The sequence below is a fragment of the Saccostrea cucullata genome, unplaced genomic scaffold, assembly GCF_032062105.1.
Source record: "Saccostrea cucullata isolate Sc308-1 unplaced genomic scaffold, CSIRO_AGI_Scuc_v1 ctg1649, whole genome shotgun sequence".
NCBI classification, from domain to species: Eukaryota; Metazoa; Mollusca; class Bivalvia; order Ostreida; family Ostreidae; genus Saccostrea; species Saccostrea cuccullata.
The window spans coordinates 90,155-157,237 of NW_026919498.1; the positions used below are offsets into that span (position 1 = coordinate 90,155).

The window sequence follows — 67,083 nt, forward strand, 5'->3', positions numbered from 1 at the left end:
ACTTTAAAAATATAGACATAGACTTAAATCACATGAGGACTTCCGTGCCAATTTCATGCCAATTTCAATAGCTCTCGCCCACTGACGTCAAACAGCCGCACGAGATTTACATGCATATTTGGCCTCCTTAGCGTCAGTCACAGAGACAGCTGCGCACAAGATTTGCATGCATACTAGGCCTCCTTAGCTCCTGACCTATCGACCTGCCTAGTTTACATTCCGGCAGAATTATCAAGAAATAAACTCCGACAACATTCAAAGAGTTATCACAGAGAAAAAAATTAGAAATGGAAATATTTGTTAATCTACGTGGGTAATTGTGTATTTTTCTACATTATTCGTTACTGAATGCAGTGGTTTTCCTACATAAATACACAATGGCTTACGTTACATGATTTGCAATTATTTATATATTAATTATTCACATACATTGAGTGAAAGTTCCTTACAATGCATATCATTCTGTTTATCATATTGCTACAAGAGCCTTGAAAAAAATTTAAGTTTAATTTAATTAATCCTGACACTCTGTACTGAGAGAGGTCTTCTGTGGCATGACGAAAGATGGAGGGGTGAGATGGACGGTGGGTAGTGTTTTCATTTTTGAATGATTACCGAATACTAAATAAAATTTCCTTAATTATCTAATTTCTATTAATCTGGAGAAAACCAAAAACTTATGACATCATAAGAGGATGGAAATACCTTAAATCAATATTATGTTTTAACCATTGAACAAGTCTTACAGATCACGTGAGACCTTGTTAATCATAAATAGACAGATCTTAAGGACTACTAATGTATTACGGAAATGAAGACAGTAGAAGCAGTTTATTGTCTTTGTATAACCCATCGCTTAATTTGACAAACATTTATTAATTGAAAAAAAAACGCTTGTAAGTCTTAAGATGATCAGTCTCTACTGCTTTGGACTAATTTTAGTTTTTTTACAGACTTGCAACTTTCAGTGCTTCGACCCATTCGATCCAAAAACGTTATTCCTTAGCAATTATGAAAATTCTTCATTCCCTGGTTTTAAGCTTTTGCACAATGCTGACATTGCAACATGCATGATGACTTGTTTCAAGTTTAATTTGTGTCGCTCAGTAGACTGGATAAAGGAAGAAACTATATGTCGGCTTAACACAAAATTTGGAAACAAGAATGACAGCAGTCTAATGACTAAAGGCCCGACCTTTCATTTCGAACGGGAAAATTTCCCAACGGTAAGAAAAATAATATAAGCCTGAAACATTTAAATAAGAATAAATTGAATCACATTTTAAAGGAATTGTAACTCTTAGTTGATTTAACTTCAGCACTTGACAGGCATTTGTTTGAATCATGCCTGTGCTGAGGAAGAAATCTGCATTGCTGGTCGATGTGTTTCTGTTTTAGAAGGTAAGATTTAAAATTTAATTTATTGTCGAAAATTTTTATTAAATTTTGTGAATCTAAATACACTTTTCTGGTCTAGAAGACAATATATATCATTTTTTATTTCAAAATGCTTGATAAAGTTTTCAATCTTCCTGTCTCTGTTATTTGTTTGGATGATAATTAAGAAATGAGTGTTTTTATGTCAGTTTTTTTCTGTCATATAATAAAACATAATTGCTTAACAAGCTTGTTTATTGCATAAGATGAAATGATAAAATTGAAAAAAAAATTAATCATGAAATAGCAGTAAGGGTTAGGGTTAGGGTAACCATTTGATTAGGATTATCGTGTTTTACAAGCTCTTAAACATACTTTAAAAATAATTTCCTCTAGAAAAAATTCTAGCAAATTAAAACAAAAAACCTCAAGATACACGAAGTTCGAATAAGGCTGTTATTGCAATTATGAATATTTCAATTTAAAGACTTTTGAAGCTGCCATGCTTTACGGAAGAATATCCTGTTTAAATTGTATCAATATCAAAGAAAGTCTATTCTACGTGATTGGAGTATTTATTCAATGAAATATATTGAGATTACGAACAGTCTTCAGGCTAAAAAGTCAATTTTAAGAATACAAATTAGAAACAGAGGAAATCTCAACAATAGCAGAGGCGGAATCAGGTGTCACGGAGGAGTAAGCATTCCCTGCCGACCGGTCATATCCGCAGCGTGCTTCTTATGATCAGGAAGTAACAAAGAAATCCATTGAGAATTATGAGTGTAAATAAGGGCTTAACAATTAGTATTAAAACAATTTGGGCAGTATTTGATTCGGTGATCAATGGCATTTGCTAACAAAGTCACTGTTTTACCCATAGAACTTCCGCAATGATGACTTTAACGAGACTGCTGATGTTCTTGTTTCGTCAACTTGTTTTTTCAATAACTTACTTGGTTTTAAAAATCTTTCACACGTAGAACATGCTCATCCTTATCGAATCAAATGAAAGATATAAATCCAGTGCGCAGGTTTTAATGGTGTATTGCTGCATAAGTAAGGGAAGTTGACGATTGAAAAGCCAAAGTCGTCACGTTTATCTGATACATGGGTTCCAATAAATGTTCTACCAAGCCTCTGTCCTTACTCCTCACTAACATATGAACAGCAGTGAAGGAGAAATTTTCGATGCACTGTTCATCAATACAAAATTCCAACTTTTCAACTTTATATACAGCCATTCCCCATGATGAATAAAGGGTTTTTGACACTATTGACTGCTGCTTTTTTATGAAAGGGAATTTGTAAATTTATTTATCTTGTCAATGGTCCTTTGAAAAATCATTTGATGAAAAACCTTTTTGATTGTAAACTGAAATACTCCAAAATTGATATTAAAAAGAATCTTGAGTTTCTCATTGACAACATTTATGTTTTTAGATTATATCTTCCAACATTCCATTGGATTTCCTGTGGGTACCAATTGCGCCACGTTATTAGCAGACTTATCCTTGTTTTTATGTGAAGCAAAACTGATTCAAAATCACATACATGAAAAAAAAAACCATTTGCGATGACCTTCAAATCGACACTTAGATATATCGACGACATATTATCAATAAAAAAACAGCAATTTCTACACAAAATATACCAGTAAGCTCGGAATTAAAGAATCCAAAGAGTCTCACAAGTCCCATTATGGCTACCTAACATCAATAACCTGTTAATAAATATGATTACTTCTACTTTCTGTCATTCTCTTTCTTTTAGCAATATACACATGTCACCTGCATATTGAGTATATAATAATGTAAGGTCTCCCAGTTGATTCACTATGCAAGAGCATGCTCTACGTACAAAAAATTACTTAAACAAGACAAGCAATTGACAAACAAATTGATAAAGCAAGTCTTGCTTGAATTCAACAGTTCACAAGTTTTATAGTTAATGCAATGTCCTTGTCAGCAAAAAGAACCAATCATTAAGTCAAGTACTATCACTCTTGACATGACAGAGCAACGCGTTTCGTTTATTCAGTTTTTATTCTATTTGAATTTAAAGACTAGTTGATATTCATGTATATTTATAATGAAATTCTCATAAATACTTTGCAAATGGTAATCATTATAAGCTTTGTTGATATCAAGGTATTTATTCTGATTAATGATTTTTTTTTAGAAAAAATAGAAAAAAAGTATAAAGACTGTTCAGATATTGTGAAAAGAGACCAAAGCAAGAGAGGACAAAATGGGGTGTACGTTATTTACGCTGACACCCGGAGAGAGGTCTACTGTGACATGACGACAGATGGAGGAGGGTGGACGGTGGGTAGTTATTTCATTTTTCAATAATAACCGAATACACAATAAAATATCCTTTTCTTACCTATTTCAACTCTAACTGTTGAAATTAAAGACAGGTGCAGGTCTTTTAGGTTTTCATGAGAACAAATTTAACAAAACTTTTTCATGAAGATATTATATCTCTTCCTGGTTGGGACGTGTTAACTGTCCTGCGAAATAAGCACCTAAATATGGAATTGCAATCGATAGACCACCTCCCTTCTTGATTAAAGCACTTGCTAAATATGCAGGCAGGGACGATAAAGGCTTCCCATGGCCAGAGAATATTGCAGTGTACTCTTTGCATAAACTACAATTGTATGACGTAATGATTAAATATTAGATCAAATCACTGCAAACTTGAGCTGTAATGATTGGGAGAAATCTTCGTAAAATTTATTATATTTTCAACTAAAAGCGAGCAGGTCTGAATTTTCAGAAATTCACAGGGCCAAAAAAGGCCGAAAGTGAAACTTGTTCTTTGCATATAAATAAGAAAATATACTTGTCGAAATTTCTAAATCCCCACTTTTATTTTTTCAAAAAGTTCAAAACCCTAACATCAATGTACTAGTTGCTCACAATTTTGCCTTTAATTTGCAATGCTTATCTTTCAAGGCAAAAAAAATTGTAATCGAATGCGTAATTACTCGACCGTGACCGTTTTTGTTAAGGACCCTCTCTACACTGCACCTTAATTTCGGGGTACTTGCGTGTAGTTAGACTGACCCACCATCTGACATAAAAAAGAATAAATTGTAATCTGCACTGTATGACAAAATTTTAAAGAAATCCATGTATTCTAAACATTATATTAGACCAAGATAGAGTAAGTGAAAATTTTTTTGCATGTATTTTCTCCGTTTGAATAATCAAAAGCAATTTTTCTTTGTCATTTCTTCACTGTCTTCAAAGATTTTTCCTGGATAAAGAAGGCACGCTCCCTATATTAGAAATGGATTAGTTTATTTCAAAATAGCCTCCTTTACACTATATATTTTTCTCAAAGTCCAAAAAACATTTTTCATCAGTGTATAGAGGGTTCTTAAAAACCATGAAGTTCCAGTTCCATTTGTTTTTCGTGTGTATTTTTCATGTTTTTTACTTCCATGTGTTCTCCATCTTTAATTGATAACGAAAAGCAGAAAAAAGTTTGATTAAAATGCGGTGTATGTCCATAAAAAAAATTGAAAGTGAAGTTGAAATGGCCCAAACGGGTCGTAGTTAAGGAGAATTCTGTTTCCTTTCACTATGTGACTTTATTTTACTTAAAACCTTTATAATTACAACCCGAAAAACATACAAAGCATACCTGAATTCCTTTTAATCATTAGAAATCGCTAGATTTTTTAATAAACACAACAAAATCATCCTAGAGTTTATCCGGAAAAATCAATGGAACCGGAACCGGAAGTGCCCTCCCCCAATGTCAAACTGGAGGAGTGGGTAATACATGCAATGCGACATTATGTAAATATTGTCAGCAAGGCACAGGCACTTTGGGTAAGCCTACTTGTCATCTTAGTCTCAACCCTAACTTACATGTATGGAAGAAAATAGACTATAGTGTGAGACCGCTTTTCCAGCAGCAGAATTTAGCGGAACTAGAGGACGACCTAGTCTCCACATGGAAAAACATTGAATAAAAGAATTTTTCTTAAATAGTGTAAACTCTTTGAGGAACGGTTGTCTTGCTGTGACCTCGTTTGAATGGAGGATAATGCAATATTTAACGTTGTGAATTTTTAATTCAAGTGTGCCATAACGTTTCCGCATATTGTGTTAAAGTGCTTCAATAAAATAAATTAAGTGAGAAAAATTGTTTTGCTACTTTTTCATCCTGTATACTTATTACAATATATTGTTAGAATAATTCAATATAAGAGTGGTGTAAAGCAAAAACTTGCCTGGGTACTTAGAAATTTTGACTAGTATATAACAAAGCTATTTTAACAAGAAGCGATATAATAAAATATCTAGCATTGTGTACAGGTCATTCAGAAACGTCAAGATGGTGACGTCAATTTCTACAGGACATGGATTGCCTATAAACATGGATTTGGGAATGCCTCTAAGAACTATTGGATAGGTATGATCTTATGCTGATATTTTATAAAACTTGATTAAGAAGAAGGTATGGATTTAGCTTAATTGCGACCTAAAAAGTAATGACATCAAAAAGTCTTGAAACTTGCTTCAATATTAGTTAAATAAATTATTCTGATAAATCAGGAAAGAATATGGCATGAAAGTTTACCATTCTGCAAAAATGACGTCTGTCATGAAGTTCTTTTGGATTTTGTGCAGGCAGTAGAGAAAACGATAAGCCGTAGAATAAACAAAACAAAATAAATTTATTTAAATAAAAAAAAAACAAAATAAGAAATTATCAAAACAAACTCACTCTCACTCACCCTCTCTCACAAAGAAAACAAAATATAACTTTAAATTGAAAACCAGATGATATTGACAGTGAAATAAAGATTTAACTTTAAACACAATCAATTGTCAATAAGCAGTTGTTGGTTTCAAACAATAAATTGCAACTTTACTTGAAAAACTCAAATAGAAAAATCAAAACTGTATTACGTTAGTTTTCGCAGAAAAAAAACTTTTTTATAAACAAGATCTGTAAATATAAAATTCGTTAAATGTCAAATTTAACTCTTATCAATGCTTTATTTCTTAAAACCAGAATTGAGAGTTTGACTTTTGGCTATTTTATTCCTTAGAATTTACACCATCGGGCCTCCAAACATCGAACACTGCCCCTCTGATTCCAGCCCTGGACTCACAGGTCTCCCACTGTAAATCTGAAGAATTCAGTCCCTATTATTCAGTCGGGGACGTCACTTAATTTCTATGGACACTGTCCTTGCACACCAGTACCACGCCCTGCGTCAACTATGTGCTCGTGCCGCGCCCTCGCCTCTACACACGACCAAACTCCCCCTTGGGTCCAGAAACCTACTGCCGCCCCAGGTTTATAATCATAACCCCTCTGCACTGAAACAATAATTACTTTATCTAAGACCTAAACACTACTCACTTAAACTACAAATGATAACGGACACAAAACCCGTAAATTTACAACAAAACCCCCAAAATATCTAAAAAGAGAATAGCTCAACGGCTGCAGAAAGAAATGCCCATGCAGTAAATTAAACGACTCCTATGCTACCCGTTCACCAGACTAACTTCTGTTATTTTCTCCCTCGTTTCACTCCTCCGCAAATAAATATTTTCTTGACTAATTATTGAAAAACAAAGATAAAGAATATACTGTAGGATTGTTGCGTTCGTTACAAATCGCATTTTTATTCAAAACATACAAATCAAACTCATAAATTTTACAAGATAAACAATGCAAGGGCTGGGAGGGCAGGGAAAGCCAAAGACACAAAACAACCTGCGATTCTTTGTAACGAACGTCGCATTAATCGAACATTCCCCGGTAAAGGTATTTATAGTGAGCGCTAAATCGCTCATGCATGAAAAATCAGTTTCTTTAGATACGAAGTTTCACGGAGAATACCGAAGTAAAAACGTAAAGAAATAAATTTATTTTCTCCCTCGTTTCACTCCTCCGCAAATAAATATTTTCTTGACTAATTTATTGAAAAACAAAGAAAAAGAATATACTGTAGGATTGTTGCGTTCGTTACAAATCGCATTAAACAAAGGACAGTAGTTGCAATAAAGTATATAATTTTATAATCTAAGATTCATTGAAACCAGAATTTTATGTTCAAGATTGTCTTTTATATAACCGTCTTTGACTTTATCCGTGACCCACTGACCATGTATTTTAAGCAATCCATCAGACACATTAAATTATTAACAGCGGCTGTAACTCCGCCGCTACGTAAAATGTGTAAAGCATATTTAGAACTGTCAAGGCCAATTTCATTTAAAGAAGACAACAATATTTCCCTAATTCTTGTACATGACAGAGGTTTGGATTTATTGAAGGATTTTACAAATTTTACAGCTGTAAGCATGTAATCATTGGAAGACTTATCTATATCTAACATGTCGATGTATTTGTTTAACCAAAACACAGGGCACAAATCGTTCCAGTTTTTGCGATTATCACCGAATTTCCTCTCCTGTAGATATCCCTTTTGCTTCTGGGAATATTAATTTCGATGTGAACACTTTCCCATTTGATATCACATAATCGAATATTTGATAATTCACTGAATCTAAAGAAACCAGAAAATCCCAATAAACACATCACAAAGGATCTTAATTTCAGCACATTAGAAGGATCCTTGGAAGAAAAATCCATCAAATTACGTAACATATCTGTAGTGATAGATTCTGTTTTGCTGATAGGTTTTGATAACATGCGCCTTCCACCTTCAAGCACTAGTTTCAGGAACTTATCTTCGCATGAATTCAAATTTGAAGAAAATTCTTGAGTCCAACTTATACTGTAGAAATACGCTTCCAGAACCGACGGTGATACCCTCCGTTGCACCAAACCTCCCATAAAAAGAGCGACAGTAGACGCTGATGCAGGAAGATGCGTAAATGAATGCTTCGATCAGTCTCTAAATTTAGAGAAATATATGTCGTACAAGATGTACGTTGACTGAGATTTTGCATTTCTCACGATATGCGGCAAAGACTCCACTATATAGCTAAAATGAAGATCGACCTTAAACTTGTCAATATTTATCTACTGGCCTTGATAATTCTTCAAAGTCTGAAATATATAACAATAAAGCACATTAAAATTCAAACCAAATTTGCACAGTAACCAATAATAGCCACGATATTATATCACACATATTTACAAACAACTTTATCATCAAAATAGGAGAGCAGACCTCCATGATTAAAAATCAGTCATAAAATATACGATTTTCAGAACCAGTATGTTAGATTATAATCTTTGTTAGCATTGCAATCATTCAAATCTAGGAGAACAGTCCTCCTTATTGGATAGCAGTCATCCATTCATTTAATTTCAGTATGCATGCACATTGTACACTGGTTAGCAGTCAACCTTTGTGTACTAATCTGTCCATATTTCAGAATCAAAGCTTGCAAATGTACATATAAAATATAGTGTTACAGAGATTACAGTGACATAATTACGAAGCATCCAATCCCAGTGCTATAACATTACTGATTAATTTGTGATCTGCAAATAATCTTATTTTTATTAGAACCCGAAATGAAAAAAAAAAATATTAGTTTTTCTATACTTTTTAATATCTTTCTCCTTATTGGATAGTAGTCATCCATTCATTTGATTTCAGTATGCATGCACATTGTACACTGGTTAGCAGTCAACCTTTGTGTACTAATCTGTCCATATTTCACAATCAAAGCATGCAAATGAACAAGTCATATAAAATATAGTGTTTCAATGACTTAATTACGAAGCATCCAATCCCAGTGCTATAACATTATTAAATAATTTGTGATCTGCAAATATTCTTATTTTTATCAGAACCCGAAATGAAAAAAAAAAAAAAATATATATATATATATATATATATATATATATATATATATATATATATATATATATATATATATATATATATATATATATATATATATATATATATATATAGTTTTTTCATACTTTTTAATATCTTTCTCCTTATTGGATAGCAGTCATCCCATCGTTTAATTTTAGTATGCATGCACATTGTACTAATCTGTCCATATTTCACAATCAAATCATGCAAATAAACATATAAATATAGTGTTACAATGGCTTCATTACGAAGCATCCAATTGCGGTGCTATACCATTACTTATAAATTTGTGAGCTGCAAATACGTTGTTTTTATCAGAATCTGAAATGATTTTTTTTTAACTCATGTTTTTCACTTTGACATTTTTTTTTTTTTAACATGCAAAGATATCGCAAGAGTGAGGTCCCTAAACCTTATTGAAAAATGAAACAATATGATTGCTTATACCCCAATCGCCAAAGCCTGCTTCTAAGTTTTGCTCTCGTGGAACCCATTTACAGAAAAAGTGTATATAGTAAAAGCAAAATATAATAAATCCGAATTCATTGTGCCGATCTGCGAAATTCTAACAACGTTTTGATTGTCTGTGTATATATATGTAGTTTTACAAATTTACTTTTCTAAAACACCACCAAAAATTTTCACCAACATTTCAACTGTTTTAAGTTCTCTAAAAGTTGAACTTCGAACTCTCTCTGTTTCGTCCCACCAAAGATGAAAAACTTTCTTAGTTGAATCTAACATCACTCCACCCAATGCAGAATCACTAGCATCAATAAAAACAATGCACTCCAATATGCGATATCATGGGGAACTAACCCTGGCGGAAATATATTTTATTTTAATTTTCTATTTTATTTTATTTTATTTATTTATTTATTTATTTATTTATTTTTATTTATTTATTTATTCATTTATTTATTTATTTTTTAACAAAAACTCTAGCTCACACCAGACAGGAAGTGAAATATTAATATTTTCATCCCAACATGATGCATTAGTAATAAGCATTGACAATTGTCTAATTGTTTTTAGACAAACAGACCCAAATGCAAACCTAAACGAAATAATACTTAATACTATTGAAGCGAGATCTCTAGCAGATTTTTTTTTTTTTTTTTTTAATCTTGCTACATAAAACTAATTTATGTCGAGGGATACCAATACAACCGACTTCTAAATTCCACTCGAAACTTTTGCACTGAGCTCCAAACGCTCTTACATGTAGCATCATTAATAAGAAAACCAGCATGCAACAAATCTTTTTAAATATTCTGTAAAATTAAAATACTATTTCGTTTGATCGCAAACCAATCCATCGTCTAAATACATTATAACTCCATATGCTTTTGCTCTCCAATACAATACTAGTGGTCTTAATACTTTAGTAAAATATAACCAGCACTGTTGAGACCGAAGGGTAGGACTGAATACGAAATAATGCTCTGAGCCATTGAAATTCCAGGAAAAAATTTACATGATGATATTCACTTGTTAAATAAAATTTGATCACTAATAAACCTTTTTCAGCAAAAATTGAGACCCTCTGAAGACCCCTCGAATTTGAAATTTCTCTTTAAAACGCATGCATTCACTTATCTAAGATCAACAATAAAAATTAGCTTTTTATTCAATGGCGCTGAAACGGTCAGTGGATTAACATAATGGGGCGGTTCAAATCATTCAATGGCTAACTCTTTTCTCAGCATTTCTAAAATGTACGTTTCAAAAACATGGAGTGGGGGCGCTCTGCAATATTGATTTGTTGTTAGACAAAGATACAATTTCAGAATATGATAGAAATTCTATACTATAACCAAATTTGATAACATGTAAGATATAATTGTCTGGTTTTATACCATTCTTCCAAATTCAACAGTTTTTTTTTTCTTTTTTAAACGCTCTTAAACTGAAGTGATTGAATTTGCATCAAACACTGTCAAAATCAGATTTATAGTCTAATAAATAATTATCTTACTCAACTTCATTCTAAACCTCGCAATCTCTCCTCGCTGAGCTGAAACTGCTGTTAAATAAACTGACAGCGTCAAAGACATCAAAATCCTGACCAGAATTGGAGTTTGTCTCTGTACGTAGTTCTTGAGGAACATCTTTATTAGTTGAACTTGAAGATAACATTCTGTAGACATGCCAAAGACACAAAACAACCTGCGATTCTTTGTAACGAACGTCGCATTAATCGAACATTCCCCGGTAAAGGTATTTATAGTGAGCGCTAAATCACTCGTGCATGAAAAATCAGTTTCTTTAGATACGAAGTTTCACGGAGAATACCGAAGTAAAAACGTAAAGAAATAAATGAATTCGCCATAGAAAATCGACTACAGGAACAAAATCAAAACATGGCCACACACTTGACAAACAGCCACGACTCTCCCTGACCAAACCGGTTATACTAAAAATATCTCTGTAAGCGAACACTCTTTCACTCTATGGAACCCAACTAGGGATATAATTACAACTGTTTACAAAATAACAAGAAAATAAACAACATAACTCAACTTCAGCACAACGTCATTAATGTGAAGCATGTTTCTATTTTCAACAGAAAAAGCCTCAAAATGGCACATTTCAGGGGTTATTTTCCTTCAGAGACAGTGTCCATAGCATAGCCGTCGCCCACGTTAAATTTTTAATATTTTGTGCAAAATTCAATAACAACTCACATACATGTATCTCAGGATCTTTGTGGGCGATGCCTGTGGAAAATGTCATCTGAAAGAAAATTCCATTGAAAATTGGTGTCTTCTGCAACTTTTTAAGAAAATACGGGAAAATGCACATGTTTATGACTTCATAATTATCATTTAAAACACGTGAGAAAAATGACTTGTATGATTTTTCTGCATTGAATTTCAATTATTTAAAAAGCATGAGTATTCAACTTTTACACCAGTTTCATTTTTTAGAAAATCACAGGGAAAAATTTGTATGGAAACCATTCCTTCTTCTTTGAATTTTCGAAATAGAAGGAGAATATACATGTATTCATGTCCAGTTACCCTGTCAAGTACAATATTGTCAACAAAGTTATAAAGGAATAATTTATACGATATCGTGTTAAAACCTTTTTCTCTGTCGACATTAGAACATTAAAATATATGGACCATAGATTTGAAATTTAATTTCATCTTTGTCAAGATCACTAACATTGCAACGGCAATATAGAGAATAATGATCTTTGATTAAGTCTTTCTTTGTGGCAAAATTGCAATCAGATTAAAACTGTAAGGATGAGTAGCATTTTCAAAGAACATCACAGAAATTTTGATTTTAGTTACCTTGGCAACATTAAAAAACCATTAAAGATAACTATGTTTCTAAGTGTAGTCTACATGAATTCAGCATGACCTCATTATATTAAAATCAGATCAGTCTGTAGAAGGAGTATTTTACAAAAATTTCTATATAAGTAACCATCTGATGTGCTGATGGTTTTAATTTTATCATATATATATATATGATGATACAATGAAAACCGGTAGAGTTTTAATCTGCGTTCTGTTATTTTTCACTATTTAGATACTTGTGTGACTTTTTTATCAAAGTTTTGGATTATATATATATATATATATATATATATATATATATATATATATATATATATATATATATATATATATATATATATATATATAAAGCACTAAAAATGACCAACGACACGAACAAGAAAAATTGTCAAATTTTCGGGACGCCCTGTCCCTTCTTCAGGACAAAGAAAAAAGTTAAAAAGTCATAAGAACAAAGGAAAAAGAGAAACAAAAACAACTAGCACTACTACTAAACTACTAAACACTAGATATTTACATACTTAATTACATGTTGAATTGGAAATTTTTAAGAACACTAATAAAGAAAGAAATCCGGAGCGCTATGAAATGCGTCCGGTCTATTGGGTATACTCGGGTGAAGTGCGATTTACATAATTGAACGAATTAATTATGCTAATTAACTACAACAATCAGTAAATCGTACATTGTTTCATTCTCTCAAAATGGCGTAACTTTACTTAATAAAGAATAATCAAAGAAAAATAATATAGCAGGGATATTTAAACATATGAATTATGATCAATTATTAATTTTGAAATATTTAAGGACTTATTACCGGGAAAAAATAATTAACAAAGGTGTAAGTGTGGCAGAGTGAAATTTGTAGTTATTTTTATCAATTTATTATGATTATTCAATTTATTATTTTCATTATTTAGAAAAATTATTTGAATCATGAATTTGTTGAATATTAATATATTTCAGCTACTGTAAGTTATTTTCTTAGATAAGTGTATCACTCATGTGAATATTTTTAACTTTTGCACACTGTATCTATATTTAGAGGGAATACCCTTTTCCTTGTTTTTTATTGGTCAGTGTGGTCAATTGTAAAGAATTTGGTCATGTGATACATTTGGAGGGAAGTTTTCTATTGTGTGTTAAATGTATAGTTCCTGTGCTGCAGTCTTTGTTGTGTCATCCATTTTTTTGTCCAGAATTTTATACCTGTTACAGTAATTGGAATTTTTTCTCATTATCAGGTCAGTTAATTTGTATTTACCTATATAGTCTTTATATTAGATGCATGAATATTTGTTTTGTGATATTAGAAATATTTAGATACGTATGCTATTTAAATGGCTGATTGCATTGAAAACATGAGGATAAGTGTAACATTTATTTTGTAAAGAAATACAGGATTTAAATATAACTATAGATATAGCACAGTGAACTGAATAGCTGAAGTTAGTGTATTTATTTTTACCTTTAGAATTCTCATGATCAAAGGATGTAGACAGTAGATTACTTATTGTAAGACGACCTTTACACCTCATGTGAGGTAAGCATTATTTCTAGAGTATTATGTTGGAAATATATATGTCATGATACATCTAGGCTCACAATACTGGTGAAATATACATGTAAATATTTTCTTTATGAATTCATGTGAAATAAGGTTTTACATGATGGTATACAGTGAAACTTGATTGAATGTATTATCAGTATATTTGTAGTACTTTGTTTATTATAATAATGAGCAATCATAGATATTTTGATAGACACAAATATTTTTGAGTCTTGTGTATAAAGGGAAATAACTAGCATTTTCATTTTATTCTAAAACATGAGCGTAAGAGTTATCTTTCTTACAATGTTGTTTATTAAGCTTTTATTATGTTACAGGGTCAATCTGAATCATTCTATCATCTGTCATTTCATCAATGTATCCAAATAAATGGTGTAAACGTTAGTGGAGTTAGTCATCCATCCATACTGAATTCGAACCGCCCTAAGACCCCGGGTTACATAAGCAATACATAGTTATGTGGGTTGTTCGAGAGTTGGTGACGCAAATTAACTGTAGAGTTTACACTGGATTGAGAGAATAATCTTGTTTAGTATTATCAGGAATTGGGTCTAGTTTACGTTCATTCTGGTGAAGTCATTCAGTTTGTTAATACCATTAGGGCGGAATGACTTAAATCTGTGCATCCAGAACTTTTCTTTGCTTTTTCTCTGAGCATCTGTCCATCTTGGGTTATGGTCAATCACCACTACTGTCATGTCCTCCCATTTGTGACCCTCAAAGTTGAAATGTTCCCCAACGGGTTCATTGAGTTTTTTGGTCCTAATGGTTGAACGGTGGTTATTGACTCTCCTGCGGAGATCTCCTGTTTCACAAATATACTGCTTTTATTCTCTCAATCCAGTGTAAACTCTACAGTTAATTTGCGTCACCAACTCTCGAACAACCCACATAACTATGTATTGCTTACACCTTTGTTAATTATTTTTTCCCGGTAATAAGTCCTTAAATATTTCAAAATTAATAATTGATCATAATTCATATGTTTAAATATCCCTGCTATATTATTTTTCTTTGATTATTCTTTATTAAGTAAAGTTACGCCATTTTGAGAGAATGAAACAATGTACGATTTACTGATTGTTGTAGTTAATAAGCATAATTAATTCGTTCAATTATGTAAATCGCACTTCACCCGAGTATACCCAATAGACCGGACGCATTTCATAGCGCTCCGGATTTCTTTCTTTATTAGTGTTCTTAAAAATTTCCAATTCAACATGTAATTAAGTATGTAAATATCTAGTGTTTAGTAGTTTAGTAGTAGTGCTAGTTGTTTTTGTTTCTCTTTTTCCTTTGTTCTTATGACTTTTTAACTTTTTTCTTTGTCCTGAGGAAGGGACAGGGCGTCCCGAAAATTTGACAATTTTTATTGTTCGTGTCGTTGGTCATTTTTAGTGCTTTATATAAATTTCCATCCGTGACCTTGTATCTACTTGGTAGATCCGACATTTAGGATATACAGTGTTGTTGGTTTTTTAGTGCTTTATATATATATATATATATATATATATATATATATATATATATATATATATATATATATATATATATATATATATATATATATGCAGGAAATGACGTTATCCACACCTTAACAAGGGATAAAAACCAAGAACTTCGTGTAGATGTCCAAAGTTATGACGGAGAACAGGCGTACGCTGTGTATACCACATTTTACATCGGAGACGAAAACAATAAATATACTCTGACAGTATCTGGATACAGCGGAACAGCGGGTAAGTAGTTTGCATGATACTTCAATGTACTGAGATGACGATATTGTATATTAACAATATATGGAGGATAAATGCATAGAGTGAAGAGTTTCAATACGTATTGGAATACATAGACTCTGAGAACATTGAAACTTCCAATTTTTACAAATTTAAAATATGTCCCTCAGCATAAATTGGATTTATTCAAGCTAACTTAATTCTTTCCAAGCCCTAGATCTCCTCTGAGAGTAATTGACTTCTCCTTGATGAGACAATATCGCATGCAAACTCCCAATACAACCCTCTGCCCATTTTCAGTTGATCTGAAAGTTCTAATGTATTTAGATAACGTATGCTGAGACACACCACAGTACATAGAGTTTGATTTGAACAAGCAACCTATTGATTATTCGACAAACCCCCTGGCCACTGAGCTATGAGCTCAGATCCTTTTTATCGTCAATAAATTTTAAGATTCCAATGGGCACGAGGTTAATATGATATGTTCGATCACAATTTATTTTAAAACATCATCAAATATTTTTAAAAATCTGGAATATTTTCCAGTCGCTTTATAGGCTCAAATGTACGTGAAATTGCATGCTTCCAATAATTAAAACTCGATATTTCCAATGTATTTTACGCAAAATATTCACTGTAGCATTCTACTTATCGTTCTTTACAACATATTCCGTATTCATTTCCAGTTCGCTATTACAAGGATTGGAACACAAAGCAGATTTCACTATGTGTATTTTAAAATTTTTTCAGAGATAATAAAATTTTCGTCTCACAATCCATAACAAGTAACTCGATCCATTGTAACGCTGAAAAGCCGTAGAATATTGACCAGTAGGTCATTTTTCTACATAGAAAAATGTCCCAGGGTCAACATTCAACGACAATTAGGGTCATTTTTCGACCGTAGAAAAACATTCCAGACCAGGAATCCTACGACTCCATAAAGGTTGAAAAATATAAAAGTCATAGAAATTTGATCCCCTATTTTTTTCTACAATGAAATCCTGTATCTTTGTCTCCGGATATTTTTTTTTATACTTTCAATGTAAGGAGGGGGGAGGGGTTATGTATCGTACTTCTTTCCAACATATATTTGATTATATATCAATAGCATCATCATAATCAATGTTTCTGGTATGGATTTTATTTTGGCGTGCAGAATCCAATTGAATATATATTACCAGGATAATTCATTGAGGAGCATAAATTTATGATAATATTTTGGGGTGGTTTTTTTCATTTAAACGTTTCATTCCGAAAATGGCATTATATGTTTCTAACTACCATAAACCTGTAGGGAGGCCCCCGAAATTAGCCCTTTTAACCATTCTTTTTTGGGTTAGGGTTAGAGAGGATTACAATTTTTACAAATACAAAAACAAAGCATAGAAGGAAGAAAAGCAATGAAATTTAACTATATAAAATAGATTCCATTAGTTCTTACATTTAAAGTAACATATATGAATGCATTCTGCTTTAAATACATTTTTTTAAACTACGTATACCTTATATAATCCCTAACAAAAATACTACAGTTAATTATAGTTTACTATAGTTAACTATAGTTATAACTTTGACACTTTGAAAACTTTGATTTACTATAGTGATAACTTTGTTACTTTGAAAAACTTTGGAAAAAACTTTGACACTTTGAAAAACTTTATCGAAAACTTTGATACTTCGAAAAACTTTATCGAAAACTTGATACTTCGAAAAACTTTATCAAAAACTTGACACTTTTAAAAACTTTATCAAAAACTTGACACTTTTAAAAACTTTATCAAAAACTTGAAACGTTAGAAAAACTTTATCGAAAAATTTAACACATCGAAAAAGCTTATCGAAAACTTTATCGAAAACTTGACACTTTTAAAAACTTTATCAAAAACTTGACACTTTTAAAAACTTTATAGAAAAATTTACCACTTCGAAAAAGTTTATCGAAAACTTTGATACCTCCAAAAACTTTTACGAAAACTTTGATACCTCAAAAAACTTATCGAAAACTTGGATACTTTAACACTTTGAAAAAGTTTATCGAAAACTTTGACACTTTGAAAAACTTTGACGAAAACTTTGACGCTTTGATTTACTATAGTTAACTATAGTAAACTATAGTTAACTATAGTAAACTATAGTATACTATAGTATTTTTTTGTTAGGGATGTATCATACTTTTTCCTTATATACGGGAAATACCATACACATCGGGAACATTCTTAAAATGATATATAAAAAAATAACCTAAAACGGACAAAAAATGTACAACTGTGTGAATAATAGTTCACAGATTTCTATAAATTCATCAAAAGAAACTTTCTTTTTCTATATATCTTAGCCCAAACACCTGACAAATGGTTTCTTCTGAGATTTTCTTAGACACTAACTTTACAAATATCTAAGGTCCTAGCACATACCCATGGCTAGCCTTTTTACTATTTATTCGTGAAATAAAAATATCTTTTAATAACATAGATATCTCTCTAGCATAGAGAGATATCTCTTTAGCTTATAGTGATATATTTTTGACTTAAAATGACTCTTCAAAATTAGAGATATCTCTGTAATTTAAAGGTACAATTTATTTTCCGAATATATAGTAAAAGACCCTGCCATAAATAACGTCCAAAAGTTAAGGCCAAAGTAAAAGTTTGGAATTTTTTTCAAAGTATGTCAAACTCCAAGGTAAAGGTAAAAAGGTCAAATTTGGTTGTTTCCAAAGAAAGGTCTTGTCACAAAAATACACCCGTGATCATGAAATATGAAAGCCATAGTCCCAGCCAATCAAAAGGTATGAGCAAGGTTAAAGTTTTTGCGGACAAACAGACAGACGGACGGACAGTTAAAAATATATATATACTCCCGAAACTTCGTTTGCAGGGGCATAAATATAATATGTAAACTGACAGCTCTTTCATAATGCAACATTTGATTTTTTTAACTGGTAAAAATTCCTCACATCATCAAATGTAAGTACATGTAGAAATTTGACAACGATACTACATCTGCGAATTTTGGGTATAACGAAAACATTTTTTAGTTAATTTTTTTTTTATGTATCAATCCTCATTTTGTTCAGATTTTTATGACACCAGCAAACGACAAAAGACATATTAGAGGTTTTGAGCTAGTCATTTTTTGGTATCATAGGTCAGAGGCATTTGAATTAAGTATTTTTTTTTACAAACTAAACCATCCCTATTTTTATGAGAAGTTTGAAAGTTCATTCATAGAAAACCAAATAAGATCTATTTTTCTAAACAAGCGCCCTTTTTCGCGCCAGTTTTAAAAGTAGATCTCAAAAATTTCTTTAGCGTAAAATCAAAGGGATAAACAATTATGGAACTTTTTAAAGTTTTCTCTTCTGACACCAGCTGGAAAATGATCTTTTGAAAGATTAAGATCACAACTGTGGAAATGTAATAAACAAATCAATGAGTGCGCATATCTTTGCTCTATAGCCTCAGAACACTTTAATAGATATCGTTTTCATTTGATGGAGATACGGTTTGTATTATTAATGTTAGGTATAGTATAGTTTTGATTTTGTTATTCTTTGTTTTGGTGTTTGTATCCATAACAGTAAAATTTGTATCGGTATAATAAAACAGTTAAAGTTTATCATTGGTCTTTCCACCATTGCAATTTTAATGATTAAAAGTACACAAATTGAATTTATTTTCATTTGATAAAGTTTAAATTTACGAATTATTTCCAGAAATATATAGGTCGGCATATTATTTAAGATGGGAGACGTAAATAAACAGAAGCATAAAATTATGTAAACATCAAAGTATTGAAAGAACTGAAAGCCGGGCTTTAATTGCTCGAATACATATGTATATTGTCTGATCCAAAATTTGTACAAATTTATTTTTTTTTCCTTTTGACCATTGATTTTTAACAGGTAGAGTTTGTATGATTAAGATGTAAAACAATATCTCATATACCAGTAATTAAAATTAACAGTCCAGACCCAATGATATGTTTTGATTTTATAATTTGATAAATAATATTTCCAAGAAATTCCCGCATATTTTCTATTCAAAAAGCTTTTTTTCCCTCATAATTTAAAAATTCAGTCTTGGAATACTTAAAATAATGCACATGTGTATTTTATAGACATTCTTTCAGCTTCAAACAAACATTACTAGCTTTTATCGCCAACTAGATGTAAAAACAATGATATATGTACATTGTCAAGCGACTTCACGTTTGGTTTTTTTGTTAACTGTGCTATTTATGGTAGGACAGTCGATCATGATGCTTATAGCCATGACTTTGCTGAAAGTCCGGCTAAAAAAATCGTATATTTTTGTAAACAGTATCGTAAATTAGTATGTAAAAAGTTAAAACTGATTCAAATGCATAGTTATGATGCTGAAAATTCCTAAATACTTGCTACTTATAAGATACTTTTGAATTGTTAATATCAGGGAAACTATTTTACATTAGAGGTACAATAAAGAAAATGAATGAAGCTACCTGAGCAGGAGTCGTTGCCCTTATCAACATTTTTTAAAGATTGAATACTTGATTAAATAAAGGAAATAAGCATTTTAAAATTTTTTTTATTTAACGATATTTATCATTACAACTAAAATTCCTTTATGTATTCTTATGCTTATATGCAAGCTCACCGCTGCTTGTTTTTGCTAATTTTGTATAAGTCAAATAAAACACTTTCATAGAGGTGAATAATGTCATTTATTAAAATGACGGTATAAATGTGAACAATTTAACAAACAAGAAGGGGATCAGATTCACAAGCTTTGATTAGCAGTTACGTAAAATATGATAATGTCTGATCCCCCAAAACTGACTAGAAAAAAGTATCTGTAAGACAAGACAATGAAAACTTCATTTGAAAAAGTTAGCAAAAAGATGGCACATCAAAACAAAATAGGCACTTCATATGAAAAAGTTAGCAAAAAGATGGCACATCAAAACAAAAACAAGTAGAATCAAAACATCATATTAAAAAGTTAGCAAAAAGATAGCACATCGAAACAAAATAGGCCAAGGATAGTAGTGAAACAAATACATAAAACAGTATAAACAAATCGATTCAGAACTAATGAAATATATGATTTTACATGACACATTAATACCCATTTTTAGGGGTAGGAATGCAGGGGTGGTGGAGGGTCTTCAAAATAGACTTGCTGCAGCATGCGGGTTATCACAATACAAATAAATGACTCGCTTAGCTGACCACGTGACCTTACACCTTCTATCACACGTAATTCATCAACCAAGGCGTGGATCTAAGAATTTTCACATTTTACCAAAATTAATCCTATCGGAAACCTCCAACTAAGTTATCGCATTCAATACATAAATACAATTATTATTCTAATAATTGTTGTTTTATGTATTCTTATGCTTATATGCAAGCTCACCGCAGATTGTTTTTGCTAATTTTGTATAAGTCAAATAAAACACTTTCATAGAGATGAATAATGTCATTTATTAAAATGACGGTATAAATGTGAACAATTTAACAAACAAGAAGGGGATCAGATTCACAAGCTTTGATTAGCAGTTACGTAAAATATGATAATGTCTGATCCCCCAAAACTGACTAGAAAAAAGTATCTGTAAGACAAGACAATGAAAACTTCATATGAAAAAGTTAGCAAAAAGATGGCACATCAAAACAAAATAGGTCACAAGATGTGACATGCAAGTCACATCCATGTTAGATGTGACATGCAGATCACATCCGTGCCATCCAAGGTGAGCTTGCACACAATACGAATTATTCATGGAAGCAGTTAATCACTGGCCTCTCCATACATTTCGTTTTAAAGTAATGATATGAAAAATCTTCCTATCATTATTCCAAAATCACGGTTTACACGAAATTGTCATATGTAATACAAAATGAAGGAAGAACATCTAATGATATAATATCCGAGAAATGTTAAGAAATATAGGCATTACTAAGTAATTAAAAGTATGAAAGAACAATAATTTCAGAATAAATGATATAACAATCACAAAGTATTCTATGAGCCAGCAAGCAAGCTAGGTGAAGAGGGGTGTATTTTAATATCTAACAGCAGTTATTCACTGACCTGTCAGTGTGCAAAAGAACATGTTCTTTAAGGTACTATACTTGTAGGAGTAAAACAATACAGCAGTTAATCACTGACCTGTATTTATACTACATTCTATTAGCTGACTATTTATCATGAGTAGAACAAAACAACAGTTAATCACTGACATGTATTGAACTACTTCCTAGTATCTGACTATTTAAAACAGAATTAAACACTGACCATCATTTGAAGTATCGGTACATTATAGAATCCATTCTAAAATCTGGCTATCCATTGGGAGTAGAACAAAATTTATATGTTTGAGGTCTAGTAATTTAAGCAAACTTAAATTTTGCAATTTCTACCTTGTGATGAGTGATAGTGTCCTTGAGTATGACACAAGGTTAGTGAAAATTTTACATACTCAACCTTGAATTATTTAATTTTCCCTACTTATACTACTTTTAACTGTTTAGTTCCAATTTGTAAATTATAGATTTGAATTAGAAATTGAACAAAATCTTCAACAATCCCAATAATACCTGCAAAACAACTGTTCCTCTTAGAACTGTAGAACCAACTGTGGTATACATTAATTTCATGACTTATTTCCTTTTAATGGAGGAACATACCATGCGGTTATTCCAGACAGTATGAATAAGTTTTACAAGGTGAAGGTTAATATTATTATGATCTTAAGCAAATCGTGAATATAATGTGAACTTCCAGGATTATACTGAATTTTGTAAATAGCATCTAATATCCCTAAAATAAGATTGCATGGAAAGTCGCCTTAATGTTAAACTAGCAAACTTAAAGGTGTTTAAAGTCTTAAAATCTTATTACTAAAGGCATAGTACAGAGGTAATTAATTGAAGGGGTATAATTAGCCTATACCAAAGCCTATTTAAACAAACGATAAAATATTTTCTTGCAAGATACGTAACCTATGATTTTATTTGTAAGAATACTTTGTTTAAGGACAAATTCCTTCCCTATAGATTATGTTTATTATTAAAGACACATTATTTAATTTGTTGCATTAAAGGAACATTAATCCTGATTTTGTCATGTTCAAATTTGTCACATCTTTAATCTTGATTCCAAACAAGATTACTCATTCCTTTGACTGGATAGTCCTAGCATACAGAGTGGATTGTTTACCTGTTGAAGGACATATCCCTCCCATAAGTATTTAAAACTGAAGAAGTGAGAATCCTATCCTTAATTTATTAATAAAAAGGTCAGTTGTAAAAGGGGATCATTTGTGATGTGGATAATTGGAATCTGTAATACAATTTGCTTGCTGACTCACCTGCAAATGTTTTATAAGAAACCAAGTTTCAAGATATAGCTAGTATGGATGCTTTCTCAACCAATGTTAGCGGATATCCTGGTCATTCAGCTGTTCTAGGGCACATCCATGGCAGCACTGCTGCAGTTTTGCTGGCACATACATGTATCTGCATCTTATATAAGGTTATTGCATGGTAAAGTCAAAAAGTGTCAACCAAGTTTTGAACTTTTAAATATAGATATAATATATAAAATTCACGGCATTAGGCACAGCTTCATTTGGTTCCCTAGGCTATGGAGATTATCTCAATTCCCTCTTAACTGGAATTAGTGGAATGTTATGTTGAGGGTTATAAGGATTCTTTCCTGAGGATTTGTGTTCTCACCGATTGTTCGGGATGTATCTACAATGTACTTTAAAGTTATTTTTTTATCATTACTCATCCAAGTACAAAGTGCTCACAAGGGAGGATACAACCTTAAAACTGGGATGCAAAATTAGGTCTACATGAGCAAACAATGCAACAACAAAAGAAAGGAAACTTTCTTTAGAATGAATGTACTATTAATAACATTAAGATTAGCTTCAATAGGAAAAACCGTGCCAAAAGTTAGATATGCTTTATAGGACACAATTTGAATATTATTACGAGCAATTAACAATCAACACTATAAGTAACTTTGACCCAACCAACAGATGTGCTTCATAAGACACCATTTGATCAAGTTGATTGTCATTATAAGCGAATAAAAACAATATGGGTAATTCTGACACAACCATAAACAGATATGATATGCTACCTAAGATGCCAATTGACTGTTATTAGAGGCAGTAAATAATCAACAACATAGGTAACTCCGACCCAACAATGAATAGATATGCTTCATAAGACGTCAATTGATTGTCATTATGAGCAGACAACAATAGACACTCTGACCCATCAATAAACAATATAGGAAACTCTGACCCAACAATAAATAAACAATATGGGTAACTCCCAGCCAACAATAGACAATATGGGTAACTGTGATCTAACAATAAACAATATGGGTTACCCGACTCTTCGATAACAATATGAGTAACTCTGACCCAACAATAAATAAACAACATGGGTAATTCCGACCGAACCATAAACAGTATGGATAAATCTGACGCAACAATAAACAATAAAGGTAACTCTGACCCAACAATAGACAATATGGACAAGTGCGACCCAAACAATAAACAATATAAGTAACTCCGACCCAACAATAAACCGAAAAGCTTCATACGACGCCAATTGATTGTCAGTATGAGCATCCAACAATAAAACAATATGGGTAACTCCGACCCAAACAATAAACAATATAAGTAACTGAGACCCAACAATTAACAATGTGTGTAACATCGACCCAACAATAAACCGAAAAGCTTCATACGACGCCAATTGATTGTCAGTATGAGCATCCAACAAAAAAAAAGAAAAAAAAAACAATATGGGTATACTGACCCAGAAGGTACAAATCTACTGTGTACCAAAACAATATGGGTATACTGACCCAAAAGGTACAAATCTACTGTGTACCAAAACCAAACAAATTTGGGTATACTGACCCAAAAGGTACAAATCTACTGTGTACCAAAACCAAACAAATTTGGGTATACTGACCCAGAAGGTACAAATCTACTGTGTACCAAAACCAAACAAATTTGGGTATACTGACCCAAAAGGTACAAATCTACTGTGTACCAAAACCAAACAAATTTGGGTATACTGACCCAAAAGGTACAAATCTACTGTGTACCAAAACCAAACAAATTTGGGTATACTGACCCAAAAGGTACAAATCTACTGTGTACCAAAACCAAACAAATTTGAGTATACTGACCCAAAAGGTACAAATCTACTTTTTACCAAAACCAAACAAATTTGGGTATACTGACCCAGAAGGTACAAATCTACTGTGTACCAAAACCAAACAAATTTGGGTATACTGACCCAAAAGGTACATTCTACTGTGTACCAAAACAATGTGGGTATACTAACTCACAAGTACAAATATTGTGCACCAAAACAATATGGGTATACTGACCCAAAAGGTACAAATCTACTGTGTACCAGACAATAAACAACAAAGGTAACTATGATCCAATAAGTAAATATCTACTGTGTACCAAACAATATGGGTAACTCTGACCCGATAAGTACCTATCTACTGTGTACCAAACCAATAAACAATTAATATGCCAATGAATAACTTTGACTCAATAGGTAAAACCTTGTACCAAAACAATAAACAACTTAAGCAACACTGATCAAGTAGCTACATATCAACTTTTTATCAAAACCATAAACTTGAAAGAGTAATACTGATCCCATTAGTACACAATTATAAACTTTGTACAATGTACTAAAATAATCAACCACTTGAGTAACACCAATTCAATTTGTAAGTATCAACTTTGTATCAACAGTTTAAACCATTAACAACACCAACCCAATAAGTACATAAATTATCCACTATGTACCGAAATGATAAACATCTTGAGTAATCATGTAAATATTGTCTACACCAACCAATTTAGTACATATATTTTGACTACATATTACATGTACAATATTCATTCAATATTTATCAATATACAAAACATGAAATGTTACCTATAAACTTTGTACCAAAACTGATCAAACAATAACGGGCAATTCAAGAAATACCACAGTATAGTAACTATTTGAACTATGTATATAAAGCTTAGTCCACAACCCTTAAACTCCCAAGAGTGAAAATGAGATGTTGGTACCTGTATTAACATGATTACAATACACATTTCTCAACTAACTGTACAAGATAGCTGACATTACCTATCAGATGCCTGTTAAGGAGGGACAGTGCCTTAACGATGCTGCCTAGCTGTTTTACATCATGTTGAATGCAAAAACTTGAAATATGCAGACTATGATAGGTAATTCTTGTAGTTCAACAAAACTAAATAACTTTGCATAAAGTTGCTAACTTAAAAGCTTACACCATAGAGCATGATAGAGTATATAATTATGATTTGAGTATTAAACAATGCCTTTGAATAAATGAAAGTGATAACTTGTACAGAAAAACTATTTGGGAAACCCCAAACGCGTTATGTATAATTGTAAATCACTTATATTTAGTAAACATAATACTGGCCTTCGTCCTCAATTACACGGGAAGGCAAACTCTCTTATGCACGCGGAGAAGCAGCACAGGTGTACGCCGGCTGGACCTAAAACGCCCAAGTCGTTGAGGTTCAGGGTCTCCCGCTGTGGCCCCAGCTGTGAAATAGCGATGCTTGCAGCAGATACTTGCAGGATGTTCGTTATCTATCACAACTTTTTGTTGATCAAACTCTGTGTCCACTGATCATGGAGATCGATATAGAGATAATAATCATTAAAGGTATCCATTTGTTTCGTTCAACCAGTAACAAATAGCTTACTTTGAAATCCTTTCAAAACTCAGACTGTAGGAAAAAGTTCCACGTATGATGTCGCAATAAAGTAGCTCCATAAAATATGTTCTTCTCATGAATATCTGCTCATAAATAAAGTTCATATCGGCAGAAAATTGCACCAAATGTATCATACAGTAATCTGGTAATATATATGATAACCCGCGCACATATTATGTACCACCGCATCACTATAAACAATAAACCAGAAAATCCACACGTTCTTGTAAACGGCAACTTTATAACACGGACAATATTTTGTTCCTTTCAATTCTTTGGAATTTCATCTCGACAGAAAGCCAGGGCACGTTCAGCTAAGTTAAACAATCACAGACGTTGTAACAAATCTTCAAAATAGACTTGCTTCATTTTAGCGTGGTCAGCATGCGGGTTATCACAATACAAATAAATGACTCGCTTAGCTGACCACGTGACCTTACACCTTCTATCACACGTAATTCATCAACCAAGGCGTGGATCTAAGAATTTTCACATTTTTCCAAAATTAATCCTATCGGAAACCTCCAACTAAGTTATGGCATTCAATACATAAATACAATTATTATTCTAATAATTGTTGTTTTACTTAACGATATTTATCATTACAACTATGGAAAATCATTCTTCCAAAATATCATGTTCTATTGGGTATGAATTTAATTTGATAAGTTTTTGCAAAAACCTATGACATCAAAGGAGGGGGGAATTACCATAAGCGAATTAGCAAGATTCCAGTTCCCCTCTACCAGGACTTTCCCTCGGCGCAGAAACAATCCTGGTCTTTGGGAACTGGAATCTTGCTAACTCCCTCAATAACATACTTTAACTGTATTATACTATATTCTGTTTCAGGTGACGACTTAAAGTATCACAACAGTATGTACTTCACCACTCAGGATCAAGACAACGACAAGAAGATTGATGGTAACTGTGCCATAGCACGACATGGAGCCTGGTGGTATAGGAACTGTGATCTCTCCAACCTTAACGGGCAGTACGCCCAGTCTGCCCTGATTGGTCAACACTACGCAAAATGGTGGCACTTGAAACGTGAAAATGAAGCTTTAAAACAAACTCGGATGATGATCAGGAACAGAGACTACAGTTAATGATCATCAAGCCTGAAATACTTTCAAGGAAATTGATAAGTTTTGTTACAGACAAGAGTTTTTGTATTTCTATATGACTCCCTTTCTTTCTCAATATTATTAACCATTCTATGATTTAAGAATCTTTTTATATAATTCAGAGTAAAATCGATCTAAGCATGTTCATTATTTTTATGACATGGTTAAAAACAAAAACTAGAGTTTATGCATCACCAATCAAAGCATACAGAGGATATAACCATGATTTTTTTTAAGAAATGTTTCTTGGCAAATCAATTTAAATAATTTACATGAAAGTAAACTGCTGTTTAGATGAAGATACACGATTGGCTTAGTTAAAATGTCTCGACTGAGCAAAGTTTTTGATTTGAATTTAATACCAAAACCATAACGTCAGTTTTTCTCGACCTGATTTAAAAGGCCGAGGAATGTTCACTTGACGGGAAAACAATAAGTTGTTTTTAAAAAATGGGAATCTGTTTACCGACTTTGATAGCGAATCTCGGAAATTGTTAATTTAATTTTGCATTCGGCATAAGCAATAGGTAGGTTTCCTGTTTCCCGACCGACCCTATTTTTGTCAGCCAAATTCCTGATCCTATACACTTTTTTTTCGGAAAATTACGTTTCCGTGAACGTTTTTCTTTTTCTTTTCATTTCATTAATATAGTCATAAAATCATGCCTCACAAAATATTTATTGAGAAAAAAATGTAACGAAGTGTCCCTTGTAGAGCCAGTTTTCACATCAGCAATTCTGGAAATGTCAACACTCAGTAGGAGTCAGCATGGGATTGTTTCAAAATTGTGATGCAACATACATCTGATAAAAAACAGGGATGTGCCATCACCCGAAACCCTTGGAGCTACCATTTTGGGGGTCGGGCTAGTGGTTATTTGCACGCAGGTGTAGTCCCTTGGGATAGTAGAAAATAGAACTACGCATACAATACATAGAAAACACAGCCAGTATTTTAACCCATTTTTTGCTATCAAATTGCTATCAAATTCCCAAATAATGGAAATGTGTGATGTTCCTATTGTTCCGTTAGTTAAATCGATAAAACATTTTTACTAATTCATTTTAGGTTACCTGAGTCACTCAGGTGACTTATTCGTATCCATTTTCGTCTTCATCATGCGTTGTGTGCAATGAGTTGTGCGTATGGTGTTAACATATGAATATTTTCAACTTCTTCTCTGGAACTGCTGCCTGAACCTATTTCAAACATTTTTGGCATATAGCATCAATGAGTAAAAATTTTGCTATATAAGTTTTATGATCTCTGTCCCCGTGGGGCCTGGGAAGTAGGACTAAACCCACCAAATTTAATACAATATTTTTTTTCTTTACATCGGAACTTTATACAGTCAAACTGTTGGCGTAATTATAGTAAGCACTTAGTTCTTTACTACAGTTATGAAATTCATGGCCCTGCGGTCAGGTGCTGATGCTGTTTCGGGGCTATGTAGATCATATTGTAAAAATCCAGTATTTCTTACAAAATCTTTTTCTCTACTCCTATGTTTCAAGCAAACTAGGTACATAGTTGTGGTGAGCAAGAGTGCCTTTTCTAAATTTGTGCAATTTGTGGCCCCATTATAGGGGTTAAGGGGGGTTCCATTGATTATAAAGTGAAAGTAAAGTATTTTAATAAACTTTTCTTTTGTGCTCTTATCTATTAAACAAACTAAGTACATTGTTATGATGAGGAAGATTGTCTTTACCAAAATTGTGAAAATCAGGGATTCTGGGTTAGGGGTTATGGTGTTAGAGAGGAGCATCATTGATTATATGCTTAGTAGTGAACACACATTATTTTTTGTAAAATTATCATCAGGCAAATATAAAATATGAATAAGTCACAAATGTAAATATAAGTAATAAGGTATCATTTTAAAACATCTAGACACAAATTGTGCCTAACATTAATTTAATATCAATCTCAATTAACATTGAATTAACTTAAACTTGATGTTAGTTTACTTTCATTTTACATTAACAATAGGCACAAATGGACTGTATCGGGCTATAAATACAGGTCGGTACGAGATCAAATTCACATTTGGGCTTTATGGGATTTCATCTCATGACCAAACAGTATTTATATCCCTATAGATGTTTTGAAATGGCTCCTATTTTCTTAAATTGTCTTGTTTTAAGTAGTACTATTAAAATTATTTAAAATTTGTCCAAATGTTGATTCTACATTTACCTTATGTATCAGATTCAAAATAAGTGTCGAAGAGAAACGTCAAAACAATTCCGGTAAAGTCTTGCCCTGTGGCGATAAACGATACCCAATGTTGTGTTTATTTGAATACTATATAATACATTTAGGATCTCACATTATTTTTTGTTGGATATGTTTTTTATCCAACGTGTTGTGTGTAAGGCTCGGAGATAAAAAACATAACGAGATGGATAACATTCGTATCTAACTACAAATTATGTGAGATTCTTTTTTATCCCATGTTTTACATTTAGTTTTATACACCACATCATCTACATATTGGGCTTATATGTCTCAGTTGATTCGATGAACAAAAGATGTTCTACGTATGTACAATTTCTAAACCGAGGTGAATTATTTACAAACAAGTCGATAAAACAAGTATATTAGCAGTCTCGTTCAGATCATCATTTCCTAAGTTCTATGGTGGATAAGATGCCCTTGTTAGCAAATACAATTGAAATGCTGACTGACGTTTTTCGAACTATTTGTAGGACCATTTATTTATTTACACACTGAATTGTCGACGGATTTTCCATTATTTTCCTAATTATGACAAGGAGAACACGGGCGGATGTGATTGGTCGACAGGGGATGCTCACTCCTCCATGGCACCTGATCCCACATGTGATGTTTCTCATGTCCGTGTTTGCTTTGCTCCTATTTTGTATTGTTTATGGACTTTGAGCTGGTATATTGTTCGTCATCTCCATTTATTTCATAAAGTATTGCCTATATCTGAATGTTTTAAGGCATAGGTCAAAATAGATAGAGACATAAGTATTTAATTTTTTTATGAATCCTTTTGAATTTTAAAGATTTTGTAGTATCTATGACTTTTTGGTCAACCTGTGTAAAACATTCTTATTTTTGAGTACTTGAACTAGCCCATTTCTAAAAGATATATCTATTGTTAAATCGCATTTACACTGTAAAGTTCTTAAGTGTTGTGCTTTTACAATAAAATTATAAATATTGTGTATCTTGTCTTTTCTTTGGTTTTACCTTGTCACTGTGATATTAGGAAAATATTTTTTTTATTTTTTCAATGATATTAAGATCTAATTACATTTAATCTGTTGCATTAAAGTAAGAGATGCGGCAGATCACGGTATTAGGGGGCGCTTGAATCAGGGGATAAGTGGAAAACATCAAGGTACATCACAAGAGTAATATGACACAAATATATTTATCCCTTGGGAATAGTAAACGCGTAGATCTACTGACACCTTAGGATTACTAATACCCAGGGACTAGTTGAGACCTTAATTTCGCTATACTGAACACGTATAAAAATACAATAATCGATCTCCCAAAAATTTCAAACAATATAAATCTGTACAAAGAGGATAAACAAGGACCCCTGGTAATACCAGAGATGGGATGAGGTACACAGGAGGAGTAAGAATTCCTTGTTGACCAACCACGACCTCTGTGAGTCTTATGTATTCATGAACCGAACGGATGCATATATTGGTATTTGAATATGCCTCAGAACTATAGAATACACCTAGATTTACTTATACCCTAGAACTAGCGGGCACCTTTATTAAGTTTTGCCTAAGGATTAATAGACACCTGAATGTTGTTAACGTTATGCATAGGAAATAGTAGAGACCTGCATCTAAGTTATACCTTCGGACTTGCGGACAGTTTAATCTAGTTAAAACTTAGAAATAGTGGACATTTAATATCAGTTTGTTTGTTTGTTGTTTTAACGTCCCTATCAATAATTTTACACACATATGGAGACTTCCCCACTTGCCGGTGGAGGGCTGCAAATTTATACCTATACTCGGCACTCAGAGAAATTGAGCAGTGTGGTATCCTTACCAGGTATGTATTAAAACCTTCTTCGACACGAAACCTCTCTTCATATTGTCTCATCCAAAGGACCGACTCACAACACAAGAATCAACTCCTTACTCCATTACTCTAGAGCAGACTTTTTAACCACTGCACCAAAGGGGGGGGGGGGGGCTTATTAATAGTTATGCATGAAGACGAGTGAACAGCTAAATCTTGTTATACCTCAAAATTTGTGGACTCCTAATTCTACTTATGCTTCAGAAATAGTGGACACCTATTATTAGTTATGCCTTAGGACAGATAAAAAGAAAAACCTTGTTATACCTTTTGACTAGTGGACAAATAAACTAGTTATACCTATGAAATAGAGGACATCTCTATTAAATATAGGCATACCGTAGGAGTTGTTCAGATCAAGGTTAGCAATCCTTGTAATAATAACTGCTTTTTGGCCATTTAAATAAATTATTGTAACTTAAAACTACTAAACGCCTAAATCTAGTTATATCAAATTGTGAAAATATTTTGAAATATTGTAGAACAAGTGAAGATATACCAATAATGAAGACCTAAATCAATCAGTGTTCACTAAATCACAGGACTTGCTGTGTGGACACTTTAACCCTTCTAAATCCATCAAATTAATGGATCTCTTTATTAAAAGGTGAAGATAACGAACAATGATTAATCTCAGCAATCTGACACGTGAACAAGGCAAACAACACACAGTTAAGAACATTAGAGTAGGGATCAGGTGTCTAACAGGAGTCAGCATTCCCAGTTTGCCGAATAAACCAGTCAAGTTCATTGTGAACCCTGTGTATGTATTGATCGACAGGTCACTATTGTTCAGGACCTGGGAGAAATCAGTAGTCGAATTTAGTATAAAAACAATGGATTAGATATATTGTCAACATAAAAGTTGGACTTGGGAATTTGATCCCACAACTGAATTTATTAAAATTGTTGATATTTTCCCCCACCAACATGCAAAGTATCTCTAGGTATTTGATGGAAGTGATGATTCTAGGGATTAATTTTTTCAATAAACCGATAACAAACTCCAAAATCACACAAAGCAGAATTTTATAATTTTTTTCAATGATCAAATTAAATCCTTCCCAACCAAATAGAGAATCAACAAAAATTCCAGATGTAGAATGAGTTTATTGTGTCTAGAGCAACTACAAATGATCAACAGAAACTTACACACTCTACAAATTTCTCACACAGATCTGAACAAAACTTGCTATAGTTCTGTACAAAACATCTCAAACAGATCTGATCTGGTAGTGATGCCCTCAAGATGAAAGAAATATTATATATTTTTTTATTGTTTGATGTTCTATCAGACATGAAAGTTTCAGGAAAATCGATGTTTTTTATTTTTCGAAAAATCGCGTGCACGAAATCGGTAAAAAAAAACGAATAATAATAATAATGGAAAAGAATAACAAGAAGGTTTTCCGCTGGCGACGAAAAACCGTAATAAAACGAACCAATACAATCACTATAATGTCGTTTGTGAAGAAAGAAGACCTTTGCTAGAAATTCGTTGTGAGCAACAAGCGGTCTACCGTAGGATTAGCGATCCATATAAGTGACATTCTTTGCATGTAAAATTACATTTATATGTGCCTGTAGTAAAGACAGATGAAAATATAACAAGGGTCTTTAAAAAATACAGGGGTTTTAATATTTGTTTCTTTATGGAAAAAATGAAAATTACACAGAATTCACTTACAACTCGGAACATCATTTTTAACAATGAAAATGGAAAAAAGGAACATAATCGGGATTAAATTTAGTTGCCCTGCTTGAAATTTTAATATGAAAACCATTATACCAGTGCTGTGTACCAACCTTCAACGATATTTCTTGCACTCATTGCCTGACGTTACAAGCATAAGGCAAGTTAAATGTCTAAATACATTCATAAACCAAACGTTTTAGGCATTCCTAGAGGTAATTCCATTTTCAAGGAAAATCTTGAAAATTGCAAAATTTTTATCGGTAACAATTATCAGATAACACCTTGAAAATAAAAACATAAATAAATTTAACATAAAACACATGATGAAAAAATTCCGACAAACTATTTTGAAAAAAAAAAATTATTTTGTTTTTTTTAAGTCTCTCTAATATCAAACAAAAAAAGTCGATTTTTGAAAAAAACTTCTGTGAGCGAGCATAGAAACGAATTCGAATGAAAATTCACCTCCTGGCAAGTATTTATCACGATCTAAAATCCATAAAAGTTTCACATTCGTTTTTGAGATTAGCTACGGGCAATATATGTCGATTTGAATTCAGAAAACTGTCCGTTACTTGGCACAGAATATGAATCTTAAAATTTTCTATCAGACACAGTTCATGTTACGACACAAATTTTCCAAAAATATCATGTAAATCAATCCAATAGTTAACATCAAACTACTGTTAAGTACTGACAGGACGTTTCCAAGATAATTGCTACTTTTACTTTTACTAGCAAATACTGTACATGTCTCTGTATAAAAAAAAGTGTACACAATTTCATATAAGAACGGAAGACATTTTTGTTGCAATAGAAACAGGTTTCTAGTTATCAATATTTGACTTCCCAATTTTGTGCACGCGATTTCTCGAGCACTACAAGTATAAAAAGAGCTTTCGTTACTTGGATGTTTTCAAATATCACAAATGAGTTTTTGTTTAACTTTCACTTTTGTTTTAATCTAAAACCCCTTCTTAGAAAAACACTGGACAATTCAATTTTAAAATTTGTAATTCGGCCATAATATCGATCATATTTATTTATCTTATTATTTAGATTGTGAGATTAATTCGTCAGTTTGAGAGTTTTAATTAGTTTTTGAACACCCAATCCATATTCTTTGAATAAGTCTATTTTTTTGCGCTAGTATTGTCGAGAAATGTGATCTCATTATAATTTGTATCTCAATAATCTTACCCCTTTTCTATCTTTCCCAATTATCTATCAAGTTTTATTATTAAACAATTTGAATTAATGTTTCTTACATCTTTCTGGTTATGGTGACAATGCAGAATGAACTGCGTGACATACAATCTGAAAATATAAATATTGTATGTGATAACTCAGGTATGTTCCTGGTTTTCTTTCCTTTTTTTTTTTGCCAATTGAAATTGAGATATATATATATATATATATATATATATATATATATATATATATATATATATATATATATATATATATATATATATATATATATATATATATACGATATACGATAGCGAGGGAGACGGGGCGAAGACGAAGAAACTTGCTATCACAATACATAATGATGGTGTCTGAGAATATTTTCTTACCTTACTATCAAATCTTAAGAAGATCGCTTGTGTGTGCCAGACAGGGATGGAGTCAATTACTTTAAAAAGTAATTAATTAAATTACAATTACCTTGACATTTTTCCCATTAAATTACAATTAAATTGTAAAAAAAAAAAAAAAAAAAAAACGTCTGTCAGCATTTGACTCTGTGGTATCTTTAATCTGAAGCTCACCAGGATATATCGTATCGACGTAGAAATGGAAATTACCATTGTTAATTGACAATACGTCGTTCTACTAAGAAAAATTAATCTTATTTAACTTGAAAAACCACATATACGGAGTGAATATCTCAGTTGATTCGATACGCAAGAGCATGCTCTACGTATGATCAATTTCTAAAACGAGGTAAATATTGACAAGCAAGTTCATGAAATTAGAATATCAGCAGTCTCGTTTAAAGTCATCATTTCGTAAGTTCTAGTCGATACAATGACCTTGTCAGCAAATACAATTTATCATTTAGTCAAATGCTGACTGACGTTTTCATATTAATTGTTAGTCCATTATTTATACACCGAATTTACGACGGATTTTTCCGTTATTTCCCGGTCATGACAAGGAGCACACGGCGAATGTGACCGATCAGCAGGGGATGCTCACTGCTCCATGACACCTGATCCCACCTCTGATGTTTCGGAGGTCCTTGTTTGCTCTGCTCCTATTTTGTGTTGTTTTATGGACTTTGATTTTGAATAATGTTCGTTTTATCCTTATTTTTCCTTACTTTAATAAATGAAATGTTATTTATTTTGCCTGCGTTTAACAAAAAACAAGCTCAGTCGTTTGGCAGTAGAACTAAGGAACATAAATATTAACGAAAGTCGGAATTGGCTTTTTAGGGTTTATCATAAATCAAAATGGAAGTACCAAACTTCAATGTACCTTTTTATTTTGCAGATCGACTCAAATACGAAATCCACGAAAATTGGTGTTCCACGTACGTCTAATTATGAAAGCGGAGCAATCAGCGTTATCGATATTGTGTATTTTTCTATAATTATTACTGAATGTAATTTATTCCTGTACACCCAAACATTGGTTTGAATCTTCTAGTTTATATTCATATCAGTATGAATTCTCCTCATAAAATGGATAAACGTTTCTAACAATGAATATCCGTTTGTTTATTACCTTCGTACAAATTTAAAAAATCCTTGAAAAATTACTTTCGACTATTGCTTTGAAACATAAATAATTCATGTATTCTAAAACCAAATATTATCACCAAAACAACAAATAAGGTAAGAAAGATGTAAAGAAGCTTACTAGCCATGAAAACTAAATATTCAAGAAATGTTTTTAAGTTTTTCGAGAGATAATTGTAGATAAATTACACAGATTTGTCATGTCTAGGCATATTTCATGAAGCGCGCTAGCGTGCAAGTGTTTGTGGTTTTAACACCAATAATTCACAGTAAACGTTAAAACATTCCTTATAAAAACATTTTACATGTTTAAAAGCACAAAAAATATACTCAATTTTTGACTTTCCCGGACGCTATATCTTTTTATATTTATATTGACATCTCTAGGCTTATTGTGAACCCCAGGTAACATTTAAGCTAATGGTCGGTCGACTTAATTTTTCTAGTCTTGTCAGCTGAAAGAACCTGATCTGTCGACACGATTATCGGGCGACACGTAGCAATCACATCAATTCCTAGGAACACTGGTGACTTAAATATATAATAGCACAAAATAGCACAAAAAATCTTTTTTTTTTAGAAATCAGAAATATTTTTATAGATCTATATTGAAATAGGTTACGTGAGTAGAGTTTGCAAGGCAAAGTAGCAGAATTTTGCAAGAATGTAACACAATGTTGAAAATATGTAAAAAAAAAAAAAATAAATAAATAAATAAATAAATAAATAAATTACAGAATTGCTTTAAAAAAACCCCGACATATGACGCATACTTAGGCAGCAAAGAATACTTATGATTTTTTATGCTGACAAAACTGACCAACATTGTCTTTAGTGAAGGAGAAACTTAAGGAGCACTGCAGAATAATGTCACGACACCCTGTTGCTTGATCAGTGATAACCATCGTGTTTCTATTTACAATTGTCTATAAAAGCAAATATTTACGATATATAAAATAAAAAAAAAAATTAAAGAAATTTTTTTATCATCTTCCATCTTGAAGCCTCGTGTCCTATATTCACCCACGTCCATTCCCTCCGTTCTTACGGTCCATGTAATGTACACATTGCACACCTCCTCACAACGTCCTTAGCGTCCTTTGCAGCGTATTCCACAGAGCTGATTAAAAACCCAGGAAAGGCCGTTCTTATTATTATTCGGTATCCGCCTTGGTCCTGTGTTTAGGTTACCATCGTCGGCATCACCAAAGCATCACTGTGTTATCACACTCGTGTATCTACAGGAAACTTGAACAAATGTTTGTAGAAATTAAGCGACTTGACCTCAAAGTGGCTGCCCCACTACACATAAATGCTTAAAAATATGTTTTAAAACATTCAACAATTTTAATTACTAGTAGTAAAAATCACTCCGTTTCGTACGACAAAGCAAAAATAAAAATGTACATACCGTGATTTAATTAGTCATGATCGTAATTATGTGTTCCTCAGTGTTAACTGTTTTAAAGATTAAAAAACTGCTTTTACAAATATTCTTTCTTTATTACAATCCCTGCAGTAAAATAATGTAATCTATGCTATCTATTGAATGAAAATTATATTCTGTCACAGTGTAGGTTTATCAAATTGATATTCTTTTACAGTGTTACAAATATCAGAAGTGCGGAAAAACATTTAATTTTCTTTCCCATAACGAAGAATGTTTTTAAAAATACCCATTAGCCTGTTTTAAGATGGTTGGAGAAAAATAACCATTCCGACTAAAGATAATTAATATTCCCTACATGTATTAATTTAGGCTCAAACAAACAGTGGTGTTAAAAAACACAGAAAATTTAGTTGAAATATAGAACGCCTTTTACTCAGGATCCATCATTCTTACGAATAGGATATGCCCTGAATCAGCAGAACATTATCTTTTAAAATTCTTTGAAATCGAAACTGCGTTTTTGATTAATACGGGGACCTATATCAGAGGAGTGTTTTAAAGTCCATTTAAATATTTAAAATTTTTTCATTTTTGTTTCCTCCAAGCTTTTATTTCTACGGTTTACAACAAGTGAAATGTGTCTAATTGGAAAAATTTTCTACAATAACACTCATTACTATTTCTTTTGATTATTTTTCTTTTAAAATACAACTCAAATGGAATTTAAATGTTTGTTAAATATGACATTAAAGAAAGAAAGGATTAATAACATACCTTGCATTTTATTTTTCAATATTTTCAATAATCCTCTTATCCTCTTGCTGTGCTTTTAAAATGATTAATCCAAACAGTAATCATGTAAAGAGTTATATTACGTAAGATCTGGCGCAAGCATTCGGTTATAAATTATGCTCTTGTTTATAACCCCTAGTTACCTAAACGGTTTTATATTTCTGAAAGATCTTTTTAGTAGAATGTGTAAATTTGATGAAAAATGAACTCTTTATTGTTATAAAAAAGTTAAAAAATCAAGTATGATTAAACAAGATGAATTAACTAAACAAAATTAGGGTAGATAATAGAACAGTTCTGAATAAAGGAGATGTAAACTGATAAGTCGTTCTTAGAAAGGCCCACTACAGACAGGTCGTTCCTAAACATTGTTTGCTAAACACATCTGCAAGAAATAAGCCCTACAGGAGTAAAAGTAGATATCACCTAATACCAATGAGAGACAATTTTTTAAGCAACAACCAGTGCTTTGTTTGAAATATAAGGCTATATTTATTTTTTTTTAATTTTAAATGAGCAGATTATGAAAGAATTGACGGGGGTTTGCATCAGGTTAATTAAAGAACGAGGGCCCTTTCGACTGGCATTCGGCAGGAATCTGGGCGTAATTGAAAAGTGAAAATTTTATCGACATGTCACATGAAATTTTAAGATTTTTTTTTATTAATCGGGTTCCTGTGCAACAGGAAAGGAAAATATTCTCCCGAAATTGAGCTTTGATTTGCTAAAAAATAACTTGAAAATTGGCCAGATCAGACATTTGGAACAAAATGGTACATTTTAAACACGTTTTTCTTAAATTTTTCTATCTCTGGGTCTTCTCTCCATGATTTTGAAACGTTATTTGTGTGTATTTTGATTTAAAGAAACGAATACACTTTTTAAAAAAAAAAAATGTAGAGAAGACCCAGAGAAAACAAAAAACGAACTTTTCCCCAAAAAATCCAAATGTGTGAATGTGGTGCTTCATTGTCCTTTTAAAATCATCTGTGTATGTTTACATGTAGCGGTGATAGCTCAGTAGGATGGGCTACCTGTTCAGTACACTAGACTCGAAATGTTTTTGGTTCGAGCCTGGCATTGGGCGTTAATTTTTTTCTTTCATGCAAACAACCATTTATTTTGTCAGTTTCCTTTTATGTATTGATATATTAAAATTTTGAATTAGATTAATTTTGGTTTAGTTTTGTTCTCGAGCGAAATCAATTCTGATCTTCATAATGAGCTATATAATGAACATCATGTACACGTATCATGCATCAATATGCATTAAATATTTTAGGTGTTTATTTTTGTGAAACATTACTATGTTATAGTACCCCCTAGGAAAAACGGACAAAAATGTTACAATCTCACACTTTCAAACAAATTGAAAAAAAACCTATGGACATGTTTGTAAACTCTGACAAGCTATGCTCAGCCAACCAAATTATGGACATTTAAACCATAAATGTTTCGTACAAATGATTCCTGCAGATCACACGCCAAATGCGCCCATCTTCTTTGTATAATTTATTTTTGTAAATTGCATTAATTTTTTAAACACTTACAATACACTTGTATTTGAATTTTAAACAGTTAATATTTCTATTTAATTTTTCTTTTAAAACTACCCCTGAAATTAACTACAGGTAATCATGATTTAGCTGTATTATGATACATATACAATGCCTGAGAAAATTTACCAGTTGTGGAAAATAACTTAATAAGTTAATACTTGTTTATTAGTACCACTGGTGTATTATTCTAGAATATGGAAAACACTCCTACATAAATGTTCACATTGATAATGACTATGTATACAGTTCTATAGGAACAATAAAAGGTAAGAAAAATCAATGTTTATACATATGGAATTTGTTTTTACAGTTTATCACAAAACGAAATTGTCTCACAAAATATGCAATTATTATAAGTACTTAAAGGAGAAGTTGACAAAAATAAATAATAACTATCTCATCAAATTAGACTTAATTAGAAAGTTCAGGACAAGGATTTACAAAATAATATACCCTCTGTAATTTTCTTGATTTACTTCCATATCTGAAACATGCACAGATTAAGAATACTACACCAGGAGAAGAGAAGATATATCCCCGACAAAACATTAGCATGTCAGAAAATGAAAATTTGCAAAAAATTCATGCCTCTGAATTTTTTTACAGATTAATAATGCATATTAAGAAATCTTAATATGAACAAAATCATTTTGATAGTAAAAATAAACATTTCTGATACACTTCCGGTACACTTTATAAATAAAAGGTGACTAAGGAAAAATTGTGGCACAATTATGCCTTAGATCATAAATAAGTCACCAGAAATGCATAATGTGTCCCTAGCAGCACACAATTAAGAGCAAGTGGCATATCCGGTAGATTCCTAATTATTGTAAACCAAAATTTTTGCGAAGTTCGCGATAGCCTTGTCATCGCAAATATTTCTCCCCGCGAACTGGTCCTTAAAGTATATGTGCCTATTAATAAATGATCCAAGAAGGCATGATCGCAAACTTGTTTTTCCTGGTAAACCGCGAAATAAGTCGTCCCGAATAAAAGTTGGTGTACAGTAAACGCGAGGAATTAATTTTCGCATAATTTTGCAAGAAGCACCACTCACGAAATTATATTACTTGCCTTTATTCTTAGGGTGCTGAAACCATTTAATTTCTGTTGATCAACTGTTCATTGCGAGCCAGTGCGCGATAAAAGGTACTCGCGGGAAATAAGGAAACTCAGTATGACTTCTAATTTTAAAATTTTAAAATTTCCTCATCAGTTTGTTTTCTCGTTTGTATTCTTATGTCATTTTATGAAGTGTATTTAACAGAGTATGCCAGATACTTGGATATGCTAATCCTTGTAAATCTTTACAAGTTCCAAAAATATAAAAGTACACCCAATCCCTTGCACTCTCGCCAATGGAACAAAATGCAAGCAAGTTGTGTTTTTATACTGTGTTTTTTTCGGCGTTGAATTTATAATTTTCTGACGGCATTTACATGTATAAATAAAAACCTGACCCTGAACATACCAAGCATATTTTTTTATCAATCAGTCAAATCAAATTAAAATCATATTATGTGCAAAATAATATTAATGCATAATTTGATGGCAAGTTACAAAATGTTTTATTCCAAACTGGTAACTGAGTTGGATTACATGTACTGTATATGTCAAACTTTGTGTTTATGTATTGAGACTTTGAATATGTCAGTGAAGGCCATATTACTTGTTTTCATAAAAAAAACTTCTACAATCAAAATTAGAAAAGGTACACTCGAAACCTTTATTTCGATGTGGTGATAAGGAACCTAAACTCGGGAATCATTTCTGCCAAGTTTCTGCCATTTAACCAAGTTATATTATTTATTTTTGTCTTAGTGAATGACAAATTATTTGTTCTAATGGTTTTTAAAGACAGATTATTATTACTCAAAACGCCAATCCTTTCTCAATGAATAGTCGACACATTCTCTAGAATGAAATCAAAGGTCATAATAATTAAGAATCCTGATTATTTTGAATTCTATTCCCTCATAAAACAAAACGAAGGGAAATTCAGAAAATCAACTATGTTTTTAAAACCATGAAAAAGAAAAGCACATATATGAAATATCAGCTAAGACTTAGCTAGTTGCAATTGCACCTTTTTGGGTCCTCCGCTAGTCGGAGAAAGTCGGAAACAAACCCTTCGGGCCCATGAGGGGGCTCCGCACTCTAGAAATGCTGTTCTTTTATTGATGTATAACGGGAAGCATTTCACCTTCTACTTTTATTTAATTGTGCTATCCATTTTTCTAGTAGAACATTATAGGTTTTAATAATATATGTTTTATAAACTGTTGATAAAACGATTATTATAATACACTTCTATTTTGTAAAAGCATTTTTTTTTCTTTTACAAAATATGTTTCTTGAACACAACCCATTGAAAATAAAAACTGTAATTTCACACAAAAGATATTCTTTCACACCAGGTAAGTCTAAAATGATTTAATTTTGTTTGTATTCTAGTCTTTCATTGGTTGATTTCCAAAAAGGAACGCAAATTATTTCTCAATAACCTGGTTTGGTATGGGGACACACCCCCCTGACAACCAGCTGAATCAACTGTATCCATGCAATCCCCTCATTTCCATTCTTGGGATTCATGGAGAATTCCAGATTTAATAAATGTACCGTTAACTTCAAACAGTAGCTCGATCTTACCTCATGTGAACAAACATCATGGCTGCTAGATCTGTGTATCAGTTATTACCTCCCCTTGTTTCATATTACTTCCGTTACTAGGGATATATTATTGAGCGGCAAATTTGAACCCATAAAAAGCAGCACAATTTTACACCCACAGTTGTTTAAATATTTTAAAATTGAATTATAAGGAATGACTCTAATTCTTGGCCAAATTATTCGATTATAACCTGGTTTGGGTCAGTTTACGCTTTTTTATAATCTGCGAAAAATTAGAGTCATTCCTTAAATGTTCTCAATCCTGATTTTTCTGTCATATAACAATTTAAAACAACCTATGTTTAAATGCATATTATAGCTAGCTGTTAGCTTATTACAAAATTGGCAAAATTTTCCAAACAATTTTCATCTATGAAACCATATCAAAAATTGATTAACAATCATTTTTAAGGATCTTCTCTCTCATAATTTACTTAGGTTCAATTCAGCATGTAATTTACTAAAACAAAGAATCTTTAGAATCTTCACACAGAGCAATTCGCCAAAGAGTGTTTTGTTGTTCTCTATAGTGTATTGATAACCATTTTTGTAAAATGTTCTTTTTTACCTTGATACAGTTGTTTTTAGCAACATTTAAATGCTGGTATCTTAAAGCATTTCGCTTTAGGCAGCATGAATATTTAAAATAAACTAAAAGATCTCAAAAATTACAGAAGTCTGATCCGTGGAGTGTATCTAAGAAAAGATGGAGACCCTTATCAATGTAACCCTATATAGTCTACATTCCAATATTCAAAATGCTTAAAAGTGATGGAAATTTTCTTAAAACCCCTCGAATATTCTGGAGAAGTAAATCTGAACAATATTTGAGTAGTTTCATGTCTGTAAATGTCAATGACAGTCATATCTCGCAGGATTAGAGCGCAGACGGTAGCACAATCTGTTACCTGACCTCCCTCTCTAAATCAACCCACCCTCACTCAATAATGGATCTTTTAACATCTCCAAAAATAAAACTTGGTGTCGGGAAAATTCTTCCCTTTTTGGGAGGCTATTCGTAAATTTTCATTATGGTAGATTATAATTTCCCCCTTATAATGTACTTAGAATCAATTAAAAAGGAAAATAATAATACATGTATATATGTGGCTGACATTAATTTTGTTAAATATTATTTATAAATACAAAATGAAAATAACTGGAAATGCTGATTTTAATCTCGTTTTTCTCATTATGTTTGACAAGGACATAAGCGAATGCAAAAAATAAGACGGCATGGATTGATCTGAGTTTCTGTCATTTATTTTTTAATCATATTATTAACGTTTAATTATATAATAGTGTTGCATTATGCATGTACTCTGCCTAAACCGTCGCCAGGGTTTGACACAGGGTGCACGAGCCGGAGGCGAGTGCACTATGTGTCAAACCCTGCCTACTATTTAGGCATAGTACATGCATAATGCAACACTATTGTTATTATTATGCTGACTGTTGTAATTATTTATGCGGCAAAGCTATTTGACTTTTTCCTGAAAATATCGGTGCTTAAACAGCGCACCTGCAAGAACTAATTCAAAATATTCATGCTAAAATTGTTTGCATGCTTACTTATTTTGGTTACTAGTATTTTTTCTAAATAGGTCAGGATTTTCTGTCCCAAAGCAACTCATCTTTATTTTCTGTTTTGTTAGTAAGACTTATTTGTTTGCAGACGTCGATTCTCATTGATAATTTTCTTTTACATCCTTCAATCAAGCGTCATATAAAAAAGCGTTTTGATGACCCTATGAAATCAGTTCATCTAACGATCTGTATGTAATTAGTTTGAATCTTTGTTGTACACATTAATCTAAGGTTCCTTAGAATAAAATAACTGTTTTCAAAAAATATTTGTCTATTTTCTCCTTCTTGTGTCAATTGTATAAATTAAGATCATATATATAATAAAATTCTACTAATGAGTGATCGTCTCTGTGGCGTAATCGATAAGGCATCGGACTGACAATCTCATGGTCGTGAGTTCGTTCCCCGGCTTGAAGAATTTTCTTCAGTAAATAAAGCCGTGCACTATTTCGGCATAGTGTGTTTACGTTATATAAATCCTTAGACCACTATGCGAGAATAGTAGGGTATGGGTTATATAGAGACAAACTGACAGGAAGCATAATAATACGTTTTTCTGGATAATACGCCGAATTACAATAACTACATCAGGTGCAGTTGATACTTTATTCCTCAGATGTCTAAATACAAAGCGACAATAATTGTACGAGCTCGAGGTAATGTATGTACTTAAAATTACAAACACGAATAGAAGATCTCTTTGTTTTCTGCAAAGTAATTTGAAAAAAAATATAGTAGAAAAAATAGTAAGAACGTTCGTCATTATTATTTTTAAAAATGAGCTAAAAGTTTCAAATATAAACAACACTTAATCGGTATCAATCTTTCACCTACATAACAAATCAATCAAAAACACAAATAATACTATCACGTGACACCTCATCAATAAATTATATATGTTATAACAATGTAGAAATCCCAGACAGGTTATTATCCTGATGGTGCCCACCATGTAACAACTAAAGCGATGAAGAAAACCTTTAAAATGGAAATAGTAGCAAGTCCTAAGGTGATCAGTGTATACCTTGTAGTACAAACCTTAACTCTATTACAGACATGCCATTCCCAGTGCTTTGATCCCATAACGTTAATCGTTAGCAATTATGAAAATTCCTCAGTGCCTGGTTTTAATCTTTTGTCGAATGCTAATATTCCAAGGTGCATGATGGTTTGTAACGAGTTTGAGTTGTGTCGCTCAGTTGATTGGATACGTGAAAAAATGATATGCCGACTTAACAACACGAGATTTGCAATCCAAAAAGTCAGTAGCCTCATGACCGGAGGCAGAATCATACATGCTGACAGGGAAAGTTTTCCAAAGGTAAGCATTGCATCAGATATTGAAATATTTAGATTAAAAGCAATTTGATCAAATATTAAATGAGTTATCACTGTAAACTGATTTATTTTCAGCACCTGGCGTCCGAGTGTCCCAAGCATACCTGTACCGAGGATGCAATTTGTCTTCAGGGTAAATGTGTACCTGTTTTAAAAGGTAACATATAAGATTCTTATCATATTTCTTTATGTGATGATTATAAAATTAGGTTATAATCAAAGTTTTTTGGAGTTCGATAATTGGAGTAAACGGTCCTTGGTCTTTGAGTAAGACCTTAAAATCTGAGGTTTTTTTCACAGAAGTCGTTGATGCAAAGCAATTCCCTTACTGTCATGACCTTTAAAACATTAATCGGTCAAAATGTTGTGAAATTGTGTGGGTTTAATTTTCATTGTTTTCGAGGTGTGAAGAGACCCATGAATTCATGTCCACCATGAGAGGTAAAATGTGACATATACATTATGCAACTACTCAACAATTCTACATCAACGAAATTAAATCTTCACGAACCACAAAAATATGACCCCACAAAAATATGTGATTTTTCAGTATTGTGGTACTTCATCTGAAGCAGGTCAGCCCTGTATGAGTAAAAATTTCTCAAATTAGACGCTAAAACATTTAATCAATGTTTATGTTCTTTTAATACAAAATCGTCTGTGTGTCAATATCGATTATTTGACATCATTTTCTTACTTATTATAAAGTGTTGGCATGGGAGAGGTCAAACCTTTAAAATTAAAGCTTTTTTTTTATTTGAGAGAATCGAAATTATCAAAGAATCATATTAAAAAAGACATTGACTAATTAGTTTATTAGTTTACCTTCATATTTCTATATATGTTTCTTACACAATTAAAAGATTCAAATTTAAAATCAATAAAAATAGCAAATTATTAATCAGAAAGAATTTTTTCCTGTTCATCTTTAAACATCTTATATATGAACAGGTTTTGAATGATGAAACTCCCAACCACACACACCGTATGTTATTTATTTTTAACTATATCCCTAACATTAACAGACATTAAAATTTTGAAAATTTTTAAATATGGGTCTCCAAAATTTTGTAAAATCAAACAGAAATAATTGAAATATATATAAATACATTCTTACTCATAATCAGTTATGTTTGTGAAAATCAATTGTGCGGGTATTTTAATTGCAAATGATTCACAAAACTACTTATATATTTGAAAGTATTCAATTGCATTTTCAAAGTAATTGACTCCAGCCTTGTGCTTACCTTGTAAGTATTTCATTTCTTTAGTAATACCTAGTCTTAATTAATCTCATAAAAGTGTCATTTACGAAACACAGCTCTCCAGCCAGTCCCAAATTAAAATCGTTCCCCTTCGTCTAACACCCTTAGAGGATTTAGAGATAACTTGATAATGCATTCACTTGTGTTAAAGAATGCAAGCTCTTCTTTACATAATACATACTTTGACATTTTCCATTCCACTTTTAAATATTTCTATCTATCAAATTAATCAACATAAGTTAGTTTAGAAGACTAAAGAAAGTGGAAATTTACTTACTTGGTTATACATGTACGGTGAAATAAAAACAAAACCATTTAAACACTGAAATACTCATACAGTAATTTTGTAACTACAGTGCAGAAGAGTCCACTTATTTTTTCTGCGATCATTAATGAATGAATGCAATGATTTTCCTATACAAACAAGGCTGCACGTATTTTTTAACTCTTAAGATATTCTATAATTAAAAAAATCTTAGAAAAAAAGATTTAGAGCTAAGATGAAAATGTGTTTACTCGTTAAAGAATGCAGGTTTTTGCTTACATAATACATTTATGCGTTTTATATTTCTCATTTAAGTTTTACATAATATTAAATCTATCAAATTAGTCAAGATAATTGACTAAAGAAGACAATAAAATTTTCATTAGTTGGTTTTACTGTAAAAAGCAATAATCTCTCATATTTAAGCAATGAAAAAAATATTTATACAAAAATGTTGGTTACGATAATGCTGAAAAAAATGCATAATTAGTGTTGGCGGATGTGAATTTTTCTGCAATCATGACTGAATGTAATCGTTTTCTTATATAAACAAAAAAAAGGTTTACATTTTTCTAGTTCATATTTACTAGTATTTTCGGTATTAATTATTCACATAAAATGCACGAAATCGACTAACAATTATTATCATTTCATTTACCACCTTGATACAGAAGTCTTAAACACAAACTACTTTCTACACTATCTTTGAAATATTTTATACCGAATATATTTACTTTAAAAACCGAATATTATTATACAATTCATTACCCCTTTTGAGGACAACATGGTGAGATAAGGACCCTCGACCTGCCCCACGAGGTGACCTGTCCTGACCAAGGCCGCGTTGATGTATACGTAGGTGTATAGAATTAAGACTCATCATGACTATCCATAATACTTGTTTTCTTCATAGTTGTTGTCAATTTCAATGAGTTTATAACCTTGTTATCTGCAAATAATTGTATATTTTTCAACCAAAATTCTTGATCACGATAGATTTCACGTTAACTCATATTTAACATTTATTTTATCAAGACTTATGACTAGATATTTAACTCTCCAGATTGCAAGAGTTATACCTTCAATTTTTGTACCATTTTTTTAAAAGGTCCAAAACGAAAATATATAGATTAAAAAACCCTCTCTTCATTATACACTAAAGAGTTCTGATTTAAGTCTTTTTTTCTGCAGTTAGAGTGATCTGCCCTTAAATCTAAATTCCAGTAAATAGAAATTTACAGATTATAACCGAATTTGTAATAAATTGAAGTATTGTTAACATTTTAAAGACCAAGATTAATTAATTGAAAACATTACCTATATATATTTTTCCAAGGAAATTAAGAACAGTTATTTTTGTTCATTGATCCTGTGTTGTGTTTGAATTTTTTTCCTGGGGGTAATTAAATGCCAGGTATCATTCAAAATTTAATATATAAGCTCAATATTTACACCTTTATTGATAGTTTTCTTGTACTCCAAAAACATTTTGCACTGGTGTATAAAGTATCCTTAAAGAACATTCGTTTATAAATAATACATTCTTGGACTTATTTTGAATGTAAATGAGGCAAATAATTTTTTTTTTAAACATTAAGAATCAGTTAACTCTTTATAACGTCTTACCTTCTGCAATGCTCCTTCTTAATCTGTGCAATTTCTTCACCTTAAATCACAAGCTCTTGTTTTCATGAAACATGTTTTGACATTTTTAGCAGAGTGCTAAGATAGCCTGAGTCTGCTGACCTTTCCTATTCAGATTAACATCGGTGAATGGAATATTCTCAAAATTAATGTAAATTTAAATTAAATGAAACAAGAGTTTATATTTTCTTGGTTTATATATAAATAGGTACTGATATTTCACATAAAATGATTGATTTATTGTACGTTGTTTAATGTACCTCTCGAGAATTGTTCACTATTATGGAGACGTCACCGTATGCATGCGTTCTGTTTTTTCTATCAGTTTTATTTCCTACAAATTATAACACTATTCGATGTTTATGTAGGTATATAAAATAAAGAGTCATAATGACTTTCCAAAATACTTGTTTTCTTTATAGTTTATTTTGTCAATGTCATTGCTATATGCAAATAAGTTTAATATTGTTCAACCAACTTTTTTGATCATGATAGAATTCCACTTAATTCAGATTTAAAATTTTATTTTACTATGACTTATGACTAGTTATTTTATTCTCCAGATTGTAACTGCTATACCTTAAGATTATGTAATAATATTTGAAAAGGTCCAAAAGAAAATATTCAGATTTACGGAGTATTCGTTTATAAATTAAAAGGGAATCAATAAATCCTAAAATCTCCATTGATTTTATGTTTGAAAACATGAGAAACAATTTGTAAGTTTATAAAATTTATATATTGAATTTCTTTACTTTTTTACTTTGAATAGAAAAAATATACAAAGACTGTTCAGATATTGTAAAAAGAGACCCAAGCAAGAAAGGACAAGACGGTGTGTACATTATTTACCCTGACACCCGGAGAGAGGTCTTTTGTGACATGACAACTGATGGGGATGGGTGGATTGTGAGTAGTGTTTTGATTTTTGCTTATGTTGAAAATCTAAGACAGTAACACATGGTAGAGATCTTGAAAACGAACCTAACAGAACTTTATCATGATGTAATTATGCCTGTCCTGCTACATTAGCAACTGAATAAGGAGTCACAATCAAAGCAACACCATTCTATTTTATTATAGCATTAACCAAACACTGAGTGACGAACCCTAACATAACAAAGGGCAATAGAATTTTAATCAGAAGTTCTGGGATTTAACTGCATTTACTCACGGACAGAGAAAAACGAAGAAACTAAGCAAAAAATATTTATCTGCGTGGATTTAGTTTCTAAACTTTTTAACACAATGAAAATTATAAGGAAAAAAAAACGAAGAAACTAAAAGAAAATTGATTTGATCTTGAACACAATGACAATTTTAGATGTTCAAACAAATCTACAATATTCAGTATAGTCCCAAACAGCCTCTATATCGCCAAATACTATACACTTGCATATATTCTAGCTTTCAACAAATGAAAGAGAATGTAACATAGCGGTTGGTGTTTATTTATAGAAGAGGCAATATAATAAGATATCTAGGATTTTTACAGGTCATTCAGAAACGACAGGATGGTGACTTGGATTTTTACAGGACATGGATAGACTATAAACATGGATTTGGGAATGTCTCTAAAAACTTCTGGATAGGTATGATTATATATAAGTATTGAATATATGCCGAATACATTTCTGTATTTAAAAAAATATCAGACACTTTGAGGCCCGTTAGGGTCGAAAACTGTCTGATATCTTTTTTAAGGTAGGATTCTTCTCTGGTTTCTGACTAGATGGAATATTCAAAGTATATTTGTTGATATGTCTTATATATGTAAATGTAAGAGAATTAAAAGACCATATTTTTCTTTCCTCATGCATCACAATTGTACAATTTTAAATAGAAATGGTAAACTGCGTTTGAAAACTAGCAGGGACTATATTTTTGGCGGAATGGTGGCGTATGAAAATATCTTCTTTTCTGCTTCTCAAAATTATTATAGAACATTGAATTTAGTTGTAATTTTTACGCAATCAAAGACTAGACGAAATTTTGAAATGTAAGTTAAATTAATAAGAAGTAGTGACTTTAGTTTCAAAATATATCAAATAGATAAGATTTTTCACACATACTAGAAATAATTTTGTTGGCCTTTAAATGCTTCAAATCGATGTACAGATTTGAGCCAAAAATCCGTAAAAAGTGTTATTTCTCTCCTAGTAAACGATCAAATTTTTTAGTTATTGTATCATTTTGTACCTTTATGTAACAACTTTACTATATGTGAAAATTAGAAAAAGTTAAAAGTAGGAAGCATATAAATATAACTAATAAATCCTAAAAATTTAAGAAAAGTAGAGGAAATTCGGATTAGCAAATATCCATTTTTTTAAATTATCCATGTAAATTTGGTAATATCATCTTATAGGCCCTATATGATAGCATCTTTTTATGCAAAAAGGAAAACATTCAATATTTTGAATTACAAGTAGGGATCGCATAATTGGAAACAGTAATTTTTTATTCTTAATGTCCAGGAAAAAATCAATGACCTTGACCTGACGTTGCCTCTAATATTAAACGGTCAAATTTAATCTCAATGATACCATCACTTAGTGATATTGTCGTCTTGTTTCTGTAAAAATTACATTAATTTTTAAATACAAGAAATGTGAGAAGAATCCTACCTTAATACAGAAATGTATTCGGCATATATCGTACTTAAAACTTTGCTTTTGATCTACCTGAGACGGTCCGTATTAGAACAAAAGAAAAAAGTGTTTATGACCACTGAAGCTATTCTTTCAAGAATGCAAGCTTAAATAAAAAGTACTCAGTATTTGGGGATTTGGCTACACTGAAGGTATTTGAAAGAATTTGATAAGGAGAGTGGGGCAAAATCTTTCTTTATTAAAACATGCACGGAGATTAAAGCAGGGCAACGAATTATCATACAGACAATCTAGTGAATGATAAATCTGGAATGGAATGAAAAAAGCAGAAATGAAGAATAACCACAAATAATTAAGCAGATGCTGATGGTACAATAGTGCATTTCATTTTTTTTTTATGTTAAGCGTCTACATCATAGTATACCTTTGTTTTTGATGTTCTGTTACAGATAACAAACATAATCAATAATCCAGAAGTTTTGAGGGAAATGTTAAGTACCAGTCCACATAAAAATCAGACAAAGGGTGATATATGAGGGTTCTCAGAATTTGATGATTTTTCACTCATAGATTTATTTTGAAGTATGAACAATGTATGTAAAATGAAAAATGTTTTGATTCATGGTAACCATGGAAACCCGGCCAAAGAAATTTCCTTAGCAACCGGCGGATTTTTCAGTGTTAAAGGACAAAAAATCACCTATCTTTGAGGCTTAAAATAACATGTAAATACCATGAAAATTATTCTTACTTATGGGTGTAATAAAGATACACATTTATTGTGTTCTAATAATGTAATAAAAAATATTTAGGTCTTAAGTCAGTTCTGTGGTAGACATTGGAAGGTACACATGTTTTACAAGTTTTGCTGATTCAGCATTTTTCGTGATTTTGGCAATATTCAAGGCCAAATTTTAAAAATGGCCAGATTAATACAGTTGTTGCATGTATCTCACATAAAAGCAAAGGTATTTCTCTTTTAGAATTTGAAGTCAAATCCATGGGCTCTTTTGAAAGTCGAATCTGTTGCCTAGCAACAAAAATGGGCTTTTTGATGCATAAAATGAGAAACAATGTAAAACGTTTACAGAAAAATCAAATGAACGGTTATTTATGATAAACAAGATATGAATTTTAAAATACTATAATTAAATTCGGTCTCCCTAGCACATAATTGAATATTGCATAATTCTTTATCTCCATAGCAACAAGGCAAAGAAAGGTAATTTTGGCGTGTATTCGTGTAATCTTATTAAGGCTTATTCAAAATAAGTCAGAAAAATCCGGTTGAGCAAAATTGACAATGAAATGTTGGTTTTATTATTGTTATTTTTTTGTACTTAATCAACCCATATGGCAAGGATTCCGTGTACATGACAACCAAAGTTCCTATGTCTCCTGTAAAACAGATTTGACTTTGGGATTGTATTGTTTGTCATGGAATTGGATATTCAAATAATATGCTGATAATTGCATGTTGATAGTTCGGAAAGACTTTAAAATGTTGTATCAAGTTATTGAATATTGTTCAATGACTTATTTCCATAGCAACAACACCACTCCCCTAGCAACGACACAAAGAAAGTTTGACGCATATTCATGTTACCTGTAAATCTTTATCTAAATCACATCATGAAGAAAAAAATGATGATTTTTAAACTCATTTAATTCATAATAACTATTTCTAGCACATAGCAAACAATGTTACATTTTCAGTATGGGATATTCTGTATTCGTTATTTATAATATTGAAAAATTCGGCACTCGTCACAGATTTCTCAGAAAGTATTACAATGTATGAATTAATTCCTCATGAAATTAAATAGATAAATAAAATGAATAACGTCACTATGGAAACATTTCCAATTGAATAGGAAGATCAGGTTTTAATTATTCTATTGATACTTGTCATAGATTGCAGTTTTTTTCCAAACGAAAAAAACCGTTCGCAGTAGCTCAAAGGCAGCACCTACTGCATCCCACAGTGGGATTCGAACCCGCGACGTAAGGATCAGCTCCTTACTTCGTGACTCTAGAGAAGACGCTCTAACCACTGCTCCATGAGGGCGACGCGGCAAATTAAAATAAATCAAAATAAGAAAAGTCGCATCGCAGTCAGTTACGGTTATTTACGTAAAATTGAAGTTTACACCATTTGAAAGAAATATTGCAAGATCTCCAAAGCTAGATCAAATACAAATGAATTTGAAACATGGCTAGTCACACAAGTAGAAACTTTATTTTTGTATGTTGTTTGGTGAGATTTGCATTATAATGTAGTGCAAACATATTTCAAAAATTATGCAAACGATGGTCAGAGGGCCATCTTCATGTATCCGATCAGTTCATATCTTAAAATGGAAATATTATGCAACAAAAACAAAACAACTGACATCGAACTCATCCAGGTACCACGGGGCCCATGGGCCACATCGCTCACCTGAGCACTGTGGCTAGGAAAAATCAATTCAGTAGATGCCTAACTGGTCCCGATCCTAAAAGAGGGGGGGGGGGAGGGGGTGATCTGAACTTGAATCTATGCATACTTGAATCTACACTAACTAAGAGTGCTTACATATTTTTTGACTAACTGTGGCTCTATTCCAAATAAGTTATGTACTTTTGTGGTCCCACCCAATCCTGGGGGTCATGATTTTAACAAATCTTTATCTAAACTACCTGAGGATGCTAACATTTGAACAAGACCAATCAAGGTTTTTATATATTTTTCCTATATATATTCCTATGTAAAACTTTGATCATCCATTGTGGCTGTACCCCCGGGGGTCATGATTTGAACAAACTTGAATCTACACTACCTGAGGATGCTTCCATATAAACATGACCAATCATGGCTTTGCTGTTATTAAGAAGATTTTTCCTATATATTCCTATGTAAAACGTTGGTCGTCCATTGTAGCCCCACCCTACCACCGGGGGTCATGACTTGAATAAACTTGAATGTACAATACCTGAGGATGCTTCTACAGAAGTTTCATCTATCCTGGCCCAAAGTTTTTGCATTAATACCAGTAATTTATATTGATATGGTGGCAAGAAGTATACAATTCAAGTCCACCCCCCTCCTTTCCCTAAGTAAACTTTTGAGTGCTGAGCTCATTTGTTTTTACCTAGCCCATGTGCTCAGGTGAGCGATGTTGGAGGTTGCTCCCAATACTTTGATACGCGTTGCTATAGGCCTGTTCTCTGGGTAATAGCGTTTGAAGCTCCAGAGCTACAGATTCCTTGTGAACTGAATAAGTGTCAGCTTCCCAACAACAAGTTAAAGATACAAGCTTATAAATATCTTATCTTTTGAAAAATGGAAATTATCTCAAATGAACACAATATATGCTAGATAAACATTACCAGGGTTATGGATTTTATTAGGTGCACACAATTTTGTGTGCTTGGTCATTTCATATTCATGTTTTCTTTCACTGCATTTAATTTCCAGTATTTCGCATAGGATTTCCGACATGCTTAAAATTTCAATTCCGACAATTTTATTTCCTTTCCGACATTTTTTGTATTTCTTGGATATCTGCAGGATCCCTTTCTGATAATTTTTTTGCTTGCCAAACAGCTGGAAATAAAATTTTAAATAAATTTATTTCATGTTCAAAAAATAAAAACATATTTATAATTCAATATATACTTATACAAGTAGCAATAATACTTATATTAATATCTTTTCCTGTGCTACATGTACAGGCGTAATTGTGATGTCTTCGTATTAAAAACATTCTACCGACTTTTGAGAATTCCTTCAACGATGATTGTTTTTCCTATGGCCGTGTAAGAAGCGGGGGGGGGGGGGGGTTATTATGCCGATACTTAGCTATAGAATACTATTGACAACTTCACTACAATATACATGTCCCCCCTCAATAATAATAATATCTGACGATCTTTTATTTTTGGTTTGTTTGCCAAGGAATTTTCGGTTGTTGATAGTGCCCAAACTGAAAATATATGGTTGTAATCCCCACCCCACCCCCACCCACGAAATTGCTTACTAAGGGTCTGTATTTACCAGAAGTGGTTTCTGTATGCCTTTTAATTTCCATCCTTGCATATCTGAGTTCAAACTTAAAACTGCACTTTAAAAGGGAGATTTTCAGGTCACGTGAGTCTTTCAGACGACCTATTGCTATCTCTGTTCGTTCGTCGTCGTACGTCATTCGGCGGTCGTAAACATTTGAACATTTTTAGATTCTTCTCTGGAACCACTGAACCAATTTCAACCAAATTTGAAATAACCCATCTATGGGTAAAAGAGGAACACAAAATTGTGAATTTCAGGGTCCCTGGGGCCTGAGGGGTGGGACCAAAACCACTAAAATTAATGCAGTCTTTAAAAATCTTCTTTATTTCTAGACATCAAGCAGTGAAACTGTTGGAATGATTGTAATAAGCATTGAGTCCTCTACACTGTACCAAAATAGTAAAATTCTTTGCCCCAGGGTCAGGGGTTCTATATGCTAGGGCTGGGCTAATTAGATTATATAGTGAAAATACATTATTTCTTTGAAAATCTTCTCTGCTCCTGGGTAAAATTAATTAACGACGTTCGATCCTGATATTTAAAGTCTTAAACTTTTTTTGCCAAGTATATTTTTAGTTTCTACATACATAGCTTAGTTAAAATTCAAATCAAAAAATGGGTATCAATACGCTTCTTTTAGCGCTACAGTACATTTAATATGACCTTTTTGCACTGAAATTTGTGTCTTAATAAAGCATGAAACAAAATTAACTTTAAGTTTGTTTTAAAAAAGACACTTAAATTTGTGACTTAGAAAAAATTTCAAATTGCTTCGCAAATCAATTATTTGACCTTTCTGTACTAATAAAAAGTGATTTTTCTGGCATTGAAAATTTAATAAGCAAGAAAAGTATTTTAAAGTCTTAATTTTTTTTTAATTTTAAGCAAATAGGCCAAATTTATCTTGAATATTTAGAAAAGAACATCAAAAGTGGGGGTATATGATGCAAATTTTCAGATATTACTAACAAAGTGTCAGTTTTACGTTAAAATTGGCTCAATTTTCCTCCGGATTTTCAGAATATATTTACTTTATTTGTCACACTTTATTGATAGAATTCAAAAGAAATACTCAGTAATTTAATAGATATTTTAGAACCAGCATAACACATTTCACTGCAAAAAACAGCTTTTTGTACAACCAGGATGGAAAAATAGGAATCCAAAATTTACAGTACTGTTATAGTTCAAAATGGAAAAATTGATGATTTTGTCTAAAAAACCTTCCGCCACAAAATATAGTCTAGGGTTAGGGGCTTAGCCTTTTTCTAGTATAGACATTGAACATTGCTGCGTAGGTTTAGCCCCCCACTTTCCACAGACACGTTGCAAAATAGGTTTAAAATTAGGAATTCAAAGTGGTGCTGTTTGGAAAAAAATCGGTACTGAATATCGAACCTAACCCCCCCCCCCATGTCATGGCCTTTGGTTTAATACATAACCCAAAGTCAATTGCAAAACTCATTATTTTGGATTTCAATGATTTATTCATGATTTATTCTGTAATATTTTTCATGAGTAAAGTCTTAAATTCTAGCTACATATATGTACTTTTATTGCAGAAAAGTACTGCTTGAAAAATGTCAGAGATGAAAACTTTAAAATATCGGAAATGAAAACAGTTCCGGAAATAAAATGCAGCCATTGAAACAATGCACCGTGAGTGTCTTGAATCTAATCCACAATATCGTAAAAGTTACATTAAAACATTATCTATGGAAAACATCCTTAATTTGGTATCATATGATTTTCGCCCGTTCACACATACAAGAAATTTTGCCCCGTTTTAAATTCGCCCAGTCACAGTTCTGTTTAAGAATTTATACTGTGTTTTTTTTTAACTCGCCCCATTTTAAATTCACTCACATGTAGTTGTTGCCATGACAACAATTGATGGAACATTTCATATATTTTTTCAGCACTCTCCACAAATACAATCATCAACACATTAATTTAATATTCATTTCCATGACGAACACTGATCCAAAAGTCAAATCTCTTTACAGGAAGCATAGGGTACATTGGTTGCCATGCACTGGGAATCGTTGCCATGTGTTGATGAAAGACGAAAAAAAAAATTAAGATTGACCAACATATCATTGTCAGTTTTGCTCAATCACATTTTTCTGACTTAATTTGAATAAGCCTTAATAAGATTACACGAATACACGCCAAAATTACCTTTCTTTGCCTTGTTGCTATGGAAAACCTGCCGTTGCTATGGAGATAAAGAATTATGCAATATTCAATTATGTGCTAGGGAGACCGAATTTAATTATAGTATTTTAAAATTTGTGTCTCGTTTATCATAAATAACCGTTCATTTGATTTTTCTGTAAACGTTTTACATTGTTTCTCATTTTATGCATCAAAAAGCCCATTTTTGTTGCTAGGCAACAGATTCGACTTTCAAAAGAGCCCATGGATTTGACTTCAAATTCTAAAAGAGAAATACCTCTGCTTTTATGTGAGATACATGCAACAACTGTATTAATCTGGCCATTTTTAAAATTTGGCCTTGAATATTGCCAAAATCATGAAAAATGCTGAATCAGCAAAACTTGTAAAACATGTGTACCTTCCAATGTCTACCACAGAACTGACTTAAGACCTAAATATTTTTTATTACATTATTAGAACACAATAAATGTGTATCTTTATTACACCCATAAGTAAGAATAATTTTCATGGTATTTACGTGTTATTTTAAGCCTCAAAGATAGCTGATTTTTTGTCCTTCAACACTGAAAAATCCGCCGGTTGCTAAGGAAATTTTTTGGCCGGGTTTCCATGGTTACCATGACTCAAAACATTTTTCATTTTACATACATTGTTTATACTTCAAAATAAATCTATGAGTGGAAAATCATCAAATTCTGAAAACCTTCATGTATCACTTTTTTACAGTTTTGTCTGATTTTTATGTGGACTGGTACTTAAAAACTTTCAAATCATTGTCATCATATGCTAGGCCTAGTAACCTTGATTTTTCAGAGGCGTTTTTCTTTCTATAAGAAAAATTAAATCAAATTGTTTGAATGTTGTTCTTTATAATAGTGTCAAAAGTGTGTGTTTTATTTTGAATTTATTTTGGCGGTTTTGAAAGTTTTTGTGCTTCTTTAGTGAATCCCAATGCGCCCAATCTTTTTCAAAAACCAGAGAAATGGGTTCTTCTCCAATTTTAATAAGTTTAATAGAACTTAACCCGTTTATGTCTTGCTTTTTTTGTTTGTTTGTTTGTTTTTTATTTGTATTATCTGGTCTGCGGCATGTTCTTCTTAATCTTACAATTTATTCGGTGTATTTGAAAGTTTAATTCACTGATCTAACAGAATTGCAGAATTTTAAATTATCATTTTTTTTTATTTCTTTTGCTCGATAGCAGTCCAATTTTGCAAGATATCAGTACTGAGACAATCTGATATTACGATTAAAATCCGATTCCTCACTAATATCGAACTGCCACAGGTAAATTTTTAGACTGCAAGAACAAAGGAATGACATCACAGCAATGTTTTCAATATAAATTTATGTTCCTTTGTTATTGTTAAATGACTGACGCCAACTCAAATGAGCTACAATGAAGCGCATTGAAGTGGTAAAATTTTCCGTTTGGATGAAACGTTCAGAGTCATGTTATGAACGTCAATTATACCAGAATGACACGCCCATTTCTTTAGAAACGAACAAGAAATATGAAATGTTTTAGGACACCCCACTCTTTGCGATAAGCAACCTGAGTTTCACTGAAATGGAGATTTTTAAAGTTATAAGAGAGACTTAGAGAATTCTTGCTTCTGTAAAATACGTATTGCAACGAATTTTTACATAATAATGAATTTATCATGTTTATTGGAGTTTCCGTAACACATGTATCGGTCGAACACGTGCTTAGTCTGTGTTTATGTAGACCGTCAATTTGATTGGCTATTATATTTATGGAATACCTGTTCTACAGGATTTCAAATGAAAAATTTGACCGATTTTTCCTTTCGAAAGAAATGGGCGTGTCACTGTATGAAAATCAACATTCTAAAGATAGCTCAAAACGTTCCATTCAAACGGGAAATTTTACCACTTCAATGCGCTACATTGTAGTTTTTCTGATGGATTAAAAGAAAGTAGCAGCAGTATTGAAAGTGAAAAAAGTCTTTTGTTTAAGTAAACGATGCAAAACAAAAATACACATATTAAGGTGGTCAGAAGAGACTGGTAAAAAATTCTAAAGAACACGAAAATCTTTGGAATATTATTATGCAATCTGATATATTTGTACATGTGTATATAGATATTTATTAAAAAATAAAAATGTTTTTTTCTCTTTATGATATCACTGAAACCGATAGAGTTTAATCGGCGTTCTTTTATTTTATACTATCTAAATACTTTTGTGGATTTTTTTCTCATACTTTTGGATTATATATATATATATATATATATATATATATATATATATATATATATATATATATATATATATATATATATATATATATATATATATATATATATATATATATATATATATATATATATATATATATATATATATATATGTAGGAAATAATGATTTCACGCCTTGACAAGGGATATACACCAAGAAATTGCTAAGGACTAAATCTCATCAGAGTTTTCTTGGAGAAAAGGCATATGCAATGTACTTCATTTTACATCGGAGATGAAAACAATAAATATAGACTGACAGTATCTGGATACAGCGGAACAGCGGGTGAGTTGTGTGATCAAGGTATGGCAGGGGGATGATGATATTGTACATGTATATTGTGATCGGCGAATGAAGTGAGAACATGTAATAAAAGAATATTTTGCAAATAAACTGAAAAGCAAGAGCTGGGGGCAACAGTAGAATTTAGTGCTTGATCTTACAGCAAAAAGTGGAGAGGTCAACCAGCATCAATAAAAAATTTACTATAACAGAATATAATTGGGCAATATATCAAAAGCCCCCCCCCCCCCTATAATCATTTATTGCTCTATGCCATGTTGCACATTGACACAATACAAAAAATAAGTGCATAGAGTGTAGGGCGTGAAGTTCATAGAGACAGTGAGTAATGCACTCATACTTTCCATTTTTTAGAACTTATCTATGTTTTCGAGAAATTAATTGTGTCCAATCCCTTTGACATATTGTCAATAAAATATGTTCAAAACAATTTTACATGAACGATTTTCCTTCCATATAAAATGTTGTTTTCTGTAAAACGCTATATTTAAATTTGAGCCATCCGCCACTCTCAAAATATATCCGCGACGGTTGTGACATGTTTGGATTAATGAAAATGGCGTAAAATGTACAAGCGGTACAGAATATTGTGTCCCTGACACTAGGTCTATATTTTGGTAAATATGATTTTTTAGCTAGTCTTTATTGAAATTTGAAAAGCATTTTGTTTATCAAAATGGTGTATTTAAATTTTGTTTAAAATTGCAGTTAAAAACTCGTTGATGATTTTCAACAGAATATGGTGGCTAAAGTGTTTAGTAAGATTTTATTTGTGGTTGTAAAAAAATATCAAATGTATTTAAAATTAGAGCACACTTGCAAACGAACGCTGGTAAAATCATTTTACAAATATCATTACACTGTAACCTTTGTCCCTTTATATGAAATATATTTAAAAATGTTTAAATTTTAATTACCTGATGTAACAGATGTAGTTTGAATTATGAGAATGTTCTGGTTTGAATGCATATTTATATCTTTACTTCCGGAACACATGTCTTCAGTTCAAAATTCTGAATCTTGTAGATGGCTCTTCAGACCAGTTTGTTTGAACAAAATACAAAGATTAGAAAGTAGGAAATGGCGTTCATGATTAGTTGCGTGGACCCTTAGACAGTAAATATATAAGCGAGGTTAAACCGGATGCCCTGGGCAAACGACAGCGCTTCGCATGCGGAGAAAATGCTAGAGAGTTTGCACCTTAGGTTTCTTGCCTATAGAATAATTCGCCCTATTCGAATTAAAATATGCCATTCTTTGCATGGCAAATCGCGCTTTTAAATCTGCACATTGCATTTACATATCCATTGGAAAATTCGATTTTCCCTCTTTTACATATACTTTTATATAAAAACTAAACAGTGATTCTATGGTACGAGCATTTTTAAGAAGTTACAGTATATAGATACATGTAACTTAACAACTTGAATGAAAAAAGTCACTCAACGAATAGAGATAGCTTTTTTTAAAAAGATATACAAGTTATCAGTGGCATTAGTTTTGTGCATCAAGGATCGCAAAATAATTTAATATTTCAGCAATCTAAATATCGTTTGATAAAGGTCCGTAGCAACGGCTTTTAATGTGTGTGTATGGGGGGGGGGTGACAAAAAATCTGCGTACTACAGAGCTGTGCTACTCGTGAACCATCAGATCTCTATTTTTCCCATGATAAATTTCTTCCGTATAAATCCAGAACAGGTCAGATGTCAAGTCCTAGTAGCCAGTATGAGTTAAACGTATCAAAATCACCTGATTTTTTAAACTGACGAAACTAAAGGTCGCTAATCGGAGATATAATTTCACAATTTTGCTTTGAGACTACATTCATTTATAAGTAGGCATATCATTGTAGAAAAAGTGAACAAACCTACATGAATATTTCCTACACCTAGAAATTATTCTAATTGAATTTCAGTTAGAAAAAAATTCATATGGTCCACGTATTGCAGTCCTTTTTTTAAAAGACAGCAAATTGTATGAATATCAGTGTCAATTCAAATAACTTTTCACAGGCACATAGATAAAATTTGAAAGCCGCCCCCACCCTTTTTTTTCAAACATCGCTTCACTGTTGGTTTAATACAAAAATGTTGGATCTATCATCCTCCACATGATTTTTAAGTAAAATTTTCAATTACTCCCCCCCCCCCCCCCCCCATTTTTCTAGAAACGATACTACGTGCTTCATTACATAAAAGAATCATGTAAGAAGTGTGAAGTTAGATGAAAAATGAATATTTATATAAAGTGTATCCCGTCAAAAGCGACTTACCTAAAAGTTACTCTGAATTATTTACCCGTAACTCCTCCCCCCTTCCTTCTCAAAACGACATATACAATGTTTAAAGATTCAATCAACGGTGAGTTGACAAAATTGTCATGTAGTCTCGACAATCTCAACTGAATTAGCTGCAAAAACTGCAGCGTTATATTTTAGCGTTTGACACTATAAAGCCATAATGCTATAGTTTCTCAACTAAACCTGGATGAACCTTGTCAAACTTGTCTTTCTTCCCAAAAAAAGGTTTCCAATACTACGTGTACGAATTTCTTAGTTTTTGTGCAATATACTGGATACGTATTCACTACCACAAATTGCCCGTAATGTAAAAATATCCCACACTACTCACTATCGTTCATGCTCTGGCATATCGAGTATCGTTTTTAAGACCCCAAACTATTTTAAAATTCGATGAAAGCGTCCAGAAGGCCTGTGAGCGAGAATGTAGATAACCAAACATGTGTAATTACGTGATAAGAATGGAATTTGTTATTGAAGAACTGGAAACAATATATGACTATTGGATCAAAGGCGGGGAGGATCGGCTCCTCACACCAACTTTTCCCCTAAATATATCCTCTTAATGTGAAACTTGTCCATTAAAAGGCACTTAACGACCCCCCCCCCCCCCCCCCCCCCCCCCCCCCCCTTTTTTTGGGGTGGTGATGGTTGCGGTATAATCCTATCATAGTTTCGTAGTATTTGTTTGTGACTCACACCCCTTTTTCTCAACATTTATTTGTTCGTTAATACGAAAGCCCATTGAGCTTATTTTAGTAGGTTAAGATAATAATTTTTTCGCAAAAAAAACGCGAATTTTTCGCAAGTAAACGCTTACTTTTTGCGTCATAACGCGCGCAAAGCTTTCAAGAACAAACGCGTAACTTTCGCGTAAAAAGGCAAAACTTTCGCAAAAAAACGAGTAACTTTCGCGATATAACGCAAAACGTTCGCGATATAACGACAAAATTTCGTAAATAAGCGCACAACTTTTGTGTTTTACGTGAAACTTTCGTGAATAAACACGTTACTTTCGCGTTATAATGCGAATCTTTCGCGAATAAACGCGTAACTTTCGCGTTAAAAGGCGAAACTTTTGCAAAGGAACGTCGTAGTATAATGCGTGAATTTCGTGAATAAACGCGGAACTTTCGCGTTATAACGGGTTAATTTCGCGAATAAACGTGTAACTTCTGTGTTAGCACGGAAGGTATCGCGAATACAAACTTTCTTGACATTTCATGAAACTTTCGCAAAATAAAAGCGAAAATTTTGCGTTCTAACGGAATGGTTTGATGTTTAAGTATTAATATATTTGCATAAGTTTTAACTTTCTTTTTATTTTGTGATAAAGTTTATTACAATGAAAAGTAACAGGCTATTTAAATCTTGGAACTTCTCAAGCTACAATTTTAAGTTGTTTTTTTTTCTATTAAATTCATATTACGGTCACCTTTTGTCTTTCTCAACGCTGTTCAAACCATTCAAAGTTAATGCGTATTTTTCAAAGTTAAACTTCTTGATTATTAATTTTGTGAAAAAATCAACCCTTTCAGGTGTCTTTGTTATACACCTACAAAAGAATTTGAGATAAATTTGTTAAGATTATTTAGATCTCAGGAAATTGACAAAATAAGGTAAATTTGACAATTGTGTCCCTCCACATGGGTTAAAATTGGACGACAAATATTCATTTGTCTCCGTTAGATTCACTGTAGAGATACGACATCGTATTTTGAGGTTTCTCTACGTGGTCATTCCATTGCTTACGAAAACACTGGCAATTAATTAAAAGTATAAAAATTATTTGCTGTATTCCTTAATAGTTTTCATTCATAGCGCTAGTGCACGAACTTTCAATAATCCGTCGGATTTATGAATATTGGAGAAAAATTAAGAAAAGTATACCCCTCATCTTCGATAAAAAATGTATTTAACAATATCCATTTATATTAAGGGGGATGTACAAGCCATATTGGATCTAGTCTGGTGTAAAATGAGAAATACCAAGAATGCGCTTAATACTCTACAAAACTAGCACAACGTTACTCAAAGTGCTAATGCACTCATTATCTACTGTTAGAGATCAAAATTAGTAAATAACTAAATGTATTTTGCTTTAATTAGAAGTAAATTAATCATGTTAGAACTGCGCGGCTACAGCATTCACGAAATGAAAAATGCACTGAAAATGATGTCAGTTCGGTTCATTGATAATATAGCTACAGCCATTTGTTTCGCTTTTTTCTTGTCATTACCCATAATTGTTGAAAATTTGATTTTTCTTATAGGGATCTTCCTGAGGCCATAAGTTCATTACGTCAGCCATTCGTCTGTCAAACAGAGTTCAAATAACATTGATTTTAGAAGGAATGCGACCATGACAACATCAAGACAAGAAATTATTAAGTAATAATCCTTAGGTTAAATAACTTACTACTTTAATTTGTAACATCGCATCGTCTGATTAATGAAAAAAAGCGATTTTAACCCCACCACAGCAAATCGGAAAAACTGTTCTGTTTTTACCTCGAGTTTCCTCGTTCATATCATTCCACTGCGCACGTGGTTGACATGTGCATATATCTGTTGTGGATAGATGTGTTTATTACCATTATATTTAAATTTTCATAGAACAAGTATTGATAATTTGTTGATTTCTCTAAAACTCAAAGGGTTTAAATTGTCCTAAACATATGTGTTTACGGCGGGGTCTCTTTTCTGTGGCGATAGAAGTTATTTGCAAATGGGGCGCTGCAAGGAGGATGCTAAGCTTTTAATTTGAAAATGTTAAACAATATGCGGTGCATAAAAACAAATTGTAATTTCATGTATTACATTCGAAAAGTCGCAGCACATGTCTATTTTGTTTAGCAGTCAGGTAGAAAAAATAGTGAATGGATAGGATTTCCTTCAGGCACCTCACATAAATAGCTAGATCGTTTGCAATGGCCCACACATGTATAGAGTAATGTTTGGAAATATGTCTTGACAAAGTTGTACGCTCCCACCAACATACGAAGTTTGATTAAATATATCGAGTTGTTTCCTTGAAATTTAGAAGAGAGCACAATGTTTGCAAAAAAAGGTCCATTGCCTATGCTATATCTATCTTAGCAAAACAAAAATTGGGAGGCTAACCCCACCGGAAAAAATCCTATATTTGTTTTTTTTCAAAATAGTGCCAAAGCTCAAAAATTTTACCTCACTAAGTATGTGATGGAACATCTACTAGCCTTATCATGGGCTCGGAAGCAAATTGAAAGTGAGGGGGGGGGAGGGGGCTAAACCAGCAAAAAATGTAAATCCCAATTTTCAATTTCTATAGAATGTCTATATTTTGCAAAAAAAAAAAGTGGGGGGAGGGGCTAAGCTTTCCCCTAGACCTCCCCCGGTTTCGACGCCTATGCTTATTTTGTTGAGACCACTTTTATAAAAAAAATATTGGTTGCCCTCTCCCCCGACCTACTGCCTAGAAATGGCCCAACTCATTTTTTTCATCCCATTACACGACATTTTTTCTTTTTTTTTCCGTCAACAAATTTCTTTAAATTTTAAGGAAATTTCTTCACCTATAAATACGGACCCAATAATTCTTTCCTGAGTTGGGAGGCCACCAAACCTCATCTTAAAGATGGTCTATAATATTTAATTATGTTGATTCTTTTCTTTACTATGTAAAATTGTAATTTTGACAACATGAGCAAATAGAAAAAAAAATTTAATAATTATTCAGTAAATCTCTACTCAACTATAGATGATTCCATTCCTTTTCGAATGGTGCTCCGATGTGATGAAAATTGTAAGTGTGTATTTGATACAGTATACTAGCAGGTATATAATAAAACAAGGTCATTCATATCGATTTTATGTGTCTAATTTTCTTTGTGTTTCATTGCTGATATTTAAGATTTTGGTAGATAAAAGAAGTTATCTGTGTCATACTAACAAACTCTTAATTTTTAACTTTGATGATGTTCATTTTTCCTTACCTGTATTTTTAAAGGAGTTTTAGATTTTTTTATATCAACACGTACACTATTTAACAACTGTTTGATAATAATACATGTACTAATTACTTTAAGTCACACTATAACACAATTCCTCTTTTTAAAGTGTTAATATTATTTGAAACATTTTGCAATTTTATTTTTCTACTTTTTAAGATTGTTATGTACCTCCAAAGAAGAGGTCGGAAAAAAAATTGTGCTAAAGATAGACCACTCGTGCCGCTATCCAAGAACTACTTTCATGGTTCTTTATACTCATTTTGAAGACAACAGTACCTCGCTTTGAATTTGAAATTACCATTTAAAGGTGCAGAATTTAGACATTTTCTCAACAAATGCTTGTAGAGATGTCGCAGGGTGGCTGGCGGCTTCCCAAAATCACTCAATACAGTTTTGTTATATATTGTTTTATTTACAATATGTACAAACACACATACATATGGAGAATCAATGACAACCTTTGCCACTGGGACCACTATTCTCGTGTTCGTCGCCAAAACACACGTTTCTTGTCTACCTGTACAAGTTTTCCTCTTTTACCAAACTCTTGCGCACTACAATGTTTCGAC

General features: G+C 32.0%; 1 protein-coding gene across 1 annotated transcript; it reads left to right on the forward strand.

Moving 5' to 3' along the window:
• The first annotated feature begins 1,073 nt into the window (after positions 1-1,073).
• Positions 1,074-27,755, forward strand: LOC134232737 (fibrinogen-like protein A). The gene is made up of 6 exons (XM_062714725.1): positions 1,074-1,226; positions 1,320-1,401; positions 3,559-3,704; positions 5,715-5,811; positions 15,676-15,840; positions 27,499-27,755. Exons 1-6 carry the CDS (start codon positions 1,074-1,076, stop codon positions 27,753-27,755), a joined length of 900 nt encoding a protein of 299 aa, XP_062570709.1.
• The last annotated feature ends 39,328 nt before the right edge of the window (positions 27,756-67,083 follow it).

Coding starts and splice junctions, on each gene's coding strand:
- LOC134232737 (XM_062714725.1), top strand. CDS start 1,074: ATGACTTGTTTCAAGTTTAATTTGTGTCGCTCAGTAGACTGGATAAAG. Junction 1,227..1,319: donor AACGGGAAAATTTCCCAACG/GTAAGAAAAATA, acceptor ATTTAACTTCAG/CACTTGACAGGCATTTGTTT. Junction 1,402..3,558: donor ATGTGTTTCTGTTTTAGAAG/GTAAGATTTAAA, acceptor ATTTTTTTTTAG/AAAAAATAGAAAAAAAGTAT.